The sequence below is a fragment of the Pipra filicauda genome, unplaced genomic scaffold (assembly GCF_003945595.2).
Source record: "Pipra filicauda isolate LSUMZ 115617 unplaced genomic scaffold, ASM394559v2 scaffold130_size2058158_pilon, whole genome shotgun sequence".
Classification (NCBI taxonomy): Eukaryota; Metazoa; Chordata; class Aves; order Passeriformes; family Pipridae; genus Pipra; species Pipra filicauda.
In genome coordinates this window covers 1,602,913-1,675,001 of record NW_024103774.1, presented here as the reverse complement: position 1 = coordinate 1,675,001, position 72,089 = coordinate 1,602,913, and the positions used below count along the sequence as shown (strand labels likewise).

General features: G+C 37.1%; 2 long non-coding RNA genes across 2 annotated transcripts; both read left to right on the top strand.

The window, feature by feature from the left end:
* Window positions 1–23,417: 23,417 nt before the first annotated feature.
* LOC120322565 lies at window positions 23,418–51,343 on the top strand. The gene is made up of 5 exons (XR_005562342.1): window positions 23,418–23,507; window positions 38,161–38,199; window positions 45,965–46,034; window positions 47,973–48,133; window positions 51,224–51,343. It is a non-coding gene; the product is annotated as an uncharacterized LOC120322565 (long non-coding RNA).
* A 259-nt stretch (window positions 51,344–51,602) lies between these two features.
* On the top strand, window positions 51,603–63,188 carry LOC120322564. The gene is made up of 4 exons (XR_005562341.1): window positions 51,603–52,286; window positions 53,379–54,284; window positions 59,973–60,823; window positions 61,290–63,188. It is a non-coding gene; the product is annotated as an uncharacterized LOC120322564 (long non-coding RNA).
* The last annotated feature ends 8,901 nt before the right edge of the window (window positions 63,189–72,089 follow it).

Here is a 72,089-nt window from a genome sequence, read left to right as displayed (position 1 = left end):
ATTGCATTTTAAGGAAAACTTGACCATAATACGGTTTAGCTGGAGCATTACCTTTAGGAGGAGTATCAGTAAAATATATTGAAAATACTTTTACTTGATTAGTGAATTTGTATTAAATTTCTCCATAAATATCTTCAGTCAGAACAAGGCTTCAATATATTGCCATAAGCCATGTGAGTTCTTACCTAGAGTATTCATATTTGTACAACTTGATTGAAATAATCTACTTCTACTTGCTTAGCACTATGTCTTTTTTTAGGTAATATAAATTAAGTTTTTGAAGTCTTTCTATTTGCAAGGGATTCAACTTGTGTCCATAGTGACAATTAATTCCATTAATTTTGAATGGTTCTTTCTGTCTATCTGTCTGTCTATCTACCTATCTATCTAATCAATTGAGCTTTCTTTATTTTGAATAACTTCTCTGAGTTTTAGTACAGACAAATCTTCATCTGTGGTTGAAGGAGTTTTCAAGGGCAAAAGTGTTTCTTCCATCAGGAATTCATCATTAATGTTAGAGCAGTTTTTTCTTAATACACAAGAGATTACTTCTTAATATGAAATAATTTACTGCATGGTGCACTAAGAAAGTATTTAAGTTACACGTTAGTAAATTAAAAATTATCAAATACTATAATAATTTTAATTCTCTAATAGTGTTTCTTATAAAAATTAAAAAAAAAGATCTTTTTTTTCATAAACTTGTTTTTAAAAGCTGCTCCCAAATTCATGGATTACTGTAAATTCAGAGACACTGTCTTTTTTTAAAATTCAATGACACAGCTTCTATTAGCATAAAAACAGCTTGCTATAGGCATAATCTCTCCCCTCCCAGAATAAGAAGACCAACAATACTCTGATGTCTCAGGGTTCTGTATATAAAGAACATACTTAGATGAAAACCTGTTGATATATTTTCTGTCTTACATTGCTCAAGGTAGTATACTTAAATTTAAAAAAATACTGAATTACAAAAATCATAAATATTGAAAGAGTGTGGTTATACTAAACAAGATTTGCAATAAGGTACTTGTAGGTGCAGAATTAATGCAGAATTAATAATCAAGATGCCCTTGATTGATGACCTCACAACAGTCATTCATAGCTCTGTCACTGAAAAGTTATACATAAGTCATCAGTAATGACTAGAAATGAATAATGTATTTACAATCACTTCATTCAAGATCCTTTGTCATTTACACACATCTCCTTGAAAACAGGTTTCCCAGTGAGGTCAGGGACCTTATGAGAGACATACAGCATTTATAAACAATAAAGTAGATATTTAGACAGCTACTTTTTTTAGGAATAATTACTGCATCTAGTTTTTAATACTCATTTACTTATGTCATATTGGGGCAGATATGGAGAGCTCTGATTTAGTAGAAAGTCCTACTCTGTATTCAACAAGTTTTGAGCTGTGTTTAGTATCCATATTTTGGCACATGATTTCTTTGCTGAATAGGATAGTCTTGGAAATGGCCAAGGAATCCATTTAGTTATCTGTCAATGGGTCAAAAAGTAACAGGCAAATTCTTTCACAAAGATACCATCTGCCCAACAAAAAAAAAAAAAAAAAGGAAAGGTAGACCTTTATGATTTTATGCTTGTCTGTCAAACCCTTCTTCCTCACCTTCCCCAAACCCAGAAGAAAAGCGAGGAAAAAAAAGAGGGTCCCCAAAATAGCTAAATGTCCTTGACTCAGAGTCAGGTCACATGCATTTGTTCAAGAATGACACAGTACAGGAGTTACTTATTAAGGAGGCCACTTTAGATTCTGCAAGATTAGAAAGTTGGCTCATTCCATACTTGTTAGAATTTTTTCTTGCCTCCTCTCTGACCTTCTCTATTCCCAAGGGTTGCATTATAACAACACTTTCTTTCTTTCAGTATGATTAACATTCAGTGAGCTGACCCAGCACCAATTTTGCTTCCATACTGCTATCACAAAAAATTCAACTGAAGAGCTCAGTGTGACTAACAGCCTCTCAGCTGTCTCTTTGTACACCACCTCGAAATGGTCTCTCTAGCCTAACAAGAAGTACCATAAGTGGACATAAAGGACAAAAGAGTCATCTGTAATCTCTGCCTACCTGCTAGTAATGAATATTTTTATATGCAGAATAATACCAGATTTCATTTTGTTTTGATTGGGGTTCTGGTGGGGGGGGGTGATGAAGAAAGGGAGGGTTGGCATATACCTAATTCTAAGCAATATAATCAGTATGAAAAATGTCATCTTATTTCCTTTCAGAAAGTTTGTCACTATCTTAAATAGAATTTGTACAAGGCCAACACATTCATTAAAATTCATAAACTCTTAACTTACCTGTCTATGCCATCAAGTGACAGGCTGTTTTTTATCTGTCTCCATTTCTACAGTCTCATTCTCACATGAAAATGGGTTATTTTTGAATGTGGTAAATAGAAAAATTATGTCAATTTGATTTCTCTATCCTTTGGTTATCTTATTCTTTGTCAATCACATTATCCATGTTATGCATCTGAAGCTCTTTGGTTCTCTTCTTATGTTCCTGTTATCATTCTTATTGTATATATACACACTTCACCCACACATCCACAAACACACATATATAAAGTCTTGACACACAGCACTGACAAGCTCCTTGGATTACCACATACAGATAAGCAAATGTGACACTAAATATGTCATCGCTCTTCTATTCAAGTAGTTCTTCAGCTTCAATGCCAAGGTAAAATAAATTTTGCTTTTTTATTTTCTGCAGTCTCATTATATATGCAAGTGACTTGATGTATGAAATCTTTTCATTTCTTAGCCATAGAAACTCCTTTTCCCCTCCATAATGAGATGTTTTGATGTTGTTGTTTTAAAACTGCTTTTCTGTACTCATTTGAAAGGTATAAATTTAGAAAATATTCAGAAGTTTATTTATGTTGTCTGTATGTTAATTTAACTCCTCCTGATATTGTAAAAGGGTAATATAGGAAGGAACTTTTTTTCAGCTATGGCCTAAATCAATACTGGCAAAGCCAGCCTTCCCAAATGTAAACCCTCCCCAGAGCTTCGTGACTTTAAATTTGGTCTTAAAGTACCAATACCTTCACCTAACTAAAATCAGTGTGAACTTCAGCATTGACTTCATCAGGAACATAGTATTTAGATTATACTATTTCTGCACACACCTCTCTCAGTATCAGAAGCCATGCATACCACTGGTGAGCATCCTGAAAGGACTGTGAGTTGATGAAAACAAAAATGTAGAAGGGCGTCCTTCAAAACTAGTCTCACATCATTATAGATCCAGCTGTAAAACAATGTGGGGAAGTAAGCTTTATACCTTTTTACATCCAGATAAAATTAGCAGGGAGTTGTTTCTGAAATGTTTGCTCAATTCTGGAATATTCTGTTTTCTTCTCTTTCTCTTACAGAGGAAGTCTTGCTTCTTTCTCTGACATTGTCACCAGACTCATTCCCTGCTGGCCAGCTTTTTCTATCGCTTACCTCTGCTCAGACGTTTTGTTGCCTAGGTAACATATTCCATTCATTTCTACTTTTGTTCTAAAACAACCACGAGTCCCTCTTTAGTATTTATCTGTGTCCCTCAAGGTGGACCGGGGTTATTGTCTGTTTGTTTAAAGGGGCCAGGAGACAGCTCTGGTCCTGAAGTGAAACAAATGCTTTGCTTTTCTAAAGTGAGCCAACCAAACCCAACAAAATGCTTCCTAATTATTAAAGGTTGGTTTATTAGGACATAAACATATTACCAAAACAAAATAATTCTGGAAACAGAGAAGCTAAATGAAGCTGTAAAAATAAATTTTCCCCAGGTCCACTGTGTCTGGGCAGGATCACTTCATTCTCCAGCCTTGCTTTGTAGCCCAGCACTTTCCCTGTTTTCCTGAGTTGAACCAGCCTTTGGTGTCCTAAAAAGAGCCCTTGTGGTGGGTTGACCCTGGCTGGATGCCAGGTGCCCATCCAAGCCACTCTGTCACTCCCCTCATCAGCTGGACAGGGGAGAGAAAATATAAGGACAGGTTTGTGGGACAAGATAAGGGCAGGTAGAGATCACTCACCAGTTACACTTTCCCTCTATGCCTCCTCTCTTCCTGGGCTCAATGACACCCACAATTCCTCTCCCTCCTCCCCTGTAGTAGAGCAGGGGAACAGGGAATGGGGGCTTTGGACAGTTCATCATGTGTTGTCTCTGCCACTCCTTCCTTCTCAGGGGGAGGACTCCTCACACTCTTCCCCTACTCCAACATGGGGTCCCTCCCACAGAATTCAGTCCTCCATGAACTTCTCCAGTGTGAGTCCTTCCCGTAGGCTGCAGTTTTCAGTGAACTGCTCCAGCATGAATCCCTTCCATGGGCTGCAGTCCTTCAGGAAGAGGCTGCTCCAGTGTAGGTCCCCTATGGGGTCACACATGCTGCCAGGAAACCTGCTGCAGTGTGATCTCCTTTATCCATGAGTCCACAGGTCCTGACAAGACCCTGCTCCTTCCCACGAGGTCAAAGCCTCCTTCAAGCATCCATCCACTCCAGCATGGGGTTCTCCAGGGGCTGAAGGTGGATCTCTGCTCCCCCATGGACCTCCATGGGCTGCAGGGGCACAGCTGCCTCACCGTGGTCTGCACCACAGGCTGTAGGGGAATATTTGTTTTGGGGTTTCCATGATCAAAACTTTGCCACGCAAACCTGATACAGTCCATTGCAAGAAAGTGCCCTTTCTACACCTGCTTCAGATAATGAACACAGACAAACGTCATGTGTGTTTATAGTCATGTGCTCTAAAACCTGTGCAATGGACACCTGCCTGGTGCTTGCAGTTCCATTGCTATATTCTAAATTCTGAGAGCTTCAAAATATTATCTGCATTCTCTGTAGTCAAAAGAGGTATCCTTGAACTGCTAGACAAGAGTTGCAGTTCATCTTTTCTGCCATGTGTGTGGTAGCATTTTCCTCAGTTCTAAGTTATGGAATGGTGAGAAAAGAGCTAAAAAATTTTGGTCTAAGCACACATACCCTTCTTACACTACATTGTCTTAGGATCTAGTAAGAAAATGTGTAGAAATGTCTGTTTCATAGGGGTTTATTTCACACTTTTTCTGTGCACCCTGAAATAGAAGGTGAAACAAATATTTTTAATAGCAAATAGAGTAAACTTGAGAAGCTATTTTCCTAACCTGGATAAATGTTTGTCAGATAAAAGTAAAGTCTTACTCAGAAGAGAGGGAAAGAGAAGCAAAAAAGCCTACAAAACCAGAATTAAAGCTGAAACAAAAATAAATAATGACAGGAATGTACCATTAAGTTGAAAAGGTATTCGGGACATTTTGGGAAGAATTAATTTACTTAGAGGTATCTAACAAAGTAAAAGAATTAAAAAAAACCCTGAATGAAAGATTATTTTGACCCTCTAAGTTCATTTTACTAATATTCAAAACAGACAATTCAACAATCGCAGGAAATTTCTCTGGGAAAAAAAAAACCAAAATGAGAAATGTAAGGTAGCCTTGTTCTGTTGGTGTTGTTTGAAACATTTGCTTCCAAATCCCACGTTGCATGTGGTAAAGGACCATCTCATGTATCTGCTTCCAAACTCTCTATTCCGTCTTTGTACTCGCACTGCACGAAACACAGCTACATTTTATATTCTAGATTTTCACAAGTCCTGTGAGGAGAGACTAAGGGAGCTGGAGTTGTTCAGCCTGGAGAGGAGGAAGCACAGGGCATATCTTGTCTCTCTCTACAACTACCTGACAGGAGGTTGTAGCCAGGTGGGCGTCAGTCTCTTCTCCACAGCAGCTAGCAATAGGATAAGAGGGCACAGTCTTAAGATGTGCCAGGGGAGGCTTAGGTTGGACATTAGGAAGAAGTTCTTCAAAGAAAGGGTGATTGGGCACTGGAATGGATTGCCCAGGTAGAGTCACTTACTGCCATGGTCTATTAGACAGGGTGGAGTTAGGTCAAAGGTTGGACTTGATGATGTCAGAGATCTTTTCCAACCCAGTTGATTCTGTGATTCTGTGAGAAAAGCTCAAAGATTTGATAGAAATACTATTAAGGATTTGGATAGTCTCTTGTAAAGCAGGTGAGCACTTTTTTTCTCTATTTCTTTTTTTTTTTCCTGTCATGCAGTCCAAGATAAAATCTTTATTTTACTGTTTGTGTTACACTGAGGTTGCATAATTCACTGAAGATTTAGCTACAATGATATTAAAGTTACAGAAAATTTTAGAAGTTTTTTACCTCTAAAATTTTGTTTCTTTCTTAAGCTCTGTATCTGAGGCCTATGTCTTGGCACAATATTTGAATAATTATTTGGGTATATAGGGTGCTTAAACAAAATGTTCCAATTCTCCTTTATTGAAAGGGAAAGGGTAATATTACAAACTTACTGGTCACTAACAACTCTGCAATAATGAATTAATGTGCCTGCACAAGCAAGAACAGTGTAACTGCAGTCACATTCTAGTTGCCTGTCTCAGAAGATTTACTTTACCTACTGCAAAAATAGCTAAAACAACTCTTTTAGAATAATGAAGACATATTGTATGGTTATTACTACTATCTTTGAAATAATCCTCTTTTATTACATATTGCACATCACGTATTTTATCAGAGCACACTAATTCTATATTAATTGGAGTATAATCTATGCTTTAAAAAGCAGGTTCCCTTTGTAACAGAAAGCCTTTGGATTTTTATATGAGAATAATAAAAAATTAGTATTACTTTATGAGACTAATAAAGCAAAGCAGAAAGACAATACTGCTGTATTTTAAATTTCTTTTTCTTGTCTCTCAGTGAATGTACTGCTAGTGGTAGTTGTATGAATTAGGTAGCAGCTAGGCTAAAAAGGTGAAATTTGACATGAATTGTAGTTAGGTTGACTTTAGGGCCCTCTGATTCTTATTGCCCAGCTTGAAGTACTGTGAAGGAGCTTGATTTTCAGACATGCTTGGCACATCAGGAAATCAAAATCTCTTACCACATCTTGACTTGTACCTTGATTTTGAAACCGTTGGCCATTATGTCAATTTCCGCTGTTTTTTGGGATCTGTGGATCTTCCTTCACACTCATGAGCTGAACAGTGTAGTTCAGCTGAACTGCTTGTCATACGTCTACAAGAAATCCATGCTATTTTTGTAATGTACACCTACAGAGATATTACTAGTATATTTCAACTGGCTAGAGCATATGGGGTTTTTTGTCAGAAAATTATGTTGCGTTTCTGTCAAAAACATTAAAATTATTTTTGATTCATTGGCCTCTCAACCTTGCTGTTATCCCCTGCTCTAGCAGGTTGTGGAGCAGGGAGGACAGCACTGCTGGCCCGGCTATAGGATGAGGAGGACACCTGTCTCCAGCCTTAGTTGTTCCTGGCAGTGGGGGCAGAGCCACAAGGTGGAGAGCATTATTCCCTCCAGAGAGAAGGAAAGAGAGAGGTAGTGCTTGAGTATGTATAGGAAGACACTAGTCATCACCTCCCTTACCCTTTGACATGTTAAATGTTGATGTATGCCTATGGAATACACATAGGACCTGTTCCCGTCTGAGCTCTTTGGCCACTCTGTCAGCAGCAGCAGAAAAAAGGGTGTTATTTACTGACATTTCTGGAGGTGCTTGTTGCAGGTGGTGCCAAGCCTGCCAGTGCTGCACAGTGAAATGCTGTGGCAAATGCTGTACAGCTCAGCCCAGAACTGTTGTTTAGAAAAATTAGTCTGTCAGCATGGTTCAGCTCTTACAAATTACTAATGGATTTTGTGCATGTGTTATCTTGAGCTCCAGTCCTGCTGGTTTTGTGCGAATGTACTTCTGGAAAACTATGTTGTTATAACTAATAACTCTATGTCATGTATACCACTGGGAGGAAAATTCATTTCTGATTTCCATCAGGTTTGTTTTGCTTTCAATCCAGGTGGCACAAAGTCCCAGATCCTCATCTTCCAAATTCTTTTTTTTTCCCTTCAGTTCTTTCTTTGAATGCAAGGCCAATATTTATTTTGTGTTTTTCAGACATGCAGCTTTGTACTAGAGTCATAAAATCATAGAATCATTTGGGTTGGAAGTGATCTTAAAGATCATATTGTTCCAATCCCCCTGCAGTGGGCAGGGATAACTTCCACTGGACCAGGTTGCTCAAAACCCTATCCAACCTGGCCTTGAACATTTCCAGGAATGAGACATCCACAGCTTCTCTGGGCAACCAGTTCCAGTGCCTCACTACCATCACAGTGTAGAATTTCTTTCTAATACCTCATCTAAACCCATCCTCTTTCAGTTTAAGGCCAAACTAGGTAGACCAAAGCTACACAGAACCCTGCACCCTATGACAGCAAACAGAAAAGGATGCTTAGGGAGGAGAATGACAACATGACATGCCTAGATCCCTCCCCATTACCTCCTCAGCTTTCAGTTTATGTTCTAAATAGTGAAGATGGATGATGACTGGAAGAAAAATTAATAGCCATTAGTTTTTCACAGAATGAGGAATAAACAAATAGACAATTTCACCCAGGCATACAAACCAATAGCTAAAATAATTTCTCTTAGGCATTTCCAAATAAGCAGTAAGATATCAGTGTCAGAGAATATCTGACATTCATGTAAAAAAGTCTTTTCCTGTGCATAAAGTCACTCATACAGTTAGACGTGGTCTAGATTCAGGATTGAAACCTGTATTGTGACTTGGAGATGAAACATTTACTAACGACAACGAATCTATCATAGAGTCACTTCCTACAGTGGGAACCTCTCAATGCTTATGTAATCTTCAGGTGCAAGGCTGCTCCAGGCAGAGCTGGTCACATTCCTAGGAACTAAATTAGTGTAACAGGAGCTTTCAATGTGCAAAACAAGGGCACTGCAAACCCTGGGTAACTGTGCCTGGAATTTTCTGGGCAATCCAAATGGTAATTAGGTAAGCTTTATGTATAAGATTTTATGAAAAATGGGAATACTTTTGTAGATGTTAAATTATTAATCTCTATATTATTTATGGTAAGGTTTTTATCAAAATTAGTCTATTTAGTATTAATGAGGATATACTATGTGGGATGAAAGTCCAATTAATATTGTAGCTAAAAAGCCATTCAATTTTTATGCTGCAGCATGGACATGACATGGACATTATAGTGTCACAAAACCAGATAGACACAGTGGGAATACTATTTCAGTAGTCACAATATGGGAAAAAAATCTCTCCTTTTCACAGCTTTGATTCTCAGCTGATGTCAGGTCCAGCATCACAAGTGGAGTTTTGTAAATTTATACCAGTCAAATGCCTGCCAGTGGCGAAGTTCTAAAAGCATGTTTTGTTTCTTTTCTTTATTTTCTTTTGTTTTCTTTCTTTTATTTTATTTTTATTTCTCTACCTCTCTGCCCTTTGTGGCCTTTATCTAACTTCTCCTCTCAGGGGATTTTCAAACCTGTGAAAGCAATAGCCACATTTTCTTAACAATAGTGCCTCATCTTACAGTAGCCAGCACACATTACTCAGTAGAATCTGGGGCAATAGTTAAGAATTGACTTTTTTTCCTTAGTGCTGTGAATGGGGATTTTTACTGAAAAATTGATTGCTTGACCTGCTCCTTGATTTGGCTCAAAGCTGCACACCTTACAGTGATTGCATTCCAATGCAAAGGAGCAGGAGTTTTGAAATTTTTTAGCAAATAACCTCTGCCTTGACGAATGTATAAAAGTGAAGAATACATTCATGATGACTCATTTCCAAAAAAAAAAAAAAGATAGGTCTGCCTGGCTGCATAATAAGTCCTATGCTAGGAGTAAGAGAATCATGTATTATGCATTTTTAACCTAGCATGAGGAAGAAGCATTGGCAATGCTGTGCTAGAGGAGCAAGGCCTGAGGACCTTTCACTCTGATGCCTGCTCTTCATGGTCACTTTGAAACTACCAAGCTCTTTGCTTAGTAGGCATCCTCTTTCCTGTAGGGAAATTTTCAGTCACATTGATTTACTTTCTGTTTTACAGCTTCAAGAAACAGCAATGTCCAGTGATATGAAACTTTCATGAGTGGCTTCAGAAAGCCTAAAAAATGTGTGACCTACCTCTCCCCTCTGTTGTTTCTCAAGACTGGACATTGCTCCAAAGGCCAGAGCAGAAGTAGACATGACTTATTCATCAAGCTTTTGGTAAGTAATGTCATTCTGAATATTTTTTTATTTCGTAAAAGTTGAGCATTGTGTTTTGAAATTTAAATTTGTTAAAGCTCCAACTCAGGCAAGTTCTGTTCAAGATCAGTGCAGCTACATAAATGTTTTCTTGTTTCTTAGGTTAATCAAAATGGAGGGGAGGATTTTGTTTTAGTTTTGTATAAGACTACTCATTCTTAGTAGGCAATGCTATGAGGTAATTTATTCATATTTGTTATAAAATAGCCTGTAATAATGTTTATAATATTAATTTTTCCATCTCTAATGCTAAATGAAAAACACATTTAAGACTCTCAATTTACTGTCTCATCAGTCTAATATATTTTTCTATGTCTATTTCAGTACCAACATTATAAGTAATCTTTTTTAAAAGTATACACACAGTCTCATGTATACTTACATTAAAATGTGAGTTGACTAGTGAATGCTAATGCAGTTTGAAGATTTTTTTTTTTAAACAAGTGTAGGCATACAGCTGCAACAATACTTATCTGCATTTTATACAAAGAGCTTTTATACACACAGAAATTTGTGTTCCAAGTCTATGACTAGTTTTACATACTGAAAGCTGAAAGAGCTTAAGATAAAAGGCTGACAGGAATTACTGCTTTATTTCAGGAACAAGTGAATAGCTTTTAAAAGCACTAAAATATTGTGGGTTTGTTGAGGGTATTTAATAAATATTTGGACAGTCTTCTTTGCTTCTAAAGAAAACCTAAGCAAAAACATGGGGGCCTAGCTGGAATTCTGTCATCAGCGAAAAATATTTTCTGTCTTACACTGAAGGCTGAACACACTGATACTCTGTTTATGTCCTATGATCTTACCCTTGCTACTTTAGAGAAAAGATCAAGCAGACTGGTCTGGAAGTGATATGCATTGCCTGTGTTAAACCAAACCACACTGCTTGAGTGAGAATATTACTGTAGTACAGCAGGGAGGCAGTGGTCTCAGATATGTCTGCATGCTAAATATAAGTACATTTTTATCTTCCCCCCCACTCCCTTTTTTAAAAATTTTTTATTGCTATGATGCTTAAACAGGACTTTGAGAAACTTATACTGTTCCAGTCCCTTCTTACACCATATAATCACTTCAGGAATTGCCAGGCTCTGTGTGAGAACTGGCTAGTTTTCTTGTCCATGTTGCTCCCACTGGAAGGGCTTCAGCAGTGTACCCAGCAGAGTCAGGTCTGTGTCTGCCCAATAGTGTGTTGAGAGGAGATTCAGCAAACTCCAAAAGTTTATCTAGGATTTTATGATGTGATACTCTTATCCTAGTGAAATTTCCACAAAGCACTGAACCTCCTCTGCTCTCTATACTGTAAAGGCAGTGTTTCTAAACCATAATCACCTTTCTTGGCTCCAAAAGTCTATGGCCTAGTTTTACGGAGTGTGGGCAGGGGAGTACATTTATAGCTATTTGTTGATGTGTGTAAGACTGCCCTGAGCTACTCAGATAGCTGGTAGAAGGACACAGCAATTTTTGCCTCTCAAGCTACGAGTCATGTAACAATTGCCTTCTTATGTTTGCAAGACACGGGGAATTAATTGAATGAAAAGCTTAATCAAAATAATTTAACAAAGGAACCATTGTTTTTCTACTTATCCATGAAAGAATTCACATTACTTTAACAGCAAAAAGAATTATCCTTGACAAAACTTGACTGTCAAGATTGTGTATCCTCATGAAGTAATTCAGAGCACGTTCTCTCCTCTTGAGAGAGATAAATGCAGAGAAAAACATGGTTTCTTTACTTATTTAATTTCACTGGTTTTGTTCACACAGCAGTTGCACTTTTACATCTTAATTTTATACCCTGTGTTAGGAGGTGTAAAGTTACAAAGTGTATCCACTTGGTATATTTCTATAGCCAAAATATTTATATGGGATATTCTGCTGATGTTACAAGCTCAAAAATCAGCACAGATGGGCCAAGATGTCTAAAAAAATCCTTTAATGTATTTTTTCTGTGGATGGGGTTGGTTCTTGAACTGGCGGATATGCATGGTAGTCAGACTGGAGAAGAGAGACGCTCCCTTCCTTGTTCTGCTGGAGTACCTGTGGTTTGGACTTCAGTCACTGTGTACAGCAGTAAGTCTGTGAGGAAAAGCAAGCCATATCTTACTGTTTCTAAGAGGAAGGAAGCACAGAGTTTTCCAAGCTATCTATGTCAGGTTTATTAGGTATCTAATGCTGGTGTTATTAATTACCTGTAGAGCAAATGGAGAGAACAGGTGTCTCTTACAGATGGCTCAGAGCCCTAAGTTAGGTGGCTACATGCAGGCAGTATATACCCTGCTCAGAGACCTGTTCTAGGTCATAGGGGCTCCTGGGGTTGCTCCAATGTAAGTTTTCGTTGCTAACAAGTCACATTGTGGTGCACTACTTGATTATTTTTTCTGCTGAGTAATCCATCTTATTCCCCAAAGCAATTGAAACACAGCCAGCCCAAACAATTTCCCATTAAGTAAAAAGATGTGTAACAGCAATTAAAAAAAAGTAGCTCACTACAAGGGTTTTTTAAACCTTCTGCACTTCTATTCCAAGGTCTTTTCCTGTTAATTTAATTTGCCATTTAGGAGAGAGGAAGGAGAGGGTCTGTCTCAAAGCATCACATTTTCTAAGTTATGTCTGCAATTTATTTTTTCCACCCTAAACCAAAAAAAATTATGCCATCTTGGGATAATAAAAAACATTTCTAGAAATAAATTATAGAAATTATTTTTCTTCTGTTGCAAGTGAAACAAAGCAAATTGCAAGCCATAATGGATCTGGATTCTGCCATTTATTTATGAACCAGCAAGACTAAATCTTTTACCCTGCTTATTTGTCCCACACACTGATTCCCTTGCTTTACCCTGGGCTTTATTCTGAGGTCTCAAGTTTCCTTCCCTGCAGGGAGGTCAATCCAGGAAGGATGGGCAGAAAGTCAGGCCACTTCATGCTCTCCACTGCTCAGTCACCAGTTTTGGGTGTTAGTCGGCAAGGTCTCTGATTGCTCAACTGCCATGGATTTCCACCCAATAGTCTGAACTCCAGGATCCTGCACCTTCATCTTTCAAAGACTGTTTCCTCTTTTTGGGAACCCTTCTTTTTCACACCTGCTCTTCTTTCCAGAATTCAAACCCTCAGTTTCCTGATCAAAATAGTCCCTGTGCAGAAGCACAATGTGTGACAAGACTCCTGGTTGGCAGTTCTCACCTCTTAATCAACTGGCAGACTGGAATCATGTCACTTTTCTTTCATTCACATGCTATGTATGTGCATTCACCTACATATATGCAATAATTTGTTAGCTAGCTGTAAGCATTACTAACTTAAATTTTTTTCACCTTAAAACACCTCCTAATGACAATGATCTTTACATGCTTTTGTTTGATGCTGCCATTCAGTTCAGGACCTATTTCCTTGTAAAGACCAGGGTCAAACACAGATGCTTATTGGCAATAAATTGAGAAGTCAAAGGGAGTAAGAATTTCCATTTCAGTGTGCTCTTTTCCTCCCTCCTTTGTTACTTGCATTTACAAGTCAGTCAGGTTGATCTGTCTATGTCATCCTTTAACTATACCTGATGAAGCATAAGACTTACACCATTGTCTTCTTTGAATACTTTAAGGATTACTCCAAAGCAAATGGTATGAGTAATGGAATTCATAAGGTTATGTGCGAAAACATAAAATGACAAGAATTTTTAATCTGCCACGAAAAGCTTTGCCCCATCGCTGGAAACGTTGTTGGAAGCATTCAATGACAGATTGATTGGGGCATTGAGCAACGTGATCTAGTTAAAAGTGACCCTGTCCATGCCAGGGGAGTTGGAACTAGATGAGCTGTAAGGTCCCTTCCAACCCAAACCATTCTGTGATTCTATGATTCTATGAACTTCAGGGTTCTTTGCTAGAGGAAGGGCATTTACCAAATCCCTAAGTTCAAATATGAAGCTGATACTGCTAAAGAGAAGAGGTTGCTTGGGTGATTATGGTGATTTATAGTAGTAACTTGAGTCTCTCTTCTCCTCAACTACCAGCAAAAAGAGATTTCTGCTCTCTGTTGTAACTTGAATGTATTCAGTAAAGTACCTTGTTTTATCCATCGACTACGGATTGTTCTGCTTCTGCAGATCTGAGATATTAACACACAAGAGTGATAACAAACTTCATGTAAATTTAAAAGATATCTTGAAAGGTTGTTAGAATAAATATTTTTTTTAGTCAATATTTGTGTTGTATCCATCCAGTCAAACTTACATAGCTTTTAACATACATAGCTTTGATCAGGTCCTTGTAACTGACAAATTCCTCTCCGTCATTTGTGCTATTCAAAGAACTTGGTTTTGAATGGAAAATACAAAAGTTTTGGTAATTTTTTGGAAAATGTAGGGGGTTGAGATTTTTATTAATCTAGCTATGTGTGATGTCTGCATTTTGAGATATTGGTATAATAAAAAACTAGGTCATAATTATTAAACTATAATTTCCATGAAGTATGTGCTCCTAAAATATGAGAAAATATTTTGTTCAGTACACATATATATTAATTATATATATATTGTAGATATATCTACATAAAAATTGAAATATATGTATTCTTAATTGTTTCTGGATAGGGATAAAACTCCATGTTCATTCACTTACTGGTCTTTTTGCTGAGATTTTCCAACTGGTGGTATGGTTTATGTGGCCAGCTGTCTAGTAGGAAGGGATTACTGTGTTTAACTAAATTAAATCTACTACTGACAGATGGCTATGAATTTTGGTCACAGTCAGCAGTACCTGAATTATTTAAAGGTAAGAAGCTCTATATGGTACTATGGCTCTCTTTAGTATAATTTTGCTGTTGTCTGTAGCCATCTTTATTGGTAACATAATGGAAGAAAACATGGGAGTAGAGCTATGGGCTGACCTTTCAGGGTGTTAGTCATGGAGGTTTGGGTCAGGCAGGTGCAATCTGAATGCAGACAGGTTCGAGATGGGGAAGTAACAGTCATAAGGTGACACATTCACTGCACAGTAATGAAGGTCATGAATTTGTTAATCACAGAGATAAACAAATCATCCCAAGCTTCCATGATCTTCAATGCTTACTGAAAGGGTGCCCCACAGACAGACTGTGCTGTGTTTAAGATTTTTTTTCTATTTGGAGAGGGGTGGTCAAGCACTTCAACAAGCTTCCCAGGGCAGTGGTCACAGCACCAAGCCTAACAGAGTTCAAGAAGCGTTTGGACAATGCTCTCAGGCACATAGTGGGACTCTTGGGGATGGCCCTATGTAGGGAGTTAGACTCAATGATTCTTGTGCATCCCTTCAAACTCAGCATATTCTGTGATTCTCTGACTCTGCAATTTTGTGACCTTCCTGTGATGTTGAGCCATACACAGTGCTTAGGCACCAGTTTTGGCTTCCCATGCTATTAGTGTTCAAGTATATTGAATATTAACTTACAATTATAAAGTTACTTTTAAACAGGAAGAGCTTGATACTCAGAGAGAAATCTAATATTGTTTTCACTATTTTAAGCACAGTACAAACTATGAAAGGTACAAAAAACTATTCTACAAGTAAGACAATAGTGATTTTTTTTTTCATTATGTAAATTGCTTCAGCTGTGGGCTTTATCCAAGCGTGGTTCAAAGGGAATGGACTTCGGCAACAGGCAGATGTTGTTTTCCTTTCAAACTCAAGCTAACAAAGCAATCAAATATGAATGGTATCAAATTATCTTTGGCACATTGTAAGTCCCAATACAAATTCTTTGGATTCAGAAAAAGCATTTTTATCTGATCAAATATCCACATTTTTCTACAAGTAATGAAAAGAATCTGCTAAATTTGCTATTACTTAGAGTTAGCCTCTAGAAGAAAGTCCATACTACAAAGTAGACCAAAATTTTTACATTAAAGAAGCAACATCAGAATATATCATGATTATCAATAGTAAATGTGATATTTGTGGTCACTAAATTCTAATATTAATGTAATAAATAAATATGCCACATATTCTTAATCAACCATATTCTGATAAATCATATTAAAACTGCAAAGACTTGAATCAGGAAAAAATAAATGACTTATGATCCCAGTGTGGTTTCTTTCCTCTGTCAAATTGGTCCCTGCTGATTTCAAAACTTGTGTGAGAGAGAGGGGTCTTATGAAGTGTGACATTAAGATGATTCTGAAAGTGGTCTTTATTTAATGGTAACATGCAGAAGTGAGGTCTACCCAAAAGACTTGAGGTTTCTCATTGGCGCATGCAGCTCAAATACATGCACACCTACCAGAGGAGCTTGATTTAAATAAGACATAGCAAACATGTTCTAGTATTTTATTCTATTATTCTCTGATCTGAAACCAATACCAGTTATTTGTAAAATAAAAATCAGTATTGAATTCTTAGTTATTAAAAAAAAAAGAAGAAGAAAAAACTTTGTTTTCTTGTGTATTACCTGCTATACTTTTTGTTTTAGCCTGATGACTGACATGTTGTTGGGGCAGTTTTTCTCTCCCTAGGAAAAATTCCAAAGAATTGTAAACTTAAATATACCTTCTATTTATAATCTGATGTACATTTTCAGACATGAAGCATTTCTTAACCAGACTTTTAGAATCTGCAGTACATATCTGATGAAATAAGTATTGATATTTAGATAGAATTTATACAAGCACTATTTACCACAATGAGTCATAATTTTATTAAAACTTAGTGTTATAGATGGATTACTAGTAAATTTATCCTAGCAACCAATACAAATATTCTATTTTAACAGAAACATTGTTTCTTTGCATTCTGCCCAGTAAAAAAGAGCAATATAAGCTTTTCGACTAATAGAATAACTTCCACACGATATTAGACCCACCATCAAGTTCACCTGTATTTGTTGGGTGATTTGTTGGAAATAATTTTGACATAAGAAAATGCTGGACAAATTCACAAAATGTAATAAATTATTGAACATAACAGAATGAGATTAAGGGAAAAATACTTCTACTTCTTTCACATAAAAATCCAAACCTAAAATTTTCCACTAGGTCATGAAAATTAAAGGGAGGCTATATATCATTAGCACTAGCTAAATGCTACATGACTTACCTTGCAGTTCCTTACTTCTGTTTTTTTTTTTTTCCCAAATACATCAATTCAGAGATGCCACAGATACCACATATATATAATTTGTATGATCTGAAAAGATCTTCAGTGCTTTGTCCTGTAGTGAGTTAGAAATTTATTTTTTTAACAACTGCACTGTCTTATTCATTAGTCCTGTTTAAACTATTGTTTTGCTAGAGACACAATTCTGCAAGTGCAATTCACTTGTGTTCTCTCCTGGCAGTACGTGGTAGAAGAAAAAAATGAGTGCAGTCCATTTCACAGTACTTTTCCAATTAAACCTTTAGCAATCAGTCCCTCACATTTCTGGAAGATAGATGTATGAGAATAAGGTGTGGGTCTTGCCCATGAACATAAAGGACCACCACACTAAAATCCTGGTTCTGACCTTAAAATTATAGTTTTTCTTCTCTTTCTCTCATTTTTAACAAGTTATAATATGTAAAGTAGGCTTCACTTTACTTTGATTGTATATCCTGGTGCTTAAAGACATTTGTGTTTGAATCCCACAGTAGGACAATGACCTGTATTCATTGAATATATCTAACAATATGAGAGAGTAATCCAAAATCCTTGCTAAATTAACAAGAACTTTATTATCTCTGTTGATTCTGCAGCGGTGAGATTCTCTCCAGCTAATCAGATCACCTGTCTCTGCAAGAGCCACCTGATTATAGGCATTCCAGAACTTCCTAGGTATTAATGAGGAGAATGTGTTTAGCAGACTATTAATGATTAAAAAGATCTATACAGAAAGAATGTCATAATCAAAATGAAACAGTAAAAAAACAAGTAATAATTTTGTACCTGAGTGACACTCCACTTAGGCATATTTCAGTTATCCAACAAATTGTTCACCAGGAAAAGAAAGCTGTGACACCAGTAGCATATTAACTAAGCTTCACGGCTTACCTTTCTGCTGAAAAGCTACCCCAGGTGGTTAAATCTGAGAAGGAAGCAAACATGGATGAGAAGTCATCAAACAAGACTCAGCCAGCACGTTCTGAGCTGTCAGCAGCCTTAGTCAATGATGATTTCTGTGTGTACATGCACTTCCCTAGAAGATGTAACGGGTACCTGTGCCAAAGCTATTTACTTACTAATTTTTTTAAGCAAAGAAGTGAGGTGAATTATTTACATCTTTTTTCCTTCTGCTTTTGCTGTATAAATCCCTCACTGTATTCGGCTGAGATATAATCCAATAATTCTGATGGAATTTAATTATAAGAACATCCTAATTGAAGGTAAATTAAACAAGAGTATGAAGAAGTGCTGTCACACTAAATGAAAATTTAAATTACACCAGTAACAGACAGCTCTGTCCTGGAATTATTAATTAAAGAGTGTGACATTTTGGTTTCTGGTTAATCGATGAATGCTTCACAAATATTTTGAAGCCTTTCTTGATCTGTTATAGCCTAAATTAAATCTAAAGTTCTGACAGACACTGAGCAGGAGAGAAAAGCGAGTTCACTTTGGAGGGGACAATATATGAGGCATGGAATCAAGAATTCTTTGTCTGGGAGATGTGATGCCCTCCCAGCTTAGAGTTTCCTCCTGTCCCTCCGTGAGTACATCCAGAGTTACACTTGGCTTGTATCTAGTCAACTGATGTCTACTCTCCTACTGGGGTTTTGAAGTATCAAAGGAAACAATTTTTTAACACGAAGAGAACAGATCTAACAGACCAGTGAAGCTTTCTGTCATTTCTCCTAGGCCTTATTTCTGATACTGTGTTTACCAGAAAACATGCTACTGTACTTGCCCAAGGTGTTTCAGCCAGCAAAGGGAATGGCTATGTCATCAGCTGTGTGGGATGCAATTGCACTGGACTGAAGAGGTCAATAACTATCCGATCCCAGATTTGGGGGTGAAAACTGGAATCCGTATTGAACACATGAAACATAATTTAAGGGTCTTGGGGGCAGGACCTGTTAATGAGGAGGACAGGTTATGCTAACTAGGGGATGGATTATAACTAGGGGATTACAGAAATTTCTGCTACAGTTATACAATTGGTTAATATTTCCCATAACAAGGATTATATGGGGGGAAAAGAACAAAGGGGTTTCTACGTGGTCTGATAACATGATCGCAAAGTCTTTCCATATCTTGCTGGAGGAGACAGGACAATCAACAAAGCTAAATATTAGCAAGTCTTGTGATGAAGCTCCTCAGAGTAAGGAGTTTCTCTCAGATCCTGCTGTCCATGGTCTGCTACATAATCTCACCAGCTCCTTCTCTGCTGATAGTAGAGTTTCGGATTCCAACACTGAATTGCTTGGGTGAATGCAAGGAGGGACTCCACTGAAATTTTTGAGTCTCTCCCTCTGTCTTGGCTCAAAACACAAGTAGAATTATGCAATTTTATCTCCATTGACATATCTATCACAATTTTATCTTATAACAGTTATAACTTCAGCTCCCTGTAGATCCCTTTGCTTCCTGACATGCAGACTGCTCTGACATCCACGCTGACCCAGAGAGAGCTCAGGCAGTTTTAATGTCTCATCCTCTCCTCATGATCACAAACCTCGTTATTTCTTCATCACCACTCCCTCCAAAAAAACCCCAAACACCCAGATATGAATTTGTTTGGCAGCATAACTTTTCCTTTCTGGTGATCTCTTCAGAATTAGAGCAGCTCAGAAATGTTCACCGAAACAACTTGATAGGAAATATTTCTTGTTGCTTTAGACGGATAATTCTGTCTTATTGAGGGCTTGTCCTGAATTTCATTAGTGACTATCAAGAGAAAAGGATTATCAAAATCTCTCCAACTATATGTAAAACTGATTGAAGTATGATGAGTTACATTAAAACACCCATGAATCATAATTTCCTGACTTTTTTAATAGATAAATCTAAGATACATTGTATATGACGATATGCCCAGTTTAATGTCAGTGCAATTAAATAACCCATCCAGAAACTAATAATCAATACAAATACTCAGGGGAAGTCATTAGACCTTTAGTTTTCCATATGATGAGATAGATAGTAACTGACTGCTTTTAAACATTTTAAACATCTTCCTTTCCCTCTCATGTACAAATGGAACCAGAATCACTTTACAAACTTGTGTGTCTTAAAAACAGCAATTGATTTTATTTCCTTGACTGATAATTCTGGATACTCATAGATTGACTAAGTTCTGGGAAGATTTTATGAGGTGCAGAAAAACTAGAGCACAACTGTCTTGTCTTCGTACCCAATGACTTCATTGGGAATTATTTGGAACCTGAGCTGCTGAGAGAAGGAGCACCCTATGGCCTTTGGGTCAGGCCTGGAGGTCATTGCTAAATGTAAATGTTAGATAAAACACCACCACTCTTTTAAATGTCTGACTGAAGCAGAAGAATCCAAGTTATCTCTTAGGCCTCTTATATATTGGGAAACTTGGATATCTGTAGTGGGACCCCCAAAAGGCAGCATATTCAGTAGAGTATCGCCTGGTCAACTCTCTTGGTGTATAGTGGTATGTAGAGGTATATGGTGTGAGATAGCATAAAAGCTCGAGGCTGAGGAATTATCTCTGAATATTACCTCTATGAAAACTCATATAGGAAATTAGTATCACTCCTACTATGGCCCTGAACTCTCTCAGAAAGGCAGCTATTTCCTTTTTATTTTTAAGGGCTTGAATTGACAACTGAAGTAGAAAGAAAGGCCATTGGAGTAGATTATCTCCATTTCTGTTAGTATGCTGCAGTCTAAAAGTTGCAGCACTGAATCAGGAAACAGTAAAAAATGTTTCATTCTTTTTCTGCAAGAAGATATTATGAACAAATATTATCTTGAGATAACCTGCAGAAACTGTATATTTTATAAGGAAGATTTCTCTGTCTCAGTTGAGTTATGTCCTCTGTTACATTGCCTTCCTGGTTCAGAGTTTTCAGTTCTTTGTTACATCTTGTAAGAGCACTGTTGGATAGAAAACACCACAAAATTTAATATAAACTTCAATTGGATTATTATTTCACCCTGCTGGGCTGAAGGAGGTGCCAGTCTGCCTCTTTGCAGGTAAAAAGCTGAGGTTGGTTTCTTTGGGAAGCCTAAAACCAGTCTCAGTTTTCCTTAAAGAGTACTCTAAGGAGAGGAGGTAAGCTCCTACTGCAATATTTTTAAAATTAAATGGAGTCTGAAATTGTATTTTTGCCAGATTTTTATTTTGTATGTTCCTGTGCATTTGTACAATATGGAATGAGCTGCACAGGGAACAGAGGCAGACAGTAATACAGTTTTTTGATCCTGGTTCAGTAGGTGATAAATTGGCAGGATAGTTTTGACTGTAATGACTCAGGCAGAATGACTTTATTGTAAATAAGAAGATAAAATTGGTAGGCATTTATGTGGCATTTCTGTTTTGCAACTTGATTTCCAACTTAAGACCATCTTCTTCATCATACTGTTGCTCAGTGATCTATAAAGAAGTATTGCAAATTTACAGTGAGTGCTCTTGATGACTTTCTGCTTTATTTTCTCATCACACAATTTTGACACTTGAGTCAGTAAAAACAGTCATCTGTCACAGTGTGTATGAGGATGTTAAATGTTAAGGGTAGCTAAAACATTGGGTCCCAATTATCTGCATATGCTCTATTAATTTTATTTTTCTTTCTTTTTTAATTCCTGGGTTCACAAAACAGCTGTTTACACTCAGTTACAGAGCAAGTGATAATGGTAGAAACACTAAAACTGGCTATGTTGCCAAACTTAATTTAGTTATTAACAACCCCCTGGTTAGAGCCAATGAAAGTTCAGGGGTCTGATTCAACAAATTTGTTGTTTCCTGAAAATTGCCAAGTTTGATGAAAAGTGAATAAAACAAATGAGAAATCACCATTCTTAGGGCTCAGATGCAGCCTGTATAGGGCCAGGGTTTTACTGAGATATTTGTGTGGCTAAGCCAGTTTGGCCCAAAAGTATGCAGGCACTTTCTAAAAGCTCAGTCTTGTGATAGCTAATATCTCAGAACTGCTGCCATTTATTACCAGCAGTTACCAAAGCCTAAGTTTGGTGGATGCCTTTTAGACATTTGCAAATAAATACATCTGTTTTCAAGGAACCAGGTGTCTACAGTTTCCCGTTAGCATTAGTTCAATAGAAGCAAATTGTAGGCAACCTACTGTTGCTATAAAACTGTTTTCTTAGTATGATTTAGACTTTTCAGCAATCTACATTAAGTGATGACATTTGCACATTCTACATGTATTAAATGATAACCAAGTACATAATATAGCCTGTGCTCTATATTGCTTAAAGGCCCTGTTCTGTAGTTATTAATTCCGTTTCATTTTGAGCTCTTTGGATAGGGTGGGGGAAAAGGTCACTGTGTAACCTTGTTTGGGAATAGATTTCCCAAAGTTGAGGGTCTGCCTTATTTTAGCGACTCTCCTTTCAACTTCAGGAAACTTCACTGAAGTTTTTTGGTTTTTTTTTTCTGTGATGTATAGGATCTTCGGTTGTGGTATTTGTTTTGTTTGTTTGTTTGTTTTTCATGGCTAAAACAACACATCCAGCCCAGTTCTTTATAAATGCTTCTTGTTTTCCTGTTTTTCTTCTGGGAGAGGGATGAAGCATCTGTCAGCTAGGAGGTACCATCTGCAAGGAACTGCAAGGGAAAAAGTAGGCAGAAGAAGAGCGTGACAGCAGAGTGAGGAGAAAGCTGGAAAGTTCAAACATGGAAGCACTGACAGCGTGAGGGGACAGTTTGTTTTTAAAGTGGAGAGGTAACGTATACATATTCTTAGTTTGTTATTATATCTATTTTATCTGGAACCTGGAGGAATTTTAATAAGAGATGAGAATTTGAGCAGAACAAGAAATAAAGATACATCTCAGTGCTATGAGCTTTATCCCAGTTGACAGAAGTCATCTCTCTAATTACAGAGACAATTGCTAGATGAAAACTACTTCAACTGAACAACTGATTTTGTCTGATAGCAGTGACAGTCCCTGTCCTATTAGAAGCCCTTTCAGACTTCTCCATTATAGCATCCCGTCTCTACGTTATTGACATTTAATCACTTTGAATAAGAGAGTGTAATACTGATAATTTAACAAAGTGACTTCTAGAAGCTTATCCAGGCATATAATGAATTCTGAGACATTGTAGGACTAACTCTACTTTTTTTTCTTGCACATAAAATTCCTGATGAAGACAGGGTAGCTTCTTTTCAGAGTGCCTTCTTTCCTTTTGGGGGAGTGTGCAGTCACTTCCTAAAAATCTAGAGTGGAGGTAATTATCATAAAAAGGTCTTTATTGTTATCATATACCACTTTAGCCCTCAATTTCTTTTAAAGCAAACAGTGATCCTAAAGATTCTAAACAACGGTATTTCCAAAAAGAGTATGGGATCATCTGCTGTGAGGTGGAACAAAGTTCTGAGACGCACAACTGCAGGAAGCATATAGAGAACTATTTGATAAAATAAAGGTTTTGGCCATGTGGGGGTAAGAATTTGGAAGTCAAATCAGCATTCATGCTGTGAGGAATGGATTGATACATATATGATTATAACAGCCTTAATTAAACCTTTCCTGAAAGTGCCAGGATGTCACTGGCCACTAAACTGACTTTTTATTGATGTTTAATAAATGGTAACAACACCTTTTGACAGACTCAGCCTTAGTCAACTGTCCTATGTCCAAGAGAAGAGAATGAATTCCTGTCACAGATTGGAAAGTTGTCTCTTTATGGCAAAGCACAGACCACAGGGGAGGGTTACTTACATGCTGACAGAGTGCTCCCTGACATAGGCCAAATCCCAGCCAGCACTTAAACCAGTCTGTCATTCTTCATATGCAAAATACATAATGTACACACATGAAAGCTCTCTAAAATCCTGCTGATGCCTTCACGGTTTATGGAACAATAGAGTCTGATTGGGATACAGGTGCCAAGTGTTAGATAAATACCTTGGCAATAAAGTATTTAAAGGCAGATTTATATCTTGTACCTGCAGGTATGGACATCATTGAGGGGCGCAAAGGAGACTATAGGCCACTTTCTCCCTTTGCTTTTTTCCTGCTAAGCCATTTAAGTATATTTCCCTCATTCCCTCATAAAAAGTGGTTGCATGACCTCTCTACCATGCTGGTTGCAAAGCATCATGTGGATACTCCCTTTGCTTCCCAAGGAGGTTATGACTCAGCAGGCAGGGGGACTTCATGTCACACCAGTGGTTCTACGTCTCAAAGCACATTGGTGCTACTTAACACAGATCTGTATTTTGTGCACCGAGTGTGCAGACTCGTCTTGCACATGGTAGAGAGCACCTTGTACGTTGCATGTTTGTGCTCTCCTTTAACAGGCCGTAGCTCTGGTGTAAAGGAGGCATAAACAAGATGAATCACGTTGACTCTGCACTCATAAGGCTAGAAGGAAGCAAGTTATAGCAGTAAGCTGCAGTGATGTTACAGCTGCATTTCTGTGGATTACCATACCAGACATCTGCATTTTACCTGGTTTTTTGATTGTGACTTCTAGAAAAATGTACCTGCCACCTGGAAAAAGGAGTGCTTGAACCTTTATTTTAGGGTAGGAGAACTTCTTTATTAATTTGGGGTTTTTTACAGGCTCCCTTGGAACTTCGTTTTGAGCATATCATTGCCTATATACTTACTTAACTTCTTTTTCCTCCACTATGAACAAAATATAATTTATTCTGTGAAGGAAAGTATTGAACTTGACAGTTGGAAAGATATAATCTTTGAAATTGGAGAGTTTTTAAAACAGGCAGTCCCTTAACTTTGGGAAATCTATTCCCAAACAAGGTTACAGAGTGACCTTTCCCCTACATTGTCCAAAGAGCTCAAAATGAGATGGAATTAATAACTACTGAAAAACAAGACCTTTAAGCAATGATATTGTCCTAATATCTGTCAAGTTAGCCCCTATTTCCCTAGCTGCAGCAACATTTGAGCAAATAACAGATGGGGATGATATCAGGGCAAATAATGTTTGTTTGCTTTTGATGATATTTCCACAGTTTAGGATAGAACTACGGGTCTCTTTTAATGGTTAGAGAAATCCAGTGCTGCAAATAGTCATTTAGAATACCACTTAGATTGATTAACAGAATAAGGCAAACTTTCTGCTAACATGAGAAATGAACTCTCAAATATTTCCCTTTCACTCTCTTCTTACTTTAGAAAAAAAGCTATCACTATGAATAAGATAAAAAAAAATTATCTTATGCCATTATTATTTATAAACAAATATGTCTTTTTGCATGTGTGTGACAAAACTTTTCTGCCCACATCAACATCTGCCTAAAAGCGGATGTGTATAGCCCCTGTATGATCATAGAATAGGACAAATAAGATAATTAAAACATTGAAAGGAATGTCATAGAGTTTATCATCAGGAAGCTGGAAATAGGAGGCTACATATGCAGCCTTACAGTGCAGCGTTACATAAAATATTGAAAACAGGTACATAAGTATTCTGCAGTTGCAGTTTTCTTTCAGTCCATTGCTGTTTTCCTATTGAGTAGTTACTGTTAGACTTGATACGGGTACTGACCCAAGTTGTAATTGAAGTGAAACACTCAGCTTTTCTTTTGATCCGTACAAAATATGAGAGAGTGAGTTATAAGAGCTAAAGAGGAATAAAGGGAGACAGGCAAAAAGTAACAGTTTGGGGTTTTGTGGATTTGTTTGGTTTTGCTTTGCTTTGCTTTGCTTTGGTTTTTTTAATAATACAGCAAGCTACACTCAGCTTCTTAAGAACAGATTTTGTTTGCACAATTAACATTTCAGAGTTGGATTTGGAATATTTTTTGGCCTGCTTTTCTAAGGAAATGTGGCATATGGAATTGCACTGTCCATCTGCCAGCTTTTCAGTCTTCCACTTCTCCTGCAGGGATGTTTATGCCTGCTGGCCATGTTCAACCACGATCAAAGACACTGAATTTCTTAAGATCATTGAAAATTGATGGTGGATAAAGGAGAGAGACTAGCATCCTTGCAACCCCCTGGCATAATCACAACACATGCCACCTCTTCTCAGCTGGTTACTATGTGACTCAGGCACATGCCACCTCCAGGAAGGGGCTAATAATTCAGAAGGGTTTAGAAAGTACTCAGACGGTTGGACTTGTCACAGGGATGCTCATAGATGAAGCAAAAAACCTTAAAATCAATATGCAACCAAACTTCAATTGGTTTTTTGCTCATTATTTTCTGTTGGTTTAATTCTCTATTCAGAACTTCTTGGGACAAGCTGGGCTACAAAGGTCCTTGCTTTATCTAAGTAAGAAGGAAGAATATCTTTGTCCATCTTCCAGAAGGTAGGAATCACAACAGTTAACAGAGATTATATATTTCTCATCCATTTTATTATTTCCCTTTTGTGTCTCTTGTAGACGGTTTGTGAAACTTGGAGGTCTTTTAATTGCTGTGAAAAATACGAGATCATTTCATCATAGGGAATGTCTGTGCATGGAAGAAAGTTTATCTGTGTTAGTAACTGGATGTAATTAGAGGAGTATTTGCTGACTGAGTGGCAAGGAATATCTGCATCCGTTTACAAGAAGTGGAGCAGCAGATTAGAATTTCAAATTAAAACAGAATGGCTGCTCCCAAGTTTTTTGAAAGTAAAGACTTCAGAGCCATGATTGTCAGCCTGTGTCAGACCCACCTTGGCAATGATATTCCAATCTTTTTCCACAGTGTTCATTAATACAGGGATCACTCCCTTTATTTCTTATCTAGAAATGAAGGAATTCTACCAATTTCGTGATGTAGTTTAAATGCTGTGGCTTTGTCAGATTCCTGTTCTTTGTTTTTTCTTTGCTCTGGTCTTAGCTTGGATGCCAGCTCTGACCTTATTACAATTCCTCACACCTGTCCAAGGGCCCTGCACCGGTGTTTGTCTTTGGCCTTATTTTTCCTCTGAAAAAATATGCTCTACTGCTTAGTTTCTCTGCCTCTAACCTTTAGCCCTACATGACATTTGCCTTCAACTAACCCCCACAGTAATTAATGTAGAATCTCTCAGTTTTCCCAGAGTTCAGATCTGATTACAACCTTAATAAATCACTTGTTTGCTAGGATACTCAGTATTCTGACTATGGATTCTGACTTGTCCTAATCTCATCTCTGTGGCCTGTTTTCATACCCCATACATCTTAACATCTTAACATTAAACTGGCAGCTACTCTTTTGCAATGCAGTGTTCTAATTTTCTCTTTTGAGCTTTCCTGGCAATCTGATTTATTTATGAGATTTCAGCAATGTTCTTAAATCCAATGTATTGTAAATAACAGTGTTATTATTGATGGCAACACCAGTTTTGATTGTTATAATGCAGAAAATAAACACACAAATAATAACAGTGGAAGGACATATTGTTATACTTGATACATGACTTTGTAACAAGGAACCTAGTTTTTCTTTTTTAGAATTAATAAGTATGTGTGTGACATAAAGCTCCCATTTCTCTTATGTAAATAAAAACAAGAAGAAAAAGCAACAGTTTTTGCTGATTTTCAAATTGTTGCAGATATCTACAAAAAGCATGTCTTTAATGTCAAGCAAATGCAATTAAAAATATTCCAAAAAAATAAAACACTCTAGTCTTAAAAGACATGGTGACATCATAGACAGAGGAACTAAGACTTGAACCTGACTATAATTTAATAGTTTTCCAAGATTTTTTTTCCGCAGAAAGTGCTGCATTTCCTGAAAAGGTTTTGTCTTTCTTTTAGTTCAATGGGTCAATTTTTTTATTTAGATTTATAAGTATAAAGCTCAGAGATAAGACATCTATCAAACAGGGTCCCTGTATTCCAAATCTTGGCTCTAGAGAACATCAAGTATTACTTCATAACTCCATTTTAAATGTAAAATAAATGCTGAGTATTGATTTTTTTAACGTTATAATTGGAATATAGAAATAAAATGTTACAAAGGAATTAATTATTTCACTATTACAAGTTATCTATTCTAATGTTGGAAAGTAATGTTTGTCATTCGCTTATTTCCATTAGACAAATCATATTTTTACATAATGGTGAGAAATAGTGCCTCTGGAAAACACTTCTGTATATGAGGGAGCAAATTAGAAGCAGCTGAAACCCCTATTGTGTAGCAGTGACATCTCTGCCAGTTCTGCCTCGAGTGCTATAAGAAGTGGTGTGTAAGAAAACTCATAGAGCAGAGGCAATTAGGATTGAAAGAGAGAAAAGCTGAAAATTATCAGACAAAACATTGCAAGGTCAGGATGCCAAGGCAGATTAAGGAATGTTAACAGAGGCAAGGATAGCTGAATACTGACTATAGGGGAATTTTGTGACATTTGAAAATAACATGTCTAAAACCTGTCAAAGCACCACATGGTTCTTGGGATGTTCTTATATCTTCTCAGAAAGATTTAGTAAACTAAATCATAAACAAATGACATGAAGAAATAAAAGCTGCAGGGGAAGAAAATTATCTGTGTCTACATTGTTTTGACAGTACTAACAACAGCAAAAACAAAACAGTATGTAATTGTTTGTTAGGGGAGCATTTTTTAAAGTATGAAGGAGCTTTTGTATGAGAACATGAAAAGTTGAGGGCTGGCATTTGCAAGGACACTTAAGCTAGAGGTTCTCTTTCCTTTTGCTAGAGGAAAAGCTGGGTTGATTTTGTTTGTTTGCTTGCTGTTATCATTATTTTCTCCTCTACAAAAGCCAAAACAAATCAAACAGTTCCCTGAATTCCACTTGCAAGGGTCTTAGTGTTTCTGTGTTCATTTTGGTTCCACATCAATCTGTGAGTGAAACTTTTGCAATTCTTCTCCCCCACCAAATCTCACAGACAGAGACTCTTTCAAACAACAGAAGAACTAAGAACCAAAAGATTATGGTGCTGTTGTGTGTTGAGTGAGAATGAAGTGAAGTTTTTCTTCTAAGACTGATTCTCCTATCAATGCATAATTACCTGTTAGCATACAGAGGAGCTATTCCAACAGAGAATGATGTACAAAGGTAGTTCTACAGTACTTTGTCCAAATGTCCTTCCTGAGATTTTCAGGAACTGAGCTGGATTTTTTACTATGATACTGACACAACAAGCACTGTCCTCTCATTTGGCTGGAAATTTCACTCTCCAATTGAGGAAACAATGTGTTAAAAGTTTAGTAAAAAAATTCTGTCTGAGATGGTATTTTCTTAAAAAAAATGAACAAACATGCCTCAAAAAACTTCCTTCAGATAAATCCTACTAGCTGAAATCTGGATAAAGATTCAGAAGATATTTTTCTGCCTTCATATTTTTAAAGATGCGAATGTGTGTTTGTAAATTCAATCATTTATTTAAATTACTTGGGCCCAGATGACAGGCATGTCATAAGGCATGTGCTGTAACATTTCAAGAGGTAAGCCTTGATAATAGCAGTCAAACCAGTCAAAGGAATGTGATTTTCAATTTCAATTTTGTTAAGAAAATATCCGCTCCATTCTTGAGCTGGAAAATCTGTTCACATTCAAAGAATGCTTTAAAATTCCTGTGACTGCCCTAAGTATGTTTATGTTGCATTTCAGAAACCGAAAAGCTATGCCTGATGTATACATTTACCCCAAAAATGAAGGGTTTCCAAAATAGATCCAGGGTACAACAAAAAATCAGAGCAACTATGTATTAGACAACATTATTTTTTAACATTATTGAGAACAAAATCCAATATATCATTAGGGGACACTATGCATATGATCACAGAATTGGATCAAGGCGCATTTAAAAAAAACCCTAAAAACCCCTCCAAACCAAACCCAAACAAATTGTGTCCACTTACTTTGCTAAAAATCCTCTATTTGGAAATTTTAGCCATTGCTTCCATTGAGTGCTGAATTATTGCAGTCAAAACTTACTCTGCAGGAACATAGACATGCCATTTGACAGAAAGATCCTAGATCCTAGGACCTAGGATGCTGTTTGTGGTCAAAATTTAAGGAGAAAAGCAGTTGAATGACAGGTACAGTTACTTGGCATATGGAATACTCAAGTTTGAGTCTGTGGTATCTGCTCTCAATAGAGGAAGGAATTAAGACTGGCCTCTTAAGTAAGTATCATAGTTGAAATTGTTGCCCTTTCTCATTAGGAATTTAAGCATTAATCACTGGAAAATATTAATCTTTAGAAAAGGGTAGTTATGACATAGTGATAGGGTAGAAATATTTTTCTTAAAGGGTTGGTTTGATCGTAAAGCAAAATGAAGGAAGACATTTCATAAAGCTTCAAAAAAATCAACCTCCTTCCCTCCAAAAATCTTGAGGTATATTCTCAAGTTTATTTATCACATTCTTGTCATAGTCAGCTTTTATCAGCTTTTTTATGACATATTAAATATTTAATGAGAATTGCTGGATTAGGTTATTGATTTAATTTTGCTATGTAATTATTAAAGCTACAAAATTCTAGCATGGCACCAATGAGTAAGTGATATTTTTAGACAAAAGAGATTATTTCTATATTAAGTAATGTGCCTTATTAAGAACATGAATATTTAAAGGCATAAGACATTAATAAGAGCAAAAAGCACATTATTCATTGTATTATACCTTCTTTAGAAATGCAAAAATGAAAGCATGATGCAAGCATGAACAATTAATACAAGAGAAGACTTCTGTTCTATTCTATTCTACTCAACTAAATGCATAAAGACCATTGACAAACAAATCAAACAAAACATTTAAGTATAAACTGTATGGAAATCTGTGATCACACATTGAAGAGGAGTTGGATTAAAAGAAGATGAATCAAATTTAATATGTGGATTACAATTAGGAAAAAGACAAATAGACAAATATACATCAGAAGCATGCTGTTAGTGCTTGCAATATTCTGAGTAGCTGGTCAGTAACACAGAATTAAGACTTGAGTAATAACAGTTAAAACCAAGGCTGTATGACTTTTAACTCTAGTATTAAAATCCTAGTTTCATCATAACTTTTATGGTCAAACCTGAATTTTAGTTTTGCAGAACTCTAGTTTGACTCCACTGTTAAATCTTTTTCAAACTCACTGATTTTACAAGCGATTCAAATTTACACTGAAAGTTTATTAAAAATCTGGAGTTTCAAAAGTGAGAATTTTCCACCCAGATTCTGATTTTGAATCATCCTTGTGAAATACAATGGTCAGATGTGCTAATCATTGCTTGTCTGATGGCAAGATTTAACGATCTATATTAGGATACTGTTTATTTCTTATAACGTGAGAAAAATATAGTTTTAGTTCATTTGCGTTCATGAAGAGGTGCTTCCATTTGTTTCATTTATAAAAATTAAAAGAGAAATAGTAATGCAATTCCAGGGCTTTCAATACGAAGGCTCTCTGTGTGCAAACCTCTGAACAATGCTTTATGTATTTCCTGCTAATGTATGGCAAAAGTGTATAGACATGGAAATTAGTTCTTATGAGGTGCTCTTGTCAAGAGCAGTGCAGTGCTCCCTGTAAGCAACCTGGCTTGCTGTAGATAAATGAGATGCAGACCAATACCATAACATCACAAAGAACTGCAAGTGCTTTACCTCATGTGATTATATTGAAGGCCATTACTCATGTCAGCTATTCAAAACATTACAGCACAACTCTCTTAGCCATTACCATGCCTGAGTGAAGCATGACAGTTTCAGGCGGTGCAACAGAAGTGAGAAACTTGAACGAATCTGACTTATAGTTCACAAAATTTCAGCATGCATTGCCCTTGGTGCCACATTCACTAATGCATCCACAGTGCAGCACATTAATCGCATTAGGTTATGCATCAGTCCAAATCTATTGCCTCAAAAGCTTATTTTCACAGGCGAGCATTGGAAAGAGGCTAATGACCTTCTTTAGTTTCGTCTAGAAATGTTGTAACAAGGCACAGGTCAGTATTATGTGACTATTAGCATCAGAAGTCACTTCCTGATATTATAATCTAGGTTAGAAAAAAAAATCCCTGACATAAAAATCATAGAATCATAGAAAGGTTAGGGTTGGAAGGGACCCTAAAAGTCATCTAATTCCAACCCCCTGCCACAGGCAGGGACACATTCCACTAGATCAGATTGCTCAGAGCCCCATCTAACCTGGCCTCGAACACTTCAATAGATGGGGCATCCACAACTTTTCCGGGCAACCTGTTCCACTTCCTCACTGCCCTAGAGATGCCCTAGAGACATCTTCCTCAGCCTACCCTCTGGTAATTGTGTGCCCCAGCCCCTCACCATCCCAAAGGCACTGAACTGGGCCCACACCTCACCCATCAGTGTCCTTCCTGGACTGAGGAGACCAGGAGGGGACAGAGGAGACAAGATGCAGTCACAAAAGTGCCAGAAAAGAGTAAAGCACTTTTACTCTTTTTTTCTTGTTTTCTTGTGTTTAAAATTTTTCATTGTGTAATCTTGAAAAGAACTCCTAATGGTGCAGCTAGGAGGGACCTTGATGCTGAAGGCCAGCACTTGGACTGCATTGCCAGCATGACACAAGGAGCCCATTGGGATTCTTTGCAAATGAGTGTCTTCAAAAATAATGACAGTTGGATGCCAGGACAAACGTGAACTGTTGCACATTGCCAAGAGGTATCTTCCAGGGATAGTTGTAGGGGGAGTTATGGGAGGCCACCAGTGCTGATTATTCCTGCAGGCATGTTACTAGACTAGCTAGAGTCCTAATCTAGTTTGACTGCTGAGGTGTGCCTGTCTCCATTTCAATCAACCCCTTCCCTCTCAGCTTGTGTTTTCACATAGATTGTGCTTGGAGGATTTTAATGATTAAACTTTTCTGCAGAACAGAGTGTTATAAGATTGCCAGTTAATCCAGGAGGTTTTGGAGTTCTTCACAAATATTCCCAATGCAACAAATTTTTACTCCCTGTACGAATTACATAAAGCTCAGATTTTTGCCCTGCATAGACAAAATCTTATACAAGTGGCTGAATTCACACCCTGGAACATTTTCCTCAGACTGTGACCCACTTATGGCTGCACAGGGGAAGGAGGGAAATAGTAAATTTGCTGCCCTAATGATCAGCTATAAGTGGCATGGAAAAACATAACGTCTGTATGCCTGCTCTTTCCCCTAAAAAGAGCTCAAACAGAGGAGTTAGGTTTGTGTTTAAGATTTTCCAAATCCCAGGAGCTAAGAGCAGCTTTCTTCCTAAATCCGCATGAAAGAATCTCTTAAAATTGCACTTCTGCCTCCAGCATCCCAAAGGAGATACTGTATCAGCCATATATTAGCAATCTGCTGTTGCAAACTACCATTATCATCCAAACACCACCCCTGTTTGTGGAAAACACCCAGCTCATAGGAATTGAACTCACTCAAGAATATTGTTCTCTTCCACGTTCTTCCTCCTTGGCTAACAAGAAATACAACCGTGGCAAAAACCCAGGTGCTGTTCCTTCTCATTCTGTCTTCATAAATAGAAGGTTGGCATTCCAATACATTTCATATTTACTTTTGGGTTGTGTTTCTATCTTGTGGCTGAATATCAAGCTTTAGTCTAAGGAAAGCAGAGTAATAATTTTGATTTCAAATAAAGGGTAGCATATTGGAAATATTCTTCATAACTAGGCTTTGATTTATGCCATTGGCAATGTTATCTCTTCCAGCACTGAGTTATTAGCAAATAGTTAGTGGTTAAAAATGTCCTAAAACCAGACAGCTAAATTCATTCATTAACTGTCTTTATGTATTTGTGAGACAGCAATATCAAGGGAATCATGGCTACTAGTTCCTTGAATACTTCAGGCAATGATGTTTTCTTAAAGAATATGCATCTCCACTTGCTTTTGAATGGTAGATTTTGTCAGCTTCCTACATCCACTTTTCTCACTTCATGGTGTCTAAATTTGAGAGAAGGAAAAATAAAATTTTTATATGTTTTCTAGAATTTTTGCAGGATGACCACTGTTTTATTTGTAATGCCTTATAATAAGGACTTAATGCTGTCTTTGCTCATTAACTTCATGACTCATATCTAGTCCTCAAAATACTTGTCTTGCCAAGAAAATCTCTATTTCTCAATAAGGCAGCAGAAGCAACAGAACTACTAAATGAATTTAAGGAATTTCTAGGTAGGCCTGCTCACATTCTGAAGGGATGAAAAAGACTAGAAGGATAAGGCAGGTCCAGCTTAAATGGAAAAGAGGGAAGGAATCATGGTGCGAATGGTAAAAAGCTGTCAGCAAAGGAGGGAATTGTTTCCTTGGGGGGGGAGAAGAGGTATGTACACACTGCACGGGAAGATAGCTTTTATAGACATGAAGTAGTTACATAATATGACGAAATGCAGAGAGGCAGAGCTCTAGGGCACAATCATTCTCTACTAGCAAAATGCTCGTTCATGCAAAAGACATTTTCAAACCACAAATTAACCCAGCAGGAATAGAAATTGCAGCTGTAAAGAAAAAAATGCCATACTCAGCATTAAGGTTATTCTGACTGACAATGGTGTGTGTGAGGAGTGTTTCTCTTCAGCTCCATATTCCCCACCTATTAAACAAGACAGGCAACACATACAACCTTAAACCAGGTGCGAGTAAACACTGGGACGATTTCTCCCTCCAAAATTTTGTGTCCTTTTGTACTTCTAACCTGATTTCCTAAAGGAGTAATATTTATTGTGATAGTGCTGGCAGGATGTTCATTAACCAGTTTCATGAACTTTCCCTCTCTTTCCAAAAACTGTGAGACCTATTCACTAGTTTTTATCAAATTTGAGGAAAAGGTAGAAGTCTTACAAATCCCTGTATGTTTGTGGACCAAACAGAATAGACCTACTCTTCTCCTGGAGAGAAGACAGGCAGAACTCACTGGTTACGCTAATGCTTGACAAAAGTCAACTTGATCATAACATGTTGTGATTTTTATACACCAAATTAAATATATATTCATAACTTCTGTGCACACTATTGAGGTGGACTAGATTGCTGAATGGCCAGGATATTGGGTATGATTTTGAGGGGAGAAAAATTAAGAAACCACTTTTATAGAGAGGTGATCTTACTGAAGCCTCTAGTGCTGGGTGCTTCTTTTTGAAGTATTTGCATTATTAGTGTTTCCAAGGCCAAAAGGAAATCTGCTACAGGTGTAGGAACCAACAGGCAGAAATGTGTGAGATGGAGTGGGGTGGAAAATGTCAAATTGTAGTTTCTCGAACATATTTTCAGTCATAGAAAATTACCAGTCCTTCAGCAGCACCTTCTAGACATCAAAACGAGTGCCTTCAGAAATTGCTTCCCTTTCTTTAATTCTATTTACTTTCCTTCTTGTTTTCATATGTCCAACACAGTGTGTGCTCTTAGCTGTGGGTGACTAACTCGAATGTTTTTAGGTTTCTCACCCAGCTTGATTTGTCATGCTCTTTGATTCCATGTGTACTCTAATGGATGCTTCATGTGTTTCATTCAATTTTATATGTTCTCTCAATTGCCATCACATCTGTCCAAGTAACCATACTGTTTCACAGGTATCTATTTTTTCATTAATACTTAAATGATTAAATAATACATTAAAAATAATCATTTGTGGTAATGCACAGATATAAAACATGTAAGTTACACTTTTGACATTTTACTTACAAAAATTTTAGCATAAGAAGATGTTGACCATCCAATGAGAATGAGAGGAGAAGCTAAATATTTGATATCTATAGAAGGTACCTTCTTTTTCCATTATCAGCATGTAATTGGCTAATTTCTATTTCTTATTTCTATATCAGCATATTCTCTCTTTATCAAATTTCAACACTGTTGTGAAGGTGAAAAATAAAAAACTGTTTTCTAAGTGTAAGTCTAATTAAGAAGTCTGAGGTTCATGGAAAACAATACACAACTTTCCTGGAGGTCCTTAGAAAAAAAAACTTAGTACTAGATAAGAAATCAGGAGAGCCACTGTATTTATTGTGTATGTTGATAAAACTTGAGAATGCATTAAAAAAGAGCAAAAATTATAGTAAGAATAACGGAACAAACCCATCTCATTTCTAACAACAAGCGGTGGCTAGGAATATAACCTGTAATAAAATCCATAGGTCTGTCTAACAACCTGATAAAATGCTATTACATATTGTAACTTGAAATGCTTTGTTTTCATTACTACTTTATCACTTTACTTATAACTTACTTTCAAATTGAATCTGCTTTCTGTACCCCAAAAACATGCAAAATAAGGGAATTTTATGATTAAATTAATAAAAGCCTTTATTGTGTGACTATCTTATTATAAATTTCCTTCAAGTTGCTCAATTTTTAAATGCTCTGGTGGCCTTTTGTAACATGTCCTGGTTCATAACTGTACTTAATCACTGAAATAACGTGTGATGGTGCAGTAGTTGATGAAAGGTATGAGCTTTAAGATGAAAGATACATTTTCTTCTGAAAATGAGAGGTACAATCTTTAAGAGTTCTGAAAATGAATGCAGAAAGTTGGATAATTTATAGTAGCCAGTTGAAGGTTCACTGAATTCGCAAGAGGGCAAGAAACACTGTAAAAGGTTAGTGTAAGATGAAACTGCCTTCCATTTCTATCCAATTTATTGAAAACAATAGATGGCTTGAAGCCAGTAAGTCTAAAATTTCTAATACACTCATACATCTGAACTGCTTGGAGGAGCAGCATCTTATGTGAAATTGTTTGCACATCTGGTAGTACAGATTAAACAATGTTCACATTATGTAGATGCTTCTATACAGTCTTAACTTTTCTAATGAGATCTAACCTATTTTTTCTCAAGGAAGGTATTTCAGTATTACTTTGTTGTTACTGAAATTAATAGTACCAACCTGTGCACATTTTAGAAGTTATTTTCTCCAGACAGATTTGACCGATTCTCATTAATATGAATATTACTTCAGTGCAAACAGATTTTACAGTCCTGGCTAACCTCTGTACCAAAAAGAGACCCAGACCAAATTGGCTGAAAATGAATGTTGGAACATTACCTCTTCATTTGAGAAACAGCCAAAAGTTTTCTTTTTTTTTTAGCATAACCAACAAATATAAAGGTACAAGTGATTAAATAAATTCTGGGTTATAATGACCAAACAAATAAACTTCCAAAGCACTGTATTTCCTTTCTGATATTTTACATTTTGTTTTTCCCACATGCAAAGTCTTGTCAGTCATCACTTTTAGCTCTACAGTTTACGCCATATTTTATAAATGCCAGCATTTTGTGCATAATTAGACTAGCACTGAAATTCAAAGTCACAATGAACTCAACGCTAATTTTGACACTCACTTATGCAGAGACAAGATTTCATCTGGAGCAAAAGGAGGGACTTCTCAATGACTAAACATGCAGAAAAGAATATTTTGCACTTCAATCAGATCTCAGGATCTGTTTACAAGATGCTGGGTAAAAAAAACTATTGAAAAAATAATAAACTATGTAGATGTAGAAATTAATGGTTCTGAGAAAGCCTTTAACTGTTACTACAGTAATATTAATTTTTCCTGGCATTGAACAGGGTATATTATCATTAATTTTAGATGCCGATACAAGTCCATTATGATAGCAACTTCATTCTTTGACAAGGGTTTGCAATTAACTTTAACTGAGGACACAAAGTGATTTGATGGAAATCTGGTAATTTTACTGAAGTCTGATCAGTAGGAAGCAAGATGCCACCTCTAGCATTGCCAGGTTTAGTTCTGTATGCTCTCTTTTCATCCATGAAATGCAGCACGATTGCTCTGCAACTACAGTCTGACAGTTCACAGGAAAAAGCAGAATTGCGGGAGGCTCTCCAGCAATGCAAGAGCCTTTAGAATTGCTGGTGCCTTATCAGGCTGAGTACAGTTTACCTACAGACAGCCCTGCCTTAAGGTAAACACAGCCTTAACTCAGCAGAAAGTGATGTTTGTGCATTAACCTAAAATGCCCCTTATGATTTTCTTTTGCATTGCAGGGCACATTCTACTGATTTCAGTGGGATCAGCATTTCTTGGTGAGTTCTGTCATGACAGGCTTTCATTTCAACGTATTAGAATCATGCACCAGTTAGGTTTTCAGAGTTGTTTTTTTCTCCTGAGGAGGAACGTGGGACAAGACATCAAAAGTGTATACAAACAGATGCAACAGAAGATATTAACTCATTGGAGATTATCCACTCACTAAGTGGATAATTACCCCGACTGAGGGAGCTTACATAGCTCTAGAGAAGGTCAAGTTATTGAGACAGAAAGAGAGAGAAAAGGATTGATGCTGTGAGATATAGAGCATGTTCAACCTCCCTGACATGCCTTTAAGAATAGGTGGGCTCTTCAGGACCAAAGGCAGTCATGATTGCTGCAAAGACACACGGTAGAGCGAAATTAGTGCAACTAACTTTGTGGATCAGGGCTGTCTAGTATACCTGCCTTTGAAAGATGGAGTGTTGCATTTGTCTGGGAGCATGACACAAAAAGGCTCAGAACAAATGGGATTTCTAATTTCCAGTGAACTTATTTAAAGTTTAATAAACCTTCAAAGAAGAGAGTTTGGTGCATTTGGGCTATTTAATTCTTTAATCTTGATGTTGGCAGTTTCTCAGTGTTTGTTGATGGCTGTGCTGTCTGGTGATCTGCCAAACATAAATACTGTGCAAAAGAGTCTTTGAAAATGCACTGAGCAGTTGCTTCTGGTTCATATTTATTTAGTTAGTTTTTTGACGTACACATCTTAGTATTTTTCCCCCAAAACATGTAGAGATTAATGTGTGCTCTAATGAAGAAAAAATATGTTTTACCTAAATTTCTTTATCATTTGTATCTGTACAGTGGAATCAGTTTTATTACCCTTGATTAATACTTAAAAACATGCTACTTCACCAATCTTTGCTATCCTTGCACTCCATAGGAGTAGAGTTTCAATTGCTATAAATCACCTCATCATAATATTTTACCTAATTCAATCTAGAGACGAGGTTATGAACTTAACCTATTATATTTTTTTTCCTTGCAGAGAATTAACATTCAGAATTCACTCAGCTAGGTAGCCAGTTCCTTTTGGATACTTATCTGAGCTGATTAACCCTCCTGTGCTGATGAGTTGATGAGAAACCTTAGAAGAATGTATTTACTTCTGATACTTTCAGCCCTCATTATCCGGAAAATCATAGTCCCATTAGAATAAGTGTGAGTTTTATTACTGACTTCAAAATTTTATTTCACCAGAAGACATCTTGAAGGATTGACAAGCTAAAACAGGTTTCTGTTCTGGACCTAAAGTATATCTTGTGTTAGAAAATAGTAATAAAAAAAACATTTTACTGGCCAAACTCCCAGTTTTGGCCTCTGCTAAGATGTGGCTGCAAACTGGAAGTCCTTTCTAATGATAGCAAGAGATGAGATAAAATCAGAAGCATTACTTATGGGAATGTAGCAATTTGAACTTTTGGAAGCAAAAAATGGCAAGAATTTGATACTTCTGAACTGAAATCTTAAGGACTGTAGTAAATACAAAAAAAAAAAAAAAGCAGTGAATGGAGAAAAAGTGACCTTTTCACTGTCTATAGGAACTTTGTGTTGAGAACCATATTGTGTCCCTCCAGCCATCTCTTATGATTTCCTGAAGGATAGAGACGAACTTCCAGTGTCTGCACAAATACTGTCCATCAATACAAACTGATCTCTATTCATCACTCAGTCCAGTCATACCATCCTTTTACTGTTGTGCTTCATTGCACATATTGCATGACAGTGCTGGCCTCCTGGACAAGGCTGCTTAAAGCAGAGTTGAATAAAAATCTGCAAATTGGGCTGAAGTGCCACAATTTGTCACCAGCCAGGTGACCTGTCCAGTCAAAGCTCTCAGAGGATGTACTGGTGGTAATAGCATTAAAGGGCTAGCCAAACAGTCTTTACAAGACTGTCAGTGATTTTGTTGCTGGAAGCATCACTCTTTTGGCTCATATAATGTTGCAGTGTATTTAAAGTGTGTTATTTGTTCTTGGTACCAGAGCCAGTGAAATTATCAACTGTGAATAATTTATGTGAAGAATTCTGGCAGTTTACATCCAAAATTTTAGTTCCATGAAGACCGGTATTTCGCACAGATACAAAGCAAAAGCATGTGTTTCAAGTAATTTGAAATTCTTTTTCTCTAGCCAATAAACTGTGTACGCACACATATAACTAATCTGCCTGATTCACCAGTAGCACTTTGCTACAAAATTGTATTGAAGTCATTCAGTGGTACAAGGGAATTAGTATCTTCTCACTTGTTTGACTGATGGTTTGCTTTACAAGAATCTGCATTTTGGGTGAGATTTTCCAGAGTCAGCAGAAGTAGTCAGGCTTTCCAAATGTGCTCTCAGAGGTAAAACCACTGTGCATTTCAGTGGGCATATTATGCCATGATGATTTTTCTTCTCCCACCTTTCACATTTCTTATCTTGAGTTCAAATGGGGTAAAAGTTTGGTTTTCTCATCGAAATTTCCCTTTCAGAATAATCGCTTCTGAAACAAAAGTCAAGATTATGAAAGGTTACAAAAGACTAATACTTTTCCATGGTAAGCTTTCTTCGTGACAGAATCGGTCCAGCAGAGGATCATGGAAGTTCAATTCCTGGCCCTGCACAGGACCTCCCCAAGAATCATAACATGTGCCTGAGAGCATTGGTCAAACACTTTCTGAACTCTGTCAGGCTTGGTGTTGTGACCACTTCCCTCGGGAGCCTGTTTCAGTGCTCAGCCACCCTCTGGGTGAAAAACTTTTTCCTAATATTCAAACAACCTCCCCTGACACAGCTTCATGCTGTTTCCTCAGGTCCTGTCACTGCTCCCCAGAGAGTAGAGAAGACAATAGTTATGTAATACGGAAAAAAAAAATGTTTATCACTTCCTTCTATGCCTTACTTGCTATGTACACACCTCGGTGGAGGAGAGGGGATTTTTTAAATTGCAGTTTCCTCCACTTAAGGCAATTCTGAGATCACATTTCCTATCTACTGGCTGATTCAGGTGAATTTACTATATCTCTGAGCTTTGAAGCCCTCTGGAAGAGTGAATACATCCTCTACAGCTTCCTTGTGTTGCGAAGTTTCTGCATTCAAGGCAAGCCAGTTATATTGCTAATTCTGGAGGAAAGGAGAAATTTTTTATATTTTTTCTCTTTGAATTACTGAACAATGGGTGTGTGCTGGCCACATGACTAGGCATACTCTTTCACTCTTTACACCTGTATTTCTATAATACTCTTTGTTGGGCAAACCAAAGTCATGTATATTTGTGTATACTTACAAGACAACATTGTTTAATTTGCACAGCACCTGTATCTGGAGTGCATATGTGTATATTTATATGTATAAATTGGTGCATATACAAATACATTTGTAAATTCTACTTAAATATCATCCCTAATTAGACATATTTAAAATTAGACATATTTGAAAGGAGAACCATGTTTTCCCCTTGAGTTTAAATTATAATTAAATCTAAAATTTCACATATTTTGTCCTTTATTGGAGAAGGAAAATAGCACCTTACTGATAGGAAAAAGCAACTTTAAGTGTTTGCAGTATTTCATAGATACCCACAAACCAGAAGTGCTTCCCTTGTGTAAACAGGCTGCTGACCTTTTAAAGCTCATGAAGTAGAGTGAAAGGTGAAGTGTAAACATTTTCTGGTCTTTGTCAGAATCATGGTACTTTATCTTCTATTTACCTTCTAAACCTTCACATAGATTGCTCAGATGTGCCATTCACAAGCAGTCGATTTTTCTTCATTCTTTATTGATCATAATGGCTGGCTGCTGCATTTAGGAAAGTCCTGACATTGATGCTTCATTGAGGGCTGGGGAAAGATCCCAAATAATTGTGTCTACTGATGGGATGCGGCTAATAAGATCATCAGGAACAAACTGGAACTTCCTTATTAACATCAACAAAACAGCATATCTCAAGACACTTAAAATCAAAAGGAGTTTCATGAGCTACTCTAGGTAACTGGGGTCCTACCTCTCATAAGTACATTACAAGCAATAATAATGAAGGACGCGTGTGACAGAATTTGGGAAAGATAAACAAAGTAAGTGGACATGAAATGCAGTTTATTGTGTAATACAAAGGGCAAAACTGTCCACTCACTCTTCATTGCTATGTGAAAGAAGTGAAATGGGATTCTTGAGTTCTCTGCCTAGACGAACTGCATGAGTGAGTGGTATCCAAATAACAGTGTTCTTTAGCCTGTATTGCCCGTTCCCTTTATAGATATACCATTACAGCATCATCAGAATCTCTATTCCAGTTACAAGAGGGCCTCAGTCTTACATCTTAAAAAACTATTAGATACTGTCCATGCCATGACCTAAAACATTTTAGCTACAAAATTGGATTTTTAAAAAATGTATTCCAAATTCTAACTGTGGGCTCTTTGGGACTCTCCTTCCATCACTTTTGATTTATTCAGTAACAAGCCAAGAGAATAGCTGGTTATATTTTTGAAAAAGAGTGTATTTTAATACTTTTTAATGTAGTGAAGATTATTAATATATTACTTAAAATCCAAGATTTGCCTCATTTTCACACATTTTAAAAGGTTGCTGAAACTGCACAGAAATAATGTGCGAAATGGCTAAATGAGGCTATTATTTTCTTTTGTTATATGCTAATGAATTCATTAACAGTTGTTCAGTTATTATCAAGGGTATTCTGTAGTTGTTAGATTAGAAAGATTTTTATCTATTCTTACTGTGAATCTGCTCATTACAAATCTAACAAAAACCAGATTATTTCTTCTGCAGAAAAGTAACCCCCAAGCCCCCAAAACACAACCACAAAATGTTCTTGTAATTTCTTTGACTCTGATGTGTATTTGCTTAAGCTCTTCAGTTTGCTTTCTGAGACATCATCCAGAACATCACAATGTACTGTGTAAACTTGTCAACAGCTGTAAGCAAGGAATGGTAACATCAGTGCTGTACTTAACAGGCAGTGTATACAGGCAGTGTAAACACTAAGGGATGGTTTTCCCAGTTGTATTATTTGTCAAATAATCTTCCTAAGGCATAGAATAAAGTAGACATCTGTTCTATGCTTATAGGCTCAGCTACTTTTCCTTTAATGAGGGAAAAATTGCTTATCTTGTAGATGGCAATATTTTTTATTGCTTACAAATTTTCAACACTCATCAATGAAAACTTAAAGATATAGCCCATTTTATCAAAAAACCCTAGAAATATTTTGAAATTAATTCATTAATTAGCAATGCCTAATGTAGACATATTACAAGTAAACTTCATTGTTTTACCTGATGGGTCTCTATTTCATAGCTCTTCTTCTTCATCCTGTCTTTAGATTTATAACCCCTTCTATCTGTGAGCTATTTGTAGATAGGGGTTTGTTAGATACGTTTAAGGAACATGGTAAAGGTAGGTCTTGCTTCTGGGTTGAACCTTGTAGAGTTTTAGAAATTGCAGATGGGCTTCGTATATGACATAATAGGTGAAATTTATAGTACAATTATCCTTATAGACAACAAATGTCCTTTCTAGAAGGAAAATTTGTGCATTACATGAATGACAAATGCTAACTGAAGAGAAATGTCTTATACAATATTGTCTTTGATACCTTTCAAGTCTGTAGGGATGGTGTGGGAAGTCATAGGTGAAGTGAATTGTAGAAAAGTTGTGAGATAAACCCAACCTGTGGGGTGAGGAAGATTCACATTACTAGGCTTGCATGTGCTCTCATTCTGGCAAGTGTGAAAATATTCTCTAGACTGCTCTGTTTTCTCTCTGTTCCTATTACACAATAAAGACATGTACCCTTAATTTATAACTGGGTCAAATGCTAAATGCCATAATCATGTAAATAACCTCATGAGTGGAAAAAAGAGGAAGGTAAAGTTTTAGGACAGTCATTATCCTTTTGAAGGCTATGATGATGCTTAACATGTCTAAAAGTAATCCAGCATAACAGCTAGAGCATTCAGCACATGGGAGATTAAACCTCTCTTCTCTCTTGCAGCAGCAGCTACTTGACAGTATAGACAAACCAGGTACACTTGCCTTACTGTGATTTCAGCCTCTTTCCCCGGTGACATTGTTCTTTCCCTTCATTCTGAGATGCTTCATAAGGCAAAGCAGAGGCTCCTGTCAGGCAGCAAAACAAAAAGTAGCCACATAATCACGCTGTGTGGAAACACACCACATATATACAAAGGGCAGTCCTGCTAGTTATCTATCCCTTCCCACCTTGACACTGAAGGGAGTATTAGAAGATCAGGAGAAACTTTCCGTCCTGTGAGAAAGTGTTAGGTGTTGTTAAGAGAAAGTTCTTATACGTTACTTCCTGCCATGATATGCAGAACCCATCACGAGAGGTGGTTCAAAGGCACTGCTTGCTCTGAGATGAACTAAAATCTGTCCAGTGGAAAGTATTCAAGCAATGCAAGAGAAGGAACAGCAAATTCTGGATCATGTAGTATGTGGCAGAAAATACAATTGTTCCTAGACAACAGCTACAGTGCTGGAGTCCTCTGATTAAATAGTTTGCTAGAGGCTTCAGGGAGATTTGACAATGCCCACTTTTACAGCCTATTTTGACTTTCAGGATTACGTGTCTTCTGTAAAAGAGAAGTTACCATTCAGATGAAAGCAATGGGCTTAAGGCAGAAATTATGGGTGGAGGCTTCTGTGCTTATATTTGGGCAGACAGATGACACAGCCATAGAGGTCCCTTCTGGCCTTAAGAGATCTAAGAGTTGAGCATAAAAGATTATGGCTTCCCAGATAAGCTGGGTCAAGTGTGTAGAATAGATCCGGAGGGAGTCTTGAAAGCAGAGTGCTGGAGTCTGACAGGTCAGAAAGGGTATTTTTAAAAGAATAAATGAGTGTAGAGCTCCTGATATAAAAACTAGTCTGGAGAATTCACAAAAATGATCCATGTGCTTTAGGTATATTTGCTCCAAATTTATATGTGCGTTCCAATAAATTTTAAATAAATATATGATCATAGAGGGTAAATTTTAAACTTTCATGTGCAACTGATATTTTATTTTAAGCTCATGCATACTGAAACAATATAAAACATGTGGGCCAGAAGGCCTCTGAAGGCTTTGTTCTCTATGCCAGTTTAGACAACAAGATAAGTCACACAAATATCTAGCTTCATTGTTGCAGTTAAGACCAGACATGAAGAATTTCTTTATAAGAATGGGATGAGACAAAATTAAATTTAAAATTCCAGCATAGCATAGTCAATAAATTTTGCAAAAGTCTAATTTTTCAAGGAATCTTGCCTCAAGCAATGAACACAATGGGAAAGAGACTTTTTTTTTTCCAATTTCTAATGCCATTTATCTGTTTCCTCCATTTAAAGGAATTGGTGGTTCATCAGCTCTATAATTGCACCTGTCCAGTCAAGGACTAAAAGTATTATTATTTATGTATCTACCTGAGAAATTGTGGTGGACTGGCAAAAATCTGTAAATTAAAAATAAAAAATGTGTTATGTATGTACCAATGAACAGAATTCTAAGGAATAACTATTTGCTCATCAACATTACTAATAGATATGCTAATGTCATTAATTATTCTTCTATATATTTTTTTCCCTCAGTGTTGCAAATAACATGAGGAATGTCTGCAAAAGCAACTAAGAAGTGGTTTGAAAACTGTGCAGTGTTTCTATGTTTGAATGGGTACTAGGCAGGCTCCACCTATTTTAAATTGCTACTGTTCTCTCTTTAAAGCCATTTGCCTTTTAAAATTTTAAAATCCTTTTTTGTTAGGATGCTAGTCTTGATGTGATCCTGTCCTGTGGATATAGACTTACAAGTCCATTCCCTGTCAGTGATAGAGGTAAGCTGCAGGTATGATTTCTTTGTAATGCCCTTATGTAGGCTAAAACTTAATTATCTCTGTGTAAAAGCCTTCATAATTATCAAGCAATGGTGCCAAATTTAGGAAAAAAATTCCTTTGGAACTTTATTTTCGGAAATGTAATCATAACTGACATAGTGCATTTTTAGGCTCTGAAATCTATTGCATCTTTAAAGGGCTCCTCACAAAAGGATAGAGGATACTGAATACCAGATTGGGAAGGTGGAAAAAAAATATTGATAAAACCAAAGTGTGAGTTAGTCCCCTTTAGCAGCAACTCTAGGCTCATCCTCGTTTGTACCATCATTATACTGACATGACTTATTTTTTACTTCAATACCTTCATACTTTCATGTTTACCAGTGTTTGTGGCAGTAAATTCATGCACTAGAATAATCTCACTAAATGCAACTGACAGTCTATGTTACAGCAGATTCCAAGTCGAGGGAGAGATGATAGGCTAAAACCTCTGTCCCTAAAACCCATGTGCACACGGGGACACTGCTGCCCATGTGTTGGCCAACATCTCTCCTTTCTTTATGCTTTCTTTCCTGTGTCTGAGGTGGATAATAGAAAACAGAGTATGGCAGACATGGAGGTAACAGCAGTTGGGATGGGAGAGAGAAAAAAATATCTTGTCTGCTACTTACAGTTGTAGGAGAAGAGAACTAGGAGCTTTTAGGAGGGGAGCATACAAGGGAGAGAAACAGCCAGGTCTTTGCATTCATAATTCCAAGATCCTCTCCTTGAGGACACAGGAGGAGATATACAGCCTAGGCCCTAACAGGCTGTTGTCATATCTCTCTGGATTACATTTGGAAAAATTTTACCAACAGATTACTGAAAATATTGCTCTCAAACCTGGTTTCCAAGGAGAGAGACAGTCTAGCCTGGTGTTACAATTTCAGTCAAATACCACTTCATAACACCCAGTCCAGTAGGACAATAATGGAAATATTTTTGTCCAGTTGTAGGTGAGTTTGCTTGTCATTAGCCTGTTAAAGGTTCTTCTGAAATCCTTGTTACCTGTAAGTTTTTATCATTCAATATTTTCATTTATTTATAGTTTCTAAGGTTGAAATGTATGACTTCTTACATTCTTGTTTCTTTTGTGCTTTGGAAGCCCCAATGTCTACACACCAGTAACAATTTTCTAAATGTTTCTGCTTCCCAAGGACCTCTGTCTGACTAAAGAAACACAAAAACCAATCTTTTTGAAATGTGATGAGTTTTCAACCTTATTACCTTTTTTTTAGGCCCATAAATATATTCCCACAAACATTTGTTAGGCGTAGTTATGACAATTAGTCTCTCTTTTCAGCTATTCCTATTCCTAAATATTAGATCTGTGTTGAAAACTATGCATATTTGTTTTGCCCTGAAACTGCTTGCCACTTCTGTTGGCTTTATATAAATCTTTTCTTTTAGACTGGAGATTTCAAAGCACTTTCAGTGGGTTTTTTAAAGTGCAAAATTATTTAAATTAGTTTCTTTGGTTCTTTTTTCTCACTCAGCTTTTTTAAAAAAAAAGTCTTTTCAGACTACGTATTGAAGTTGGGAATTCATGCCCATGCTAGGGGAAGCATAAGAAAGAGTTTTAAGCTTCCTAAACAAAGTTACACTGAAGCATAGGCATTTTGTTGTGCCCTCAGTAGGATTGAATTTCATTCTAAGCACCAGAGACCTCAGAGCACTTTGAAGGCTTGCCAGTTTGTCATTAATCCCTGTGTTTCTCCCTCATAGTTTTCATATCCTCTGTAACTTTATTATCTGTGTTTCTCCTTCTACATGCCAGGGTCAATAAAATTCATGTGAGAAGTATACTATTTTGCCAGCCAGAAATATCATATTGGCTAGGATAATTCCATGAGACTTGGAAATGCTTATGAGACCTCTGTTTCTGTGCCCACATTACAGGCATGTCTGCTAAGTGAGAAATGCCAGCGACTCTTCCATGGCAATACACTGGGTTGACACTAAACTAGCTGCAGGATCTTTGGACAGATTGAATAACAGGGTCTTGTCCCACATGGCAAGTGGTTATTTGTGGAGGTGGGACAGGACAGCCATTGCTGGAGGTAAAACCTACACCATGTTCACTTCAATGTAGCAATACATGTTGAGCATGACATGCAGAATTGAGGTCAATTTGTCTAACTACTAATTCTCCTTGACATTTTATTATCAAGACATAGTTAAATCTCATACCAAAAAAAAAATCAGCACAACTAATTTTGCTTCCTTCAGATATTTTTCTGGATGATTCTCTTTTCTCTTTGTATGCATTTGGGAAAATATTTATTTTGGTCCATTATGGTTAACTTTTGAAGTCAGAAGTTGGATTAGATGTCCGCTGACAAAGAGTGTTCCCTTCCTGCTTGTCCCAGAAGAATCATAGAATTATATAATGGTTTGAGTTTCAAGGGAAATTAAAGGTTATCTAGTTCCAACTCCCCTTCCAGTTGATCAGGTTGCTCAAAGCCCAATCTAACCTGGCCTTGAACACAGGGTTGGGGCATGCACTGCTTCCCTGGGCTTAAGAGAAATGGGACTGTGACATTCATAGTATCCACCATCTTTCCCTGAGGAAGGTACCATAAATCCAACATTGTTTAACCACAGCACCACAGAGAAGGAGCAGATGGGTGTTTGAGGGAGAAAAATCATAATTTAGTATTTAAAAACATATCTTTTTTTAATCAGAAAAAATGTCAGAAAAAAATTATGAAAGCATGTAAATAAATAGATACTTGTTATAATAGGCCATAAGAAGACTCCCTGAAGTGAATTAAGAGATTTTATTTTTCCACTGAATTGCGCTTTAATATAGGTTCCCATAAAAACTGACTTGGGCTTTTACACAGACTTGAGAGGAGTATATGCTGTATTTAATAACCTCTGTCAAATAAAGGTACAAACCTAATTAAGCAATAAATCCATAAAAATTGTTACAGACAGTTAATGAGTGGTTTGAATTTTTATAACAGCAATAGCATATTAAAAAAAGCATTAGCTCTTATAGTATGGCTGAAAGTAGTTGTACTGATAAATTAGTCTTTCTGGCATTGCATATTTTAATCACTTGGAGCAGTGGAGATGTCCTTGATTTAGAATTTGTGCTATTATTCCTAAATTAAATGAAAAAAAAGTTCATCTAAGTATCTGTCTATATTTGTAAGTTATTAATTGTAAAAAAAAAAATTAGTTTTTCCTGTTAATGCTATTTTCTCAACACCACCAGCATCTCAGGCTCAAAGAGATCTAGATTTGATAGCAGCAAGTATACACCGAAATCATCTAGTTTATAGTTATGAATTGTCACATCAACTTTTTTAACAAGAGTTAAGTAAAGAGGTACATTTGCGTAATATCTTGATTTCAGGAATAAGGCATTACTTTCATCCATATGGCCTGATATGAATAAGTCATGAACATGTCTGCACTTTAGTTCAAACTTCGAATTAAGTCAAAGGGAGAGCATCCGTTAGGATTCCCTTCGTCCCCTGCCCCCTCCACCCCTTTATCTAATGTCTAGGTAACATAGTTGGCTGCTCCTTTTTCTTTATTTATTTTTTAGGAAAAACTATTAGTTATGGACCTTTTATTATTGCAGGTCCCTCACACTGAACAGGGCACACCTCCTGTTTATTTTCCTGACAAGCAGGGAATTGCACATGCTGCAGATAGTGGATTCCTCATTTCTAGCACTAGCCAATCTAATGGTCTTGGGGGAGCTAGAGAGTACTATCAGGAGCCCAAAGGGTGTTGCCAGTTTGGGACCAATGATCTCTTCTGGGGTCATGAACAGAATTAGGTAAATGAGAGAAGTTGCTGGTAGTTAGTAAAGGGGGGTGGGGGAAGTGGGGAAGGAAGATGGTTGCAGGCAGGCAGAGAATCACAAGCAGCCCTGAGGATTACATAGTCTCAAATCAGTGCAGGACATAGGGTTTAGACCAGCAAATGTCTTTGAACAAACCTCTGTATAAAATAATACTTCATATGTTGCTTTATGTTAATCATAGGCCTTTAAAAGACTTCATAATGGAATAAAGGACACCAAGCAATAAATCCAAAAGCTGTAAAAATCAATTTGTCACATACCCTATGATATGTCTATTCCTGAAATGCTTTTAACAGAGAGGAAGAGCCAGGTGGTGTTTTTATTTCTACCAGATAAAAATTACATGCAGCTGGTTTAGTTTGTCATCTAAATATGCGTATGTGACTTGTAGCTGTTGTAATATACTTAGTAATACTACTTTATACCCCTGCAGCATGTTGAAAATTGAGATATAAACCCTCTTAATGAAGCACGGCAATGGTTTGCCCAGAGCAGTTGTGGATGCCCCATCCCTGGAAATGCTCAAGGTCAAATTGGATGGAGCTCTGAGCAACCTCATGCAGTGGATGAGCAGCAAGGGGTTGGAAATAAATGATCTTTAGGGTCCCTTCCAACACAAGCCTTTCTATGATTCTCTTTTTATGAAAGTTTAAATCACCATTACATGACAAAGAACGACTGTATCCCTCTTGGAAAAGAACCTATGATATCTATTATTTTAAAATAAATAGTACACAGTTGGTTTATTTATTGTTCTCATCAGCTGAAAAAACCCTAATAAATACTGTGGGCAATTGCACTGGTTTTTGGTGGGGTGGCGTTAATTTTCTTCACAGTGGCTGGTATGGGGCTGTGTTTGGGATTTGTGCTGGAAACAGCGTTGATAATGCAGGGATGTTTATGTTATTGCTGAGCAGTGCTTACAGTCTGCTGTAAGAAACGACAGAGCCAGTCTTTTCTGCTTTTCATACTGCCATGTTGGCAAGGAGGCTGAGGGTTTGTGGGAAACTGGGAGGAGACACAGCTGGGACTCCAACTGACCCAAAGGATATTCTATATCATATCTATTCTAGATCATCATGCTTAGTATATAAAGTGGGAGGAATGGGGCGACATTCAGAGTTATGCCATTTGTCTTCCCAAGTCACATTACACATGATGAAGCCTGGCTTTCCTGAGGGTGGCAAACGCCTCCCTGCCCATAGGAAGCAATGAACTAATTCCTTGTTTTGCTTTGCTTGCATGCATGACTTTTGCTTTCCCTATTAAACTGTATTTATCTCAACCCACGAGTTTTCTCACTTTTCCTCTTCTGACTCTCTTCCAGATCCTGCTGGTGGGGGAGTGAGTGAGTGGCTACGTGGTACTTGGTTGCTGGCTGGGGCTAAACACAAGACATCTTTAATTATATCTTTTTTAGAACAAGAGCTTGCATTTGCTTATGAATGTCACAGGTGAAAAATCAAGCTTCTGCAGAAAGGTCATGAAGCTTTCAGAATTTGTTCAAGTCTCAAAGAAAAGCTTGTATAAGAGCTAACATATATGTAGGATTTCTCATGTGAAAATGAAAGCTAAAAAGTTGAGACCAAGTCTTTCATCCTTGAGGAAAAGAAGATGAAACATTTTATTTTAGAAGTGTTTATATATATATTTCCTCCATAGAATCACATGTACTTTAATAGGGTTTTTTCTTTTCCTTTAGTAGATTCTTTCCCTTTTCAACCAAATTTAACTGTGGTCAGAATTTAAAGGAACTTAAAAGATTGTGAGTTTGTGCTTCATTCTACTCTGCTTCTATGAAGTGGCCCTATTTAAAAGCACAAGGTGCTCTAGGAGTGAGTCATCACATTACCAACATTACCTCACTGCTTCTGATGCTGTGGAGGTTGAAGCAGGGGAGCTAACAGAAAACAGAGAGCAGGAAATTGGAAACTGAGGTCCTCTTTGGTTAAGCGTTGACCACAGGTAGAATAATTTGCATTGCAATTGATTATCAGAACTTATTTTATAGATGACTTGTGAGCTATTCCCACAAAATGTGTGGTTATATGCTATATATTGCCATGTTAAACACATTAGGGCCAATGATGTAGCTGGCAGCTTCAAAAGGTTAATTTGATTCAGAAACCTCAGGTGTTGCTTGACTGAAACAAATGGTTTTCCTACCATCACCAATGAAGGCCATAGAAGAAAGTGAGCTAAAATTTGGGTGCAGGGACCCTGGGACACACCCTTTGGGCAGATGATATAAATAAACTTGGTCTCCTCTTTATGCATGCAGGAACTAAGTTGACAGGGATTCAAATGACTTGCCACTACTCTAATACTCTTCCTTACACTGGCTTGTACAGATCATGGTAGCAGATGAAGGATTTCATGGCTTTACCAAGGTAATAATGCTGACTTTCATGGTTTGTTACCTTGTCAAGGATAAACAGGACTGACATTAAATTACTGGAGGAGCTGTTGTGTAGTAAGAGAGGGAAATATCCAATTATTTTCAAATGTTTTAAATAGAGGAAAATGTTTTTTTGCATTACCTTTTCTTTTCTAGAAATCATTAATATTCTTATTAAAGAGACTCAATTAGTCTCCCATTAGTAAAAGTTATATGCCATTTGGGTATGGGTCATTCAGATATGGACAGTGAATTCAGAGAAAGTATAGGAAACCGGTCATTCCAGGCATAGGATAATCTGAATATATTTTCTTTATAGTCATCTTTGGATAACATCTACCCAGTAGAGGTCATTAGTTCATGCATGTGCAAGTGGAATTTAATTAGAATTTACCTAGAATGTGTAAATGCCTTCATGAAAGCTGTTTCCACAGGGGAAAATCTCATTATCCTTGTGCTCAAGAAATTCCTAAGCAGACTTTACAGAGTGTGATCTCGGGGGGTTTTTTCCCCCCCTCCATATTCTTTCTATCCTCAGTGTCACAAGGCCTTTAAAAGCACATGTCCACTGGTGAATGGCCAATAGACAAATATTTTATGCATTTCATTTTTACTATGGCTATTCCACATCACCCACTTAAGATCTATGTTACAGTGCTATCACACAGATTCTCAAGTTTTCAAAACATGATTTTCTTCTCAGAAAAATGATACAAATGAAATATTATTCAAATATATAGACTGAAGAGAGAATTAGTATTTTAATAAGTCCGTTCCTAAACTGTTATGTGTCCTTTCTTTATGTAGTCTGAATCTTAAAACTAGTATATTTTTATGGTCTTTCATTTAATGCAATTGCAAAGTTTCTCTAGTTTGTTTCTGCCAAGCTTCTTATACCTGGTACAAACACAGAATTGCCTTTAAAAGACCATGGCATATTCTTATATTCTTTAAAATGTATCCATCCAAAACTGCTTCTGACTCTAAAAGTCTATCTGTACATTTTGCAGTCATTTATTGTTGACTAAGGGACCAACAGTTCAGGAATTTATGCCAATACACGTATTCACAACCTGTTTTCCAGATGCTCAAACAATACTTCACTTTTGCTGCGTGAAGGCTAACTCCATGCTCCCTAGGACAGCAAGGTTTACAAGGTTTCTAAAGGGGTTTGAGATCTCGGAAAGGAACTTGCATATAACTAAAAGGCTGCCCAGGAAATCAGGTATGTATGTAGACTGGGAGAGAGTAAATAAATTGGCATGGGTGGAAGCTGAAATGGATCTTTGAAAGAGGCAATGAGCATCATCACCTGAATTATTTAACTTGTGAATTTTTGCTTTTCTGATCTGCATTGTTGTAATTAATGGACTCCATCACAGGTTTGTACCAGTTTTCTTAGTGAAACAGTGGCAAAGTCTAATAGCTGTGCTAATGTCAAGCTGGACCTTAATTAGTCAGCTGAATTCCTGGACAGTACAGTGCCAGAAAGCAAGCTAAGGGTTAAAGTGTGGATATTCAAACACTAGGCTACAACCCCTTTCCTGGTGTTGTTTACTTCACAGATATGTATGTAGCTGTCTGCCAAAGCTGTAGCTTTCCCATAGTCATATTTATCTATAGGGTAATGAATCAGACAGAAAATCAACGCGACATTTCAAATATGGTCTCATTAGTGCCCTTGTTTAGTGTCAAGAATAAATATCAAGCAAATTGCTCAGCATTTCTCTTCTCACTTTCTGGAATTATATTTTCCTTGTCTTATTGCCTTTACACATTGTGTTGGATTTGATTCTAGCCACTAACCCTATAATTCTTTTCTTGCTATGTGCTTTATGGTTATGATCTTTGACTGGCTATTTCTTTATTTGTCCCACAGACGACTAATTTGCATCTCCTCCTCTGAGTTGTATAAGCTGCTTACTCATCCCCCACTCCTTCTGCAGAGTTGCTGCAGACTTTGCTGCACTCCCTGAGTCACATGAAGCAGGTGAACTGTGAAAGAACAGTGCTGTTTACTCATAAGATTGCTTCACCTCCCCACAAAACTTGCTATTTCTGTTTACAAATCCACTCTGCCTCTGATCTCCCCAGTGTTGGCTTTCTCTTTTCTTATGCTTCAGAGGTTTTTTTGTCATTTATGGTTTCTTGCAGTCTTGGAGAGCAGAACCATTTCCTTTGAAGTGATTCTGGATTAAAGCAATTCACACCTGTCTCCTCATCTTTGTCAGTCATCTGTTGCCACCCCTATGCTGCCATCTCTGTTTTTCTCAGCCCTGTTGGGTTTTTCAGTTTGTTTGTTTCATGATGATGCACCAGAAGTTAAATAGAGGAACTGATCTTGACTACAAATAACTTCATTTTGTTTTATGTGAACCAGGCCTCATTAGCAGCAGTGTTGCACAGCACCGTTGATGATCTTCTACAGCAATATGAAAGAACTAGCAAAATGGTGGGAGCCTAATACCATAAGAGTAACGGTGAACAATTAGTGCAGTAGCATAAGCAGGCGTTGCCATCAGGGAAATGGCCTGCAGAAGCATAATTTAGTATAAATAACTTTGTTTAAACAACTGTACAAGCTATTAAGTTTTGTGTTGCCTGTCTTGCACAGGTAAGTTTGCAAAATCAGTTAGTGAAAACTGAAATTTAGATAGAAATGCTCACATTTTTCAGTTCTGAGTTTCAAATTGTAAGGGTTTGTTAGCTTCACTTTTGCCTCCATTCTTTCTTCTTTTTGTTTTTCTACTTTCACAACTTCCATCTTTTTTTGCAGCCTACAATTTATTCTATATTCTATATATATTTTCACTGGATCTGCTACAGGCAGAAAAGCAAGGACATTTTTATTAAATCAAATATAAAATGTTATTTTTATTAGTCCTCTTGCTTTATCCTACTTTTTTTCCTGTCATGTACATGTCCATAAGGTACATTGACTATGGAAACTGCATGTTCTGTATTGGCTTCAAAATAACTAATAAGAGAAATACACAGACTGTCATGAAGTGGAATGTGGAAAGTGACACTATTTTATGACACTATATTTTCCCCTATGATGCTCTGAATTTAGTAGTTGCTAAGTACATGTCTGCTCATTATGAATTTAACAAGATTATTTACCTAAGAAATACATAATTTATATTTGGAATGTTTAAAGTCATAACTAAGGGTATCTTTCATTCACGTATGATTGATAGCCCATTTCTGCATCTAGGTACCTACCTATCAGTCTCTTCAGACTGCTATTATTATGACATTGTTTTTAAGTTAACTCATCCTTTTCAATCTAAAATTTCTAAGGCATGCATGACATAATTAATAGAGGCACAAACTTCCCATTTTTGAAAGCACTGTACCTGAAAATTCAGAATACTGTTGGCAATTTGGTAGGAATAATTTCTTTTTGGAAATATACAGAAATTAAGCTATGCCTTCAGGTGTCATAAATCAGTGAAGCTCCACATAGCTCATAACTACAATGAAATTGTAACAGGTGTCATCTGGGAATCAGTCCCACTTTATCAGTTGCATATAGTGTTCTTCTGACTGTATCTCATTATCTTTTTTTTTTCAGTCCAGTGAGTAACCATGTAATGACCTGAACACTTCCTTTGTTGTATTGTTCCATTTATCAAGCAAATTATTTTACCAAACAGATTTGCCACAGTCTTCCTTCTATCCTGAGCCATTTGCATATCCAGTACTTGAAGTGAAACGTTGGCTACACTAAAGTTCATCAGAAATTGAAGAGCAATTCTCCTACTTTCCATATCTAACTTAAGTGTGAGCTTTTCAGTAATGGTAAACTCTCTCCAGGCATTTATGCTAATATTTAAAAATATCCCCTGGTACTGGGAAAGGGAGTTGTATTTTACTGAGAGCACGTACACAGTGTTGTGTACTTCTGCAATAATTTTGGCTGACCTAAGGCGTGATTTCATTTCCAGTGGTTTTATGCACAGTAAAAATCCAGTTCTTTTCTGTATGGGTGCAGCTAGGAATTATATGGGCTAAGACAATGTAAGCAGTAATACAGTATCCACAGGCTGTCTAAATCACTGTACTGAACCAACTGATTTTTATTTAGGAAGTACAAGATTAACATAATAGATTTTTTCACAATATAATTTTTAAGCATTGGATTCTGAAGTGTGTATTACTTGCAACTTTTGAGATTCTTTCATATTAAATTCTTTTAATAAAGGAATTGCATTTCTTTTCCTTCCTTCCATAGAAATTTACACTCTTACCACACTAAATATTCATTATCACTGGTGGATAGGCATGAATCAGTGTTTGTCAAATTCATTCTTTGAAAATTATTTCACTTTTTCTTTATGCGACAGAGTATTTTTAACTTTTTATTTTTCAAATAATTTGATTTTTTTTTCACCCTCTGTATAGTAATTTCAAATATAAAGCATTCAAAATATATTTTTTCTCAAGTATTACTGAAAGATTCCACTTCTGTTGATACTGACACCAGTGAATCAATCCAAATGGTTAGTTTAAATAGGTTTGGAAAATGTATGTGACTGCAACTTTTTTAGGAACATTACACTACTATATTGGTATAATTTTGTAGCATTTGTTTTCTTTTATTTCTTGTATCAGATAGCATTATTTACTAGGAAAGCACAGCTTGCTAAAACACAGAAGTTGACCTATAATTCTGTATGATAAGGTATTATGTTTGTAACAGATATATAGCTAAAATTTCTAGTAAGTTGACATATGGAGAGGCAGGCACAAAATAATTTCAGACATAGAAGAATACAGAACTCAAAAGATCTATTTGGGAAGAAATAGGAACTGTTTATGTTTTATTTTTTTGACGCATAGGATCTACTGGGTAAAAAGAAATTGGATGTAAATTTCAACTTCTGCATGATAGGTTTTTATCCTTGAGCAGCATATAAAGTGGCTTGTTTTACATGCATGGGCAAAGAAATCTGAAAAGCAAGACAAGTCAATCTGCATGAAAAAATAATTTCTTTTACAGTAGATTTATACTAGAGTAAATCTGTTAACTTCATTTGGCTTTGATCCAGGTTTTGACTAATGTGAGATGAGTAGCAAGCTCAAACAAGATGTTATTAATATGGGGAAGCCTATGCTAACAGCTAAGAAGGGATTGTGCTGGATGTGAATATTTTCACTAAGTCAATATAAACAGAGTATCCTGGCAAACCACTTAGGTTTTTCTTCTTTAGAGTAAATTCTAACTCCTGTCGCTGTGCTTTTCAAATAACATAGAGAATGAAAGTAGAGTAGATAATTTTGAATGCCAATGGACAGAGATCTGAATAGCTTAATTCCCAGAGCAGCACTTCTGTTCTCCCTCAGGAGATGCATGGCATAAGAGGGCAAAACTAACTGAATGGAAGCCACACCGCAAGAGAAGTTTCAGGTGCTCATCTTGTCATCCAAAGATTTGGACTTACGTAAGAGAAAGTATACAGTAATTGGAGAAGAAATAGATAAAATATATTCCATCTCCTACCTGTGGTAGATTCTCCAGTGTTTTAATATTAACGTTTAGATAATTGATGATATTTGGTTTTGTAAAGATATTTCACTGGAATTATATTTTCAGTGAGGTTTTTTTTTTAATTAAAAATACAGTATTCAGGAATAAATACAAAAGTGGAAAATTTCCTATTTCTTTATGTGTTGAATGATATGAGAAATTACCAGTAATTTTGATGTTATTAATATTTTCCCTTTATATATTTTTATAATTATGCTACATTTTCCTATCTACTCCATAATTCAGAGATATTTACTACCTCTTCTCATTACTATAATTTAAGAATTGATGACTAGGTAGAATATATAATAATCAGATACAAAGCAAGGAAAACAAGCAGTATATTAATAATTACTCATTTCATAAAAATTTGCTGAAGCTATAAACTGTTCTTCTTAGAATACAGAGTGGTTTTCACAGATAACAGTTTGGAGATGGAAAAGAAAACACTGAGGTTTTTGTACCCTTCTTTAAATTTTAAATCAGTAGCATAAGATATGTTAAACTGGCTATTAATCTTCATTAAACCTGCCAAAACAAGGACATAAGAGTCAAAAAAGAAAGCACAGGAACTTTAATAAATAACCTGGTTTTAAAAGACAACACCCTTCTTTAAGCTGGTCTATTGGCCACCTTTTTTATTTTTAAACAGACTTTTCTTTTTGTTACTGATGCCTGCTCAGAAATACCCTATTCTTTGTCAATATTTAATTTATCATAGAGAAGTTCATTTGGATGCTCTGCTTAAAGCAAGCAATAATTAAAGCATCTCTGACCTTAATTGCACAAAAATAAGTATGAGCAGCATTTTCCAAAGCTGTTGTTTAAGTGTTTGATTTTAGGAGATCGACTAAGATACCAGAAAACAACCTTCAATGGAAACCTCTGCACTTCCTTTATTTTTTGTGCTATTTGCATCTAAAATGCATTTCCCCTGCCATTCAGTGAATGAAGGTTGGTTGAAAAAATCTTACAGCAATAAAAATCATTCCTTCAACCCCTGCAGTGCAAGGTTTATGTACATTGTGGTTTATGCACATCAATCTATTTTCACAGAGTTTTTGGCCTTGGGAAAGGCAATGTGTATTTATAAACAATCACATAAATGGACCAGAATTAAGAGTTCCTCATTTACTTTACTGGGAACCAAAGTATGTCTCTGAAGTCATCTAGAAGGATATTTGACCTCAGCAGTAGTGCTGTAAGGGTAATGTCTTACAGTCAATACCTTATGTCTTGCAGTGAGCACCTGGCGTACTAACCTGTGGGAGTGGGAGAAATGGAGCTTGCCATTAGTGCAGAAGTACAAGATACAGTGATTTGCCATGATAGATGGGTAGTTACATCTACTGAGAAAGGTCAACACTGGCTGACATGTATTAAAATAGGTGCCACCTTTCTGCATCATTATCTACAAATTATCACCTACAATAAATTTGCAGTTGTGACTTATTGAAATTGGACACCAGTGAAAAGCTTCTCCTCATGGATATCCTAACAATCTCCAGGGGAGATTTCAACAGCAGCTGCTACTTCTAATACTGTAAGCAAACAAGGAAGGAAGATGCTTTTGGCAGTGAATGCGAATGATTAGCTCAGGATGTAATTTGTATCTCAGAATTGTTTTGATAGCTCAGCACTTTCTTGGGTATTTATCTTTTCCCAAATGAAATAACAGTCTTTTCAACTTCAAATAAGTCCTGTCTATCTTGGAGTTACAGAAATGATGTCATGCAAGATTCAACATTTCGACTGTTCATATATTAAAATTACTAATCAACAAAACAGAAATTCAAACTCTCAAACTCCTACTTAAATAATCTTCTAAATATTCACAGATGCATGAGTCTAAGAAAAGCACACAAGAACCAAAGTCAGTTTTGAAAATGCAGTGATCTATTGTGATAAGGGGAAAGATATGGCGAAAGATAACTTGGACTACTCAAATTGCAGAAATTCCATTTAAGTCTCTGACTAGTACTTCTCATGAATGGTTTTAGAAGATGTCCTGCTCCAGATCATTCTTTCAGGCCTACTAAGACAAGTGATTGTCATTATTCCTTATATATTTAGTCCAACCGATTATTAAACTTGTGATAAAATGAAAGCTGGCTGAATAAAGTGTTTTTTCCCTCTTTTATGCAGGTGAGAATGGTACACTGCCACTGAATCAGTGGATATAAAGAAGCAATCTCTAGTGGCACAATCAGTTAAAGTTATTTCTTACTTTGGACAAAAGAAGAACTAGGAGTGGGGATGCCAACTATGGTAGTCTATGCTTTTTCATCTTTACATGGCCCACTTCCCTCCAAGTTGCAATTTCTTTGATTCTTCTGGATCTGTGGCTTCTGTTGACCTTTTATTCACGCCTGCCAACACTAGCTTCTTTTCAAAGAAGTCAAATGTTGATTGGGACAACTTTAGATTTTCACAATGGAAAATTACCTTAGAAGTACTAAAATTACTTCTTTCTTGATTGATTTTTTCTTTCCTTTTTTTTTTTCCTGACCTGCTTTGGCTTCATGCAATAGCATACAAGTCAAGAAACAACAGCCATGTGGAACTGTCATTGGCAGCTCCCTGTGCTGACTGATAACAAAAAAATAACAACAACTTTCTTAAATACATAATTTTAAAAAAAAGTTTACCAGATTTTTCTTAATAAAATCTGTTTCTTTAGCATACTAATATTAAAAAGTCCCGGAAATGTTAATTTATAAGGGAAAACTGTTATTGTCATTACATTTGGTGCTTACATTTTTAATGTTGCTTTTTTTTCCTTTAGGGTTTTCTTCAGGGATGAAAGACAGGATGTTCTTTCAGTAAATGATTTTCACCTGCTGTTGTTGACCCCGAACGACTAGAATAACCTTACCTGCTAAAATAATTTCAGCTGAAAGCTAGTGATTGACATTCATAATTTTTAAGGGATAATAACTACAAGCTGCCTTTCAATAAAAAGGGATACATTAGAGGAAGGTTTTGTTTCTTGACATGTAAGTATTACTGTTCACTATCTCATGATAATTTTTGTTTATATGTGTGTATTTCAACTTCAGTTAGGGATAGCAGTGGATTCTGAAGAGCTCTTTGTTGTTTTTCCCCTTGCATAAGGTTTATTAGAGGAAATATTTTACCACTAGAGTGGTAGTGTTGAGAGACTTTAAATCATCAGATTATGGGGCAAGAATGTTGAAGTATGCTTTAAAGTTTGGTTTTAAGTAGGAAAGTCCCTTGAATTACTTTCACCTGGGAAATAGGAAAATAATTGTAAGAAACTTATTCAAATTACTCTGTCATGTCTTGAAATAAAATGCAACTGTACACCTAAAGAGGGACCAATTTCAATTTTGTTATATAAGGAGTAGCATATCAATGACTACTGAACAGAAATAACTGCTATACGAGATATAAGTAACTTTAATTCCTTCTGTGATCCATCTACTTATTCTTGACAATTAGCTTCAGTGACTGTTTCACAAAATGGTGTGTCAGGACTGCCGTAGTTCCTGGAGCGGGGGAAAAGCTGCAGAAGTCCCTGTGGAGACAGCCGGCAGTAACCTGCACTGCTTTGGTACTTGGGCTGAAAGGAGAAAGTGTGAAAGAGAGAATGATCATCTCTGTCACTCCTACCAATTCTCCTGTGCTGCACATACTGATGCAGCCACCTGGACACATATTGGAGAAAACCATGTATTATGTAGGAGTGTGAAGCATTCTGTGGGTTTGACCAGACACATGGCTTTCAATTCCTGCCTTTTGCGTATGGGCAGGGAACAAGATCATCTTGAGAAGGCTGATGAGAAGTTAAGCTACGAATTTAAAACCATAAGTTTAGAAGAAATTGCTCCACTGAACCTACTTTGTCATTCAAATCATAAGGGAAAGTCTCACCTCATCAACAGCCCACAGATAATCAAGGCAGAAAAAAGTTACTCAGTTTCTTCTTATGAGTTTGTTTGTTTGTTACCCTAACCAATCTGCATTTATCAGATGCTACTGCTATTTTCTCCCAGTTTAGCTTTTTTGTGGGAGGTTGTCTTATACGTGGAATTAGCTGAAATTTTGAGCCAGATATATTATCATCTGCTGTAGTGTAAGTCTAGGGATGTCTGTTGTTTCATTAAGTAAATTGCCTCAGCTTTTCAGGCCCAACTACAACTAGACTTTGATCTATTAGTACTTACAGGCTCATTAGATCTAGTAGCCCTGGGCAAAGGATCTTCAACATTATTGACCTTTTGGTTCAATCACATTACAGTCTTGTATCCTCATTTGAAAGGTTGTTGAGTTCAGCAAATGTATAATTATGAACATCATCATTCACAGATCAGCTCTAATCATTATGCATTTCAGTTTTTCTTTGAAAGAAAACAAAAACCAGGGGTTGCCTTTTTTAAAAAAAAAAATATTTAAATGTCCAAATAATTTGTTCACAGATCGTAGAATAGTTTCGGTTGGAAGGGACCTTAAAGATCGTCTAGTTCCAAACCCCTGCGATACACAGGGACACTTTTCACTAGACCAGGTTTCTCAGAGCTCCATCCAACCTGGCCTTGAATGCTTCTAGGACTGGGGCATCCACAAGTTCATTGAGCAAACCTACTCTCTTCTAGCATTAATCCATTCCACCCTGTCCTGTCACTGCATGCTCTTGTAAAAAGTGCCTCTCTATCTTTCTTGCAGGCTCCCTTCAGGTACCGGAAGGCTGCAGTTAGGTCACCCTTAAGCCTTCTCTTTTCCAGGCTGAACAAACCCAGTTTTCTCAGCCTTACTAAGTACATTTGATTGAGTTTCTAAGAAAATATCCCCTGGAAGGACTTTTCACAATTTACACTGTCTAATTAGGAAATACCCGTCTTTCATTTGATTTCAGACTGAGGTGACCATTTCAGTTTGTGGACAAGATCAAATCAAATTAGGATTTACAGCCCATCCACCTCCCTGCCCCCATCCCCCTTAGTCAATAATTTTGATTTCTCTTTAAGCAATCCAACCAGAAGTCCAGGGAAGGCATGAGGTTTTGTAGAAACCTTTTCCTTCTTTTAAAGTTTTAACCATTATGCACCCAGAGACTTTTCCCAAATTTCTATCTTTCTGATGAAAATCAGGGTCTTCCTGGAAGGAGATCCAGTGATGCACACTGGTGGTCTTCTCGTCTCTTCAACACACAAGCACATACAGTTTTTATGAAGAGAAAACCAAAGCATAGGCAACAAGGATGTTTACACAATCCTCCAGTCTATTTCCTGAGTCACTATAACAAGCAGACTACACATCCATGCCTTAAGTCGTACATGCTACATAGTTCATGTGCAATACATGTACTTTGTAATGTTTATTAAACATGTATAAGATTTATAGTAGTTTTTCTTTGACTAGAAGATGTTAATGTAATGCTATGCTAATCAAAGAAAAAAAAAGTATAGCTTTGTGCTAGTCTGCGAATAAAAGATGTAAATATTTTGGCTTTCTGAGTTGGCAGGTATACAGACTAAATATTGTAGGTGTGTCTGTGCCTAGTGCCTACAAAGCTGAACTCTGTTATTAACAAAATCTAGTCAATATCTCTGGAGTATGTTTGTTGTCATTTTATAGAACTAACATTTAACAGAGACTAAAACTTTTGAACTGTGTTAGACTAACCTTAGCTGAAAAAAATGGCTCTGTGAAGTAGGTATGAATAGACACTTGTAAGAGCTGCTTCTTCCCAAGATGATTCCTTTAAAATAATCTTGTCTTACCAAGTAGAAAATGGTAAAGATAGTTGCTAGATAGCTGCTTTGATTTTCACAAGAAAGTGTTAACTCAGGGCTTATTTGTTTTCTGATGTGCAGATGTTCAATTTACGTGAAATGAATTCTAAAATAACTGTTCTGGGAAATATATCTCATAAAGGTTTACCTGAAAATCAATAGGTTACTACTCAGCTTGTTCTTTCACCCTAAAAAACAAAACAAAGCAAAAAAAAAAAAAAAAAAAAAAAAAAAAAAACACAAAAAAACCCACCAGTGAAAATTTCTAAAGGTGGAGGAAGTGTTTCTTACAACTCACCTTCTGAACAAGTAAACGTGTAGATCCAGCTGGGATCTAAAGGGATCCAGCTCTACAGCCATGCCTGAAGTAGAGCAACCACTGAATCATTAAGATTATCATTATCTAAGCATAACCAAATCTTTTGAGGTTCCACTCTTTGATGCAGAAGTTCCAGTTCTTTTGCCAAAGGCAAGAGATATGCTGTGGTGTATAATTCTTCCAGCACCAGCCAGCCCTTAAACTGGTTAAAATGTATTATAAGAATACAACCTTTTGTTAACATTCTTTTTACTTGTGAAAGTGGTGTTCCTTTCAGAGTTTTCAGCACGTATTACAAGTGTTAGTGTCAAAGCTCTGTAGGCCAGAGCTTTTAAAGTTAGAGCCTTAGAATTGTAAAATAGGATGCTGCAATATATGAGAATGATTGAAGACTTTTCAGCTTTCTAGTAAAGAAAATTACCTAGAGATTTCTGAGTACTGGTAGCTAATGAAATTGAACAGTGGCAGTTATGAAAAATATTTTTAGGCATTGTGTTATGTGACTGTTGTAGTTGTTGTTGTTGGAGAGTGGTGGCCATGTTGTGAAGCCATGAGCTGAGGGGCCCGGAGCCCCACTGGGGCTCTGCCCCCACCCCAGCCCCCGGCTGGGGGGCTGCAGGGACTTGGAACAGTGTTAAGCTGGACTAAGTATCTGTAGCTAAGAGCTGGGGAATGTTTCTCCACTGTGAGCAGCAGCAAGAGATACTGAAAGCAGCGGCAGACCAGCACTGACCAGAGAAACAGTGGCAGAGAGCCAGCAGAAGATAAGGAGCAGCAAACAGGCATTGCAGCCAAGGAAGAGAGACACAGTTGTCTGAAGAGAAAGAGAGCCAGCAGCAGAGAGAGCAGAACTAAGCTCTACAGAGAGAGAGAGAGAGAGAGTTTGGGTAAGAACTGAAACCAAAACTCCCAAAACCCCTCTGAGACCTCCTAGAGAGAGGAGGATGATGGACTCTTACTTGAGAAGAGTCTTGGAGTGCTACAGCACTGCAGAGAGGAGCTGAAAAGCTCAGGGCTTCCCGGAGCTGAACCGGGACAGCCAAAGGATGCGAAGGAGGGCTTTGCCCCCTACTGCTTTGAGACAGAGCACGGGAGTTCTGCAAAGGGGGCTTGAATCCCCTGAAGATAAGGACTGTCACAAAGGCTTCTGCACTTCATTGATATGATGTGGTGAAGCGACCTTTGTCCGGGTGAACGCAGCCCATGGGAGAGGAAGACCCCCACTTGGAGTCGAAGGGCCGAGGGGCTTGGATACCCCCATTCTGTGTACTGGCAGAGATCCAACTACAGCTGCTGCATGAAAGAAGAGAGCCTGCTGCCCTAGAGACACTGCTGCTCTAAGAGTGGAAAGGATCTCTTCCTTCTTCCCTCCTGGACTTTTATTTGGAGAGAGAAGAGATTTGATCCATTGTAAATACTGTTTTATCATGGTAGAGATAGTTAAGATTGTATATGATGTATTATACTATTTATTTTGTACAGTCACTGTAATATATAATCGCTTCCCCCCATTTTGAGTCTTGTGTGGTGTCTGGAAAACCCATCTCACACTGAGCTAAGATGTGGGAGGGGGGCTTGGACTAGGGAATTGGATTTTGGGGCTCTCAAACCATGACAGTGATAACGTAGCTGCAGTCACTAAGATACATTGAAAAAACTAACTGCAACTGCAAGGGGTTGAATGGATTGGTTCCCTCGTTAAGGTTCCCTTTTCTGTTCCTGTCTGAAGAAAGACAAGAAAGGACCCCTCTTACCTGTGTGGTGTATGGAGAGGTAGGTCTTCTAAGGGATTAAACAGCATTGTGCTGTTTAATCTGGCTCTCCTGTAGCACAAGGGTGAGGAGAGAAGAAAAGGGCATGCCAGCCTTCTGGAAAACACCGGGGAAAACAAGAGGCCTCTGATATGGGTTGAAGAGCTGGAGGGCACCTCTCTTCCTCTGTGTAGGTGACATAGATCAGAGCCTATGGTGCCAGGATGGTGGAAGGCACCATGTGTTTATGCTCATTCAAGAATTTACTTGTCTGTATTCTCTTCTTATATAGGAGACAAATGTATTCCAAAGGGCTTTCTTATGAGGGAATTAATGCACACTGTAGTGTTGAATGCTGCACAAAAGCCACAGTCATGTTTGTTGTAAGGATTGCCTCAAAGCTGTCTTTAGCAGGCTGTGTAGTGTTGAATGTTATAGAAATACACATATAAGATTTATGCTACATTACAGTCTCTAGCACACAGTGTACATTTGAGCACCACAGAAAAGCTTAAGCTTAGACAATAATTGTTTTATCTCCAGAGAAAGGCTTAAACTGAGGCTAGAGTCACATGCAGCATAATAGCAAAAAAGACAAGATGCAGAGAGCCCTCTGTGTGTAAGGCCCTGAATGAGACGGGAATTTTATTAAAGAGCGATCAAGGATGACATCCTGTATCCCAGCATAGTTGCACATCACACTGCAGTTCCACACGGTGCCGAGGGGCCATCTGTCAGGTGGCATAGAGGAGGCCTTCTCCAGTCCCTGCTGCTACTGTCATTTAGATCATGTGCTCTGTAATGTTATAACTCCTTAACTTGACTAAAAAGTTGGATGGCTTTCTTTGCATGAAGGATTGAAGTGACTTGGATCATAGCATCACATGATAATTCAGGTTGGAAGGTGTGGTGTATTAATATAATAGGTAAATGAATTACATGGACCCAGCTAGCTTGTTGGGGGTCAACACCAAATCCTCTTTATCCAAATGAAACGACACCTTTTATATGCACCTCAAAGTAACATGTGACTTCCTTGACCAATTACCAAGGGCATCTCACTGCCCATGTGCGGGAGTACTTGGGACTTCATTTCCCAGGATGCCTCATCTAGCATCTTTCCTGTAACCCGACTCCTACAGGAAGAGATCTCTTGAAGTCATCTCATCTAGCCACCTGCTCAAAGCAGGATCAGGGTTCAGATCACACCTGGTTACTCAGGACTTTATCCAGTCTGGTTTTGAGGGATGAGGACTCCAGTAAGTCCCACAACTGTGACAGGGGAGGAAGCAGGGTCAGAACAGAGAAGAGAAAAAAAGGGAAGAGAAAAAACCATGGAGATCTTTCTCTGGAAAACACCCAGTGAATATAAATACATGGAAAAAGTACACATTTCCAATACTGGCAAATGTGCGAGGTATCTCCAATGAATAGATAATAATAGGGTAGAATGTAGAGGGCAAAAATAATTACTTTAAATTAAGGTATGCTAAACTGATGAGCTCAAGATGAGTGATGGGTCTCTGTTATGTCATCAGTTATATTAAAAAAATAACTGTGTATTTTAAGCCTAGGAATATGTATTTATGCAGGTATATGTAGAGAATAATACATAAATGATGGTTAATTTTAATATTTGACTTATTTACATAAATCAGTGAAACTCAGAGAAATCATCTGGAGTGCACACAATGGGGAAGTTTATAGGAGAGCAGCCACAGAACTTGGTAACTGAGTGGACTGAAAAGCTCTGCCTTGGGTAATTAGCAGTTGATGCTTGGAGTGCAAGGAGCTGACTGCAATGAAGGATTAAAAAAACATGCAGTAATGGTAACAGACAAGTGTAAGGTAAAATGAAACATTCTAGAAAGTCTACATGATCTTTAAGAGGGCAGTAGCTGTCTACTCTTTTATATGGGTCCAAATCATGGGTCATTTACCTCCACTACCTTCGACTCCTAGAACACTTTCATCAATGCTGTCTCCACCCAATCCTAAGCATCCATTGGTCAGATTATGTAACAAACACATCTGTTCTAGAACAGGCAGCAGTCACAAGTATTGAGGCCATGTTACTGAGAACACAGCTGTGTTGGGCAGGGCACGTCTCCAGGATGAAGGACCACCACCTCCCCAAGATTGTGCTCTATAGAGAACTTACCACTGGCTGCCGCAAGAGAGGAGCCCCGAAGAGAAGATACAGGGACTCCCTGAAGCAACATCTCAGCCTTGGCCACATTGATCTTCATCACTGGTCTACTCTGGCCTCCAGTCGGGAGGTCTGGAGACACACTACCCATAACGCTGCTGCCTTTGAGAACGCACGCAGGATCACCATCGAAGAGAAAAGACAACACAGATAGAATCATGTCTTGCTGATACCATGCAAGGAGTCTTTCTGCTGTGCCTTTTGTAACTGGTCTTATCTATCTCACATTGGCCTCTTTAGCCACCAGCGCACTTGTAGCAAATGTGGGTAGAGTCCTTCCCAAATCTTTGTTCACGAAGCCTAGCCATGATGATGATGATGAAATTAGGGTACAGCTAAATATGAGTATGAGATGTACTACTGTGCCACAATTTATCCTGGATGCCTAATTGTTTTTCACAGGGTATAAAGAAGTTGTTTTATAAATGTATAGTGGATATTCTCTATGTCTGACTGAGGTGCCCTGAATCTGTATTCTTTTTCACTTTTTTGTTTTGTTTTAGGATACTAGCCAAGTTCTGTATACAGTTTAATTCTGTATCTAATGTAAGATGATATTTTACAATTATACAGCTATCAATAAGCATGTTCAATGAGTATGCTATGATTTATAGTAATTTGCTTATAGGTCAATCTGCTGCTGGCTAAGCCATGTTCTGAAGGATGCAACTGGATGCCTAGAAGGAGATTTGAACCCTCAGAGACTGTCTGTGACATTCAACTTTTTGCAAAATCAGACCATGTTTGACAATTTATGGGGAAAAAGAATTTCAAAAACAATAACAGCAGCTCCATATGAGACTTTTGTGCTAGACTTAAAATCATGGAAATAATAATGATGAAATGTGTTAACTTGGCAAATATTCAAAAAACCCTTTTAAGACTAGCCACTCTTCATGTAGCCAAGGGAAATATTATGATAGGAACCATAGCAACTAAAACACATTGTCAGAATGTATGGACAAAAAGATATTGAGAACTTAAAAGGATAGTTTTAGTGTCATGGACTTTAATTCATTTAACCATGGCCAGTTCTAACAGGTAGGTATTAATTGAATGCACACCAGTTGCTACCTAACGTGAATTTGTAGTACTCAGAAATTATTTTTTTTTTGATGTTTAAACTTTGCCCAGCTGTCATGAACCATCTTATGTGTGATTACAGTAGTTCATCTAATATAAATTTCCAGTCTTTCCTTATTTTCCTTGCATTATTAATCTGTGAGAACTACTATTGCTTTCTTGAGGAAGGAAGGCATAACAAATAAGACTTAGAAAGTTTTATTGGTATTTATTATCATAAAAAAGCCTAAAGAATATGTTGAAGATTAAAAAGTGAATACAGATCATACCATTCAAGCAACAGTGTCATACTAGCCAGAGGCTCATGGAATGAGGGTTATCAAGTCCTTATTCTCTGCCCATAGACAGAATCTGCTACTCCTCTCTCATGCCATGTTTGACAGGAGCTTGTCTGGCCGATCTATAGAGATGGTAGAACCTAGAAAGGCCTTATCCTAGCAGCCTTTACTGATATCTTGTCTCATGGACCACAGGATGCTGAAGCTGGTAAGGGACTATGGAGATGAAGAAATACCTCAGTGTCACTTATCCACTGTGCCACAATATCAACATGCTGCAATTAGGTACCATATAAACCAGCAAAAAGTAACTATACACTTCTTTAGTTTTAAAAATCTGAAAGAGTCACACCTCAGAGAGAAAGATTTTAAAGCACCAGCAGCAGTATTTTAAACTGTTTTATTGAAGTATGATTTTGCCTTCCCAATTCAAAGGTTTCGTCTCCAGCTTCTTTGGTGTATTCTGTTAGTAACAAGGCTGTCTTATACCTTTTGTTCCTCAAGAGGATAGCGGAAACACATAGAATGGCTGCCAAAACTCACTGGCTACATAGAAAAATTATGTCATCAGCTCAAAATGGATGCAAAATGACTTCATCTCTTGAAGGGAGAGAAGGTAATAAGTTTTGGAGTTGCAGTCCCTAACTGAGCCAACCAGTCAAGATTAATGCTATCTGCTGGGCCTCAGGATGTGGATTACTCCTAAGTAATTGATCACTGTAATTCCACCACTTCACACTGAGAAATTAACATGATGCCAAATTTATAGTTGAAATACGGAATCTGTGAACAGTGTTCTGCCCAGTTTTGGAGAAAGAACAATAAAAAAAACAAGCCAAGAGTTATGCTACCTCATAAAGTATTTTTAAGAGCTAAAGAACATCTGCTGAAGCTTCAGCATAATTGTCAGTCCATACAGAAATAGTTCATCACGGCTTCTCTCTAATTTTCCTTGTGTTCAAAATTCCAAATTGTCGATAAATCTTAACATTGCAAGACACTTGTACAAACACGCATTCTTTGTATACTCCTACATTAGTCATTGTACATACTATTTAACAGTTGACTTTACAAATATGGCACATTGCAATGTAAGTAAGTAATCATGTCTTACAAATCAAAGGCGAAATGTATGTTACTCTTAAAGGCTCATATGGGCTGCTGGCATGTTATTTTTTTATCTAAATTCCAATTCTCTCTTTGTCATGAGTAGCAGTAAGCAAGTTGCTTGTTATTATTCCTATTAATTATTTACATCTCAGTGAAGTATGGAAACTCAAACTAAGATCAGGGTCTCACTATGACTGGTGAAATCATACTGTAAGAGGGAGTTCAGAACTGCTCCACATTAAGGATGTTCTAGGAGATTCCAGGGATGTAACCATCATGTCTTCAGATCCTTGGGTGAAGGCAAGACACAGTCCCCTTAGCATTTAGCTATTTGTGTAAACCATTGAGGAGACCACAGATGTACTTTTTCTACGTTCTTCTAGTCTTCCTACATCCTTTCTTAACATTTTAGAAATTCTTACCTCATAAAGAAAAAGGCAATTTGATTTTCTGTTTAAAATAAATAAATACTGTTAAGGCATAGCTGTAGCACATGGTCCACAGTCAAGACTGCTTTGAGTAGCGGTTCAGCAACCATTGTAAGAGTCCCACTCCATGACTTTTTAGTAATTTATATGTCTATACAACTACATAGGTCTTCCAAGATAAGCATGCACATATAATTTTCAAAAAGTATTGACATTTCCAGTGTTTTGCCCAAAATATTTTAATGTTTCTTTTCATTACAAGTGCAATGATACAGACAGATGCAGCCACTGCTCCCTTACCTCCAGTTCTAACATGTGATGCTGGTCTATATATGAATACTTGGTACTAAACTGTGGATTTTGATATTCTGTAATAATAACTTGTTTGAAAACTTTGGTTTCTCAGCTTCCTTTAAAATATACCAATTGATAGCTGACAATTTGAGTAGAAGCAAATGGACGTCATCCTTATGATTTTGTGTTGCATGCTTTTACTGTACCATCTTTGCTTAAAGTGTGTCAAAATTCAAAATTTTCAAAGTTTTACAAGTATTTAATATTTTCTAGTGAGCTAATTGGCTTACTTTTTTCATGGCTTAAAATTACTTCAGTTTACATATATTAAAATATTTCTTAGGTTTCAAAAGTGTTAGCTTACAGTCTAGTCATTTGCTGTATTTAATGGATCTTTAATTAATTGCTGGTTTTTTGTAAAAGACTGTAATGATGCTTGCTTTGGAAGTGTAGAGATTTCTTATCTTTTTTTATATAAAAGAGAACTTGGCTTAGAAAAGACAACTGACTGACAGAACTCAGACTGATTCTAAACTATCTGCTAGAGCATGATGGTATTTCATCTGAAATACAGGTGAGGAAATCAAATGTTTTTCTGGTTTGGGTTTCTTCACTGTTTTTTGTTTGGTTGGTTTTTTTGTTTGGGTTTTTTGCATGTGTTACCAAAACATGGCCTTGTACGGGGCAAAGAAGGTACAAAAGAAGTCTAAACTGATATGGCAGTTCTCTAGCTATAGGGAGGACATGTTAAGCATTAGAAGATCCCAAATGCAACTGTAACTGATGCCTAAGTTTTGTCTATACTTAATCAGAAACAGCAGATACCAGATGGAAAAGAGAATAAAACCTGTCATATTTGTAAAGCACTTGGATCTCTCTCCCTCTGCTTCTGTATCTTTGTTTCTAAATTGTGGGAGGCGTAAAAACATATTTTTGTGTTTAATGATGAGTCTTTTCACTGATTATTTATGCTTTTTATGTTGCTGCCTCTGGTAAGAAGGTGCAAGATGAGAAAAAAAGTGTTTCTCATGACC